Here is a 70,589-nt window from a genome sequence, read left to right on the forward strand (position 1 = left end):
GAGAGGTAGCACATGATGGCCCAAGTACTTGCGCCCCTCCTTGTGGGAGATGAGGGGGAGTTCCTGGCTCCTGGCCCAGCCCTGGATGTTGGGAGCATTTGGAGAGTGAACCAGCAGATGGAAGATCTCTGTGTCTTTATGTCTCTCTATCTTTCCATCTCTTTCTCTCTGTAGTTCTGCTGAAGTAAGCAGAGTAGCTGAAGTAAAAATAAAAAATAAAAATATTTATCTGAAATAAAATCCAAATTTATTAAATGCATTAATATTGTACTTATTTGGAGCTGTCTTTTTTTCTTTTCTTTTTTTTTTCTCTTTTGGTTTTTCCAGTGCTCATAACTGGAAAGCATTAGTCACTCATACTCACCACAGATAGAGATAACTGACTTGGATACAGCTGTACAGTCCTGTCCAAAATATGTTTTGTAAGAAATTATTTTTCTTGGGGACAGTGCTGTGGCATCTCAGATGCCTGCGTTCCATATGGATGTCCCTGATGCTCTACTTCCAATCCAGCTCCCTGCTAATGCACCTTGAAAGCAATGGAGGATGGCCATGCAACCACGAGGGAGACCTGAAGAAACTCCTGGTTCCTGGCTCCTGGCTTCAGATTGGCCCAGCTTTGGCCATTGCAGCCATATTTTTCTTAAATTGTTGGGAGAGGGGCCGGCTCTATGGCGTAGTGGGTAAAGCCACCGCCTGCAGTGCCGGCATCCCATATGGGTGCTGGTTCAAGTTCCGGCTACTCCACTTCCAATCCAGCTCTTTGTTATGGCCTGAGAAAGCAGGGGAAGATGGCCCAAGTCCTAGGGCCCCTGTACCTGTGTGGTAGACATGAAAGAAGCTCCTGGATCCTGGCTTCGGATCTGTGCAGCTCCAGCCCTTGTGGCTAGTCAGAGTGAACCAGCGGATGGAAGACCTCTCTCTCTCTCTCTCTGCCTCTCCTTCCCTCTCTATGTAACTCTGACTTTCAAATAAATAATTAAGTCTTACAAAAAGATCTATAAAAACAGCAAATGTTTATATTAAGAGATGTGGAACATGAAATAAATTTAAAAAATTTTTGGGTGAATAGGGAGATCACTGGTTGTATGTGAAGAGTGACTGTTACTCTTTAACCTGAACATTTCTTAATAGCCAGAATGTACTCACTTATTACTTCTATAATCTACACATGATATACTTAAAAAAATTCCTATTAGCTATTTATTGATTTTCATACCAACAAAATATCACATTTCTATATTTTTGCTTTTAGTTTAAATTTTCCAAGCAGGTGACTTCATGGAAGGTCTATGAGGCATCTTCATAGAAAATGCGCATCTCTTTTAATTCCATTTTTCCAGAAACTTTTTGAAGTATCCTCACATTAAAGGACTTAGGATACAGATCTGTAAAACCCTCTTATTCTCTGTGCTAGGCCATGGCTTGTTCTGACTTCAGCTGCCAGCTTCAGGTCTTATCTAACACATAGCAGAGGAAATCTCAATAAAGATAAAGCTATAGCCCAAGGAATACTTTCACATTTCTATGCAAGGACAGGGCCTTCTTTTGTTTAATTTTAAAAATTTTATATCATTTATTTTCAAGGCACAGGGACAGACACAAAGATCTCTCATCTACTGGTTCACTCCCCAGTGACCACCATGACCAGGGCTGGGCCAAGTGCAAGAAGTGGGAAACTCAATCTGGGTCTCCCACATGGTGGCAGGGAGCCAAGTATCACTTGAGCTATCACCTGCTGCCTCTTATGGAGACAATTGGCAGGAAATTGGAATGGAGAACAGAGCTGGGACTTGAACCTAGGTACTGACATCCCAAGTGGCATCTTAACCACTGGGCTGAATGGCCCGTCATTGCCTTCTTGGGTGGGAGTAAAATCAATTTATATTTCATCATGGTTCAGGGGGATGGGTAGAAACTTGAGTTAAATGGACCTGAGTCTCTGGTTAGTTTGATGTTTGGTGTTTCTTAGAGTTGAAGCCTGGGGTAGCTGAGCCTGCCCTGAGTCTGGTTCTTACTTTTTAACTCTACTCATGTCGCTAAAACTCCCTAAAATTCAGTTTCCTTCTCTGTAAAATGGAGGTATTGTTACCTCCAGTATCTACCTCATATTGTCGCTTGAGGCTCAAATGAGATGATGAGTGTGAAAACATTGTTGCACACTGATCGATGTAGGCGATAGGTAGGTTGTTATTTCATGAAAGAAGAATATTAGATTGTAGAAGGAATATTCCAAAGAGAGTCCTGACTAGAGTAAGCTTTCCTGAACTCCTTGTCGGAATTCTCTTGAATGTGTGGTTCATGATGTGTGAGAGGCTGGGACGTTACCAGCAAGAGCAATGGCCTTGGGGCCGAAGTCATGGCATCGTGGGCTAAGCCTCCACCTGCTGCGTTGGCATCCCCTGTGGGCGCTGGTTCTGGTCCTGGCTGCTTTTCTTCCGATCCAGCTCTCTGCTATGGCCTGGGAAAGCAATAGAGGATGGCTCAAGTGCTTGGGACTCTGCATCCCTGTGGAAGTCCCGAAAGAGGCTCCTGGCTCCTGGCTTAGGATCAGCACAGCTCTGGCCTTTGTGGCCATTTGGGGAGTGAACCAGCAGATGGAAAACCTTTCTCTCTGTCTCTCCCTCTCTCTTTAACTCTATCTCTTAAATAAATAAATAAAATTTTTTTTTTTTAAAAATGAGCAATGGCCTGCGAGGATGTGACAGTAAATAAGGTCCCCATATTGCATAAATCAAGAACATGAGCTTGGGTAGATTACTTGAGCTTTTTGGTTTCTTTGCCTATAAAATCATGTTTGGATAAAAACACTTACATATTATGTAATTTGAAAATCATGCCTTTCAGACTAAGATTCTTAGGATCTGGAATCTGCATACTGCAAGCTCAAGAGCCTTTTTTCTTCACTGAAGTGTCCTCTGGTTTCATACAATAGACCTAGCATAATATAGATGGTCATAAAATATGTTGGGAGTGGGTGGCTGTGATGCAGCAGGTTAAGCCGCCACTGGCAATGGCAGTATTCCGTATCAGAATGCCAGCTCAGTTAGCGTCCTGGCTGCTCTGCTTCCAGTACAGCTTCCTACTGATGCGCCTGGGAAGGCAGCAGAGGATGGCTTTCCGACACCTCTGTGGAAGACTCTGATGGACTTTCTGACTCCTGGCTTTGGCCTGGCCCAGCCTTGGATGTTGTGGGCATTTTAGGGGAGTGAACCTGGGGATGAAAGAATTCTTTTTGTTTCTACTTCTCTTTCTGTGACTTTGCCTTTTGAATAAATAAATATAGCTTTTAAATATACACATATATATGTACATACACACACTCTGGTTTCTCTTTAGATTGTGTAAATCTTTTATCACTACTAAAATAAACAAATATACACATATGATATACATATACATAGTGTTTTATATATATGTGACATAAAATACACATATATACATTGAATGTAAGATGTTCAATAATAGGCATAGTGTGGCGTGATTGTATTGTGCATGCTATTTCTTTCCTTTCAACAGAAGTGAAAGGTTAAATATTGAACTCCGTGTGATTAATGGAAAATATTTTTCTAGATTACTAAATAAATCCACAAGTCCAAAAAATGGCTCTGATAATAGTTTGGAGAAACAGAGATCACTGTGCCTCAAAAGAGATGCAATGTTTACGATCAGCATTTTCTGGAACTCAGCTTCATCGCCTTGTCTTTGTGATTTCTTCTCATACTAAAATGTTAAGACCTAAAACTTTGCTTTAACCCCTCCCCAGGCTCACCCTCCCCTCCTGGTCCTGACCTCTTTTTGGGTTTCCAGGAAGCCCTGCAGTCCTTCTGAGTGCCCAGCTAGTTCCAGGCTCAGGATCTTAGCACGAAAGTTTCCTTTGATCCAGAGTCACGTTCCTCCTTCCTCCCTTCTTCTGACCTTGGCTCACTCCTGCCTCTTCATAGGCACAGCTTGCAACTTTCTCAGAAAATGTTTACTGATCCCTAATCTAGGTTATGTGCCAACAGAAGCACCTGGGACATTTTCCTAAGGTGATGCATCTGCATCAGACATTTATTATATAGACCATCTCTAGTCTGCTAAGATGAAGGGGGTCAAGGCACAGACACTGCTGCTACATTCCTGGGGGAGTTGGTGAAATTGGTGAGGATGATAACTACAGTGCCTGCCTTCTAGGGTTGTTGAGGGTATGAAGTGGTTGAAGGACAAGCCTTGCCATACAGGTCACAGAGCACCTGCTGGTTTCGGTATTAAATATTTTCATTATTGTTATTACCTGTTTGGTCACTCCTTAAATGTGTATTGAATAAATGGATTTATCTTTCCTTTTAAGGAAATCATGCCCTCTTACTTGACTGATGATGATAAACCTGGTGATAAAGCCAAAATGCTCTAGAGAAGAGAGGATAAGTAGGTGGGAGGGACTGGTCAAGTCAGCTAGGATTCTAAAGGAATTTTGTTCAGAATGGAATAAAGCTTTGCTTATACCCTTTTTTAAAAAAGATTTATTCATTTATTTGAAAGGCAGAGTTATAGAGGCAGAGGCAGAGAGAGAGAGAGAGAGAGAGAGAGAGTAAGAGAGAGGGAGAGAAAGAGAGAGGTCTTCTATCTGTTGGTTCACTCCCCAAATGGCCACAATGGCCAGAACTGGGCTGATCCAAAGCCAGGAACCTGGAGCTTTTTCAGGTCTCCCACATGGGTGAGTGCAGGGGTCCAAGCACTTGGGCCATCTTCTACTGCTTTCCCAGGCCATAGCAGGGTGCTGGTTCAGAAGTGGAGCAGCCAGGACTTGCACTGCAGGCGGTGGCTTTACCCATTCCGCCACAGCACTGGCCCAGCTTATACCCTTTAAAAAGCTATGATCTGGTAACATACGGGAAAATTAGCATGCAAATGGAAACGAACAATGGCACGAGTGAGAGTAGACAGAGTATAAGAAAAGAAAGTGACTTAACTCTACTGCCTCATTCAACCGACAGGCACTGAGTCATTTCCTTTTTAGTCTGTATCCTGGTACAGATACTTCTGCTTTCTTTTCCAGTCTGTCTCGTTCGCCTTAGTGCTGTGTCCCCTATCCACAGTCCTGAGCATATCCTTACAAGGTCATTCTGGGCCCAAATCAACTTTTTAAAAAGATTTATTTATTTATTTGAAAGGCAGAGCAAGAGAGAGAAAGAGAGAATACGAATCTTCTATCAGCTGGTTCATTTCCCAAATTTTCACAACAGCCAGGGCAGGCCCAAACTGAATCCAGGAGCCAGGAACTCCGTCCACATGGGTGACAGACACACAAGCACTGGAGCCACCATCTGCTGCCTCCCAGGAACATTAGCAGGAAGCTGGGTCTGAAGCAGAGTATCTGGGACTCCCATGCCAGGCAGTCCAAGGAGAGATGTGGCAAGTGCTGGCTCAACTCACCGTGCCACAACAGCCACCCCAGGATCTCAGGGCTTTGGCCTGACCTGAAGTGTCTGGAGAACCTACCTCTGCCCTTCCACTTGGTGCCATCCCTGAGGAAGCCCTCTCTGACACTTCCAGGTCCCTCTCCCCTCCGGCCACGCCGCCTGCCACGCAAGCTGTCACAGCGCTGTCTGCTCTCGTGGCTGCTGTTCTTGCGACAGATTGCTATCAGCCTCTGTGTCTTTCATTTTGTTGTCCCTAGCGTGGGACACTGCACAGGGCAGGCAGCAGGCATCCACCACCCCAGTGAATGGCTACTGAGGGAATGAATGAGTGGTAGATGAAGGGATGGATGGAGGGGACTTCTGGCTCTCCCCTTTGCACACTCACTCTGAATGTTCCTACTCCTCCCTCTTGTTCCGTGGACTTAGTAATTTCACCTCTGTGGCCACTGCTGAGCAATATTGGATAAATGCAGCCTCTCAGGACCTCATTTCCCTTATCTGTAAAACAGAGATTATTTGTGAGCACCAAATGAATGATAAGGTACCAGGATTATAATAAATTCCATGTGGATGATCCTAGCATATGCATATAATAGTTCTTTTTCTTTGTTTCTACTCTTGATATCTTCTCTTGTTGAATTGGCACAGATTTCCAAGTTAAACAGTAGCAGTGATACTGGGGCTCCTTATCCCGTTTTTAATCTTAGAGCAAAAGGATCTAAAGTTTCTCCTTTAAATCACAGACAGCTTTATTTTAAAAGCTAAGGGGAACAAATATCTTTCTAAGGGTAGGAATTTGGCCTAGCAGATATGATGCTGCTTGGGATGCTACATCCCCTATTGTAGTGCCTGGGTTCGAATCCTGGCTCCACTTCTAATCCAGTTCCCACCTAACATATGCCCTGGGAGCCAAGAAGTGATGCCTCAAGTTTTTGGGTCCCTGCCACCCACATGGGAGACCTAGATTGAGTTACAGGCTCCTGGCTTCCACCAGGCACAGCCTTGGCTGTTGTGGGCATTTGGGGAGTGAACCAGCAGATAGCTTTCTCTCTGTTTCTTTGTCTCTGCCTATCAAACAAATAAATAAATAATAAATAAAATTAACCCTATGTAAATGTATATAGTGTTTGGAGTGTGGAGGTGGGCAGTCTTAACCAGTATGACCTATTGCTCCCTGTGCCTCACACCTGTTTCTCCTCCTCTTCTACTCTTGCGGGATTAGAAGCCTTGGGCTTTTGCTGGGGGAAATGCCCCACCCAGCTAACTCAGAATTGACCTCCCCTTCTCCTTTGTCCTCTTCCTTTGATCAAGATGAGAACTACTTTCAGTTTTCTTCCCCAATCCTCCTCTTGGGAATAAGATAGATGTCAAAATCTGAGTACATTAACATTACACTCACTTTTATAAGCAGTACCGTTAATAAAAAGTTAACTTTCAAAATGCATATCCAAGGGAAATGGCCCACAAATGAGCACTGATGTCCTTCACAATTGCAATTGCTTAAAAAAATGCTCACTAGAGGTATTCAGCAAATCTTCTTATGAATTCCTCCTTTCAAAGCTGAGCACTGCATTACAGTCCTGGGACAAACTATGAATAAGACACTGTCTACTTGCTAGGGTTTCCATGCTAGCTGCAGGAGAAGAACAACAAGCAGCAAACAAAGTTCAAAGCATTTCCGATAGGCGAGAACCAAAATACTAAGCTACTTTAAGGCTACTTTATTGTATGGTTTTGGAAAATGTGTATTATGGAAAAACTGCATAGATTTCAAAAATTATTTGCACTAACAAAATTATCTTCTTTAATTTTTAGATTTTAGTTGGTACAGAAAACTTACACCTAATTATGGGGTACTATGTGGTGTCTTGAAACATGTATAACAATTCAGGATAAACTTAACCATCTCCTCACACATCTATCCTCTATTTTTTGGTGAAAAGACTCAAAATCCTCTGTTCTTGCTCTTTTTTAAAAATTTTAAATCGTATTTATAAGGACCAGTGTTGTGGCATAGTAGGTTAATCTGTCACCTGCTACACTGGCATCCCACATGGATGCTGGTTCAAGTCCTGGTTGCTCCACTTCCAATCCAGCTCCCTACTAAAAGGGCTGGGAAAGCAGCAAAACATACCCCAAATACTTGGGCTCCTGCCACCCATGTGGGAGACCAGGATGGAGTTTAGGCTCCTGGCTTCTGCCTGGCCCACCTGTGGCCATTGTGAACATTTAGGGAGTAAACCAGAAGATGGAAGATTCTCTCTCTCTCTCTCCCTCTCCCTCTCTCCCTCTCTCTGTAACTCTGCCTTTCAAATACTAACTCAATCTTTAAGTATATATGTCTAGTACATTACTGGTACCTACAGTCACTCCACTGTGAACTAGAGCAACAGAACATCGTTCCCCTAAGGATAATTTAGTACCTGTTAATCGACCTTTCCCCTCCCTCCCCCAGGAAAGAAATTACTTTAGATAGAAAAGTCAGAGAAGATCTCTGAAGGAGGTGACATTGGGATGAGGAGGAACTGCCACAGAGAGGCTGGGCTTGGAGTTGGAGTGGAGATTAGCAGCATAGAGGAGATAACCCTCACAGGCATGGGAACACAAGCCTTAGGACTTAAGAAGCGCTATTAGGAAACAAAACAAAACCTAAGGCCCCAAATCTAAGCTGTGTATTACTTCAATAAAACACCAGCCAAAACAATAACATCAAGAGTTGAAAGTCTTTACAAAAAAATAAAAAGGTCCTAGAACCAGTAGAAAGATGAAAAGATGGCTCACTTCTCCCAACAGCTGAGTACTGACTGCTCACCGTGTCCCTCAGCACTTCACTCTAGAAGGGGACCAAGTGGCCAGTCGCAATGCTCAGCTTGGAGTGCAGAATCAGAGCTGGCACTGGGAACAACAGGGTTCAGCTGAGGGAGGAAGCCCTGTGTCTTGAGGGCTGTTGTTTGTGGGGATCTACCCCTGTGTCCGTCTCACTCTCTCCACTCTCTTTCCTGAACAATCTCACCACGAAAACCATCTAAAAACAGTCGAATTTTCCAAAATTATTCAGAATTATTTCTATTGAAAGAGGCAGAAATTCAAATTAGATAAATAGGCATGATCCTGGTTGAATGTTTGGTTCCTGCAACTAAAAAGTATAAGAATGGCTCAGGAATGGCTTGTTGAAGAGCTCAAATGCTTGTCAATTTCTTTCTCGTTCTTTGTCTCTCTTCTTTGCTCTTTCTCTGTATTTTTTTAAAACTATTTATTTATTTATTTGAAAGGCAGCGTGATTGAGAGTAAGGAAGAGAGGGAGAGAGAGAGAGAGGGAGGAAGGGGAGGAGGGAGAAAGACAGACAGAGAGAATGAGAAAGAGATCATCCATCTGCTGATTCTCCAGATGGCCCAAATAGCCATGTCTGGGCCAGGTTGAAATCAGGAGCCTGGAAGTCCATCCAGGTCTCCTCCAGGGGTAGGGTGGGGTGGGGGGATAGGAGGAAGCAGGGACCCAAGCACTTGGGCCATCTTCCACTGTTTTCCCAGGTGCACAAGCAAGGAGCTGAATAGAAAGTGGAGCAGCCTGGACACAAATCAGTACTTTTATGAGATGTCAGTGTCACATGTGTCAGCTTACCCGACTGCACCACAACGCCAATCCCTGTATTTTCTCTGTATTGATTCCACATTCAGGCTAAGGTTTCCAGAATGTTCAGGTGTATGCTATTTTTTTAATTAGCAATTCCATCAGGGAAAGAAGGCTTCTTTACATTTTGCTTCTGGCTTATATGCCTATTGCTGATCCAGCCACTTGGCTGTATGACATGGGAGGAGCCTGACCAGATCTGCCTACAGACCACACCTGGAACTGGGCAAGAAAGAGGCAGGTGTTGGGGAAGATAGAAGCCTCTTCCAGACAAGACTCAGGTTGAAGAAGGCTCTGCAGAAGGAAAATTAGACAGTTGTTACAGGAAAAAGTGGAAATGGGTACTGAGCCATCAAAACACAATAGCAGCACACTGCAGCCGTTCTTTTGGTTTCCATGCTTCCATTCATACTGTTTTTGAAATGCATCTGCTAAATAGCATGGAATTACTCCACAAAGGCATGAAAATGCATTCACCCATGCTCCAAAGGGAGAAGACATTCTCTCGGTCTAAATCTATTCCATGTCTTGGGTTTTCTTTGCATTTAGCTCCAAGTCCATGGACTTGAAGTGATTTGCATCATCTCCGACAACCCATGGCTAAATTACATATCTGCTCACTTCCCACGCAGTGTAAAATAGTGGGGGCGGTAAGTAGGGTAGCTCTTGCATGAAAGCAAAGGAAGTGGTACATCATGTACTCAATTCCATGACTGGAAATAGGAAAAATTATCTGCCTTAAAAGGCATCGAGTTTTTTGGTCAACTTGGCCACCTCCAGTTTTACCCTTGGGAAGGATTTTTATTTTCCTTCATGACCTCACCTGTGAAGGGAATTGGGGAGGGGTCCCCTTCTTGGGACTGAACTGCTTTAGCTGCCCACCTGCTAATCACAGGGAAGGCGTTTGTCTACTCTGTAGAGTTTGGCCTGGGGGTTACTTTTTTTTTTTTTTTAAGCCCTAGGCTGATTCATTCTCCAGTCTTCAGTTTAATGGCTCCCATGTTGGCTTATGCCTAGGGGCAATTTAGAATAATTATCCGGGGTTGATGGGACTAATGGATTAGCCTCTTGCTGTAAGGCCACGTCCTAGTGGATCACTCTTTTAATTAGGGTGACCTACTTTACAGCTGTCATCTAGGCGTGATTATTAATAGCAACCCCAATCACACTCAAAATTGTCCCATTTTGAATGATAAGTGAAATAGTCACCCTACTTACAATGGGGTTAACTTTTCTCTTCCCCAAGCAGGGATGGCCCTGCAGGGAGAGCCTGATGAAGATCCAGGGGACCATTCTCCCACCATTGGGTTTCTGTCTTCATGCCATTGTTGTCGCTGTGCAGGGAGCAGAGAGCTCCAGTATTCCAGGTTGGCATGGCTCAATAGAGCAGACCTTTGGCCGCTTGAGTTTGGTGGCTACAGGTAGAAAGGGCATCCTTTAATCAGGCTGTCATTTCCTCCTCTCAGCTTCTACATGGGCCAGTGTCAGCACCAGAAGGTCTCTTTCTTTAGCACATTTATAAAAATTGTGGGTAGATCAAACCCTCTAAAATCCTCTTATTTGTCACCAAGACATCTGGGCTCCGAGATGTTTTCATTCGGTTTCTCGGCTACCACATCACAAGGATTTTCAGTTCCCAGCCTGGCACAGAGGGATCCTTCCTATCCACGCTTTCCTCCACTCAGTCAGTTGCACGTTTCAGGATCTGCACAGCAGCATCCCACGTCCAGCTGCACAGAATGCTAACTCAGAATAGCTTAAGCCCAAAAGGGAATGTTTTGATTCATGTAACTAATAAGTCTAAGGATATCTCCGCTCCACAAGTGATCAAATAATATAGATTTGCTTATGTAAACATTCTCCGTCTCCCTGCCCTTCTCTCTCTGTCGCTCTCTCACACACACACCCCCCCACACCCACCCACATATACCCACACCCCCCACACGCACACACATACACATACTGACACACACCCACACACAATCCCCCACACCCCCACACCCAGCCACCCACACACATCCCCCCACATCCCCCCACACTCATCCCCCCACACACTTATACCCCCTTACCACCACACACACACACATCCCCATACACACATCCACAGTTACCCATATGCCCACACATATCCCCCCACACACTTACACCCCCATACCACCATATACACACACACATCCCCATGCACACACCTAGTCACCCACACACCCCCACACACCCATACACGATGCTATCCACATCCACTTGCACAGCTCCCCCACACCCACACACACAGCCCACCCACCCACACACACCCTACGCACATACACTGACACACTTTCTCAGCCCTGCCTTCTTTCATAGCTCATTCCTCCTACAGCACTAACTTGGGCTCATGACAGGTTTTGAGCATGGACTCCCTCCGTGCGGCTCTGCCCCACTTTAAACCATAAGGCTAAGGGTGGAGAGGGGATTATTTCCCAAAGGTGGTGTTACCAAGAAAAGGGAAAATGGGTGCTTGCCAGGTTATGCGAAATAACAGATGAGAGCTTCAAATATGTAGGCCCATCAGTCCACGTTCAGCTCCTCTTTTGAAAGGCTGAGGATGAGAATCGTTACCTGTTCTACCTCAAAGTGATGGGAAATAAAACAGCAACGGTAAAAATATTTGTTAAATGAGATCCAATCCACTCCGCTCCACGGGCTTCAGAGTTTACACTTCCCTGAAGCTGCTGTGTGCAGGTGGGAAAGCTTCCCCCTCTAAGGCTGCGGAGGCTGGCACCCTCCCCCCCCCCCCCACTTCACTCACTCCTCTGTCACCTTCCTGAGTCGGGGAAGGGCACCGGAGGGCGCGTGAGTAGCAGGAAAGGAATGTCATTTCTGTCCTGTCTCAGACTCTGCGTATCTTAGCTGGGAATGTGCAGTCTACTTATTTCAATTTCAACATCTTTGACAAGGAATTTGTTAATTCAACAAGTATTTGCTGACGGCTAATCCCTCATTCTCTTTCTCTCTTCTGTATTGATCCTCTGATCCTAGCCCAGATCTTTTCCACCAGCATGTAAGCATCCCCACAGGATCTCTCTCTCTCTCTCTCTGTTAAGATTTATTTATTTCAGAAGCAGAGAGGGAGAGAGAGAGAGGGAGAGAGAGAGAGAGAGAGAGAGAGATCATCCAATCTGTTAGTTCACTCCTCAAATGGCTACAATGGCTGGAGCTGACCTGCGCCGGGAGCCAGGAGCTTCTTCTGGGTCTCCACATGGGTGCAGGAGCCCAAGAACTTGGGCCATTTTCTTTATTTTTAAAGATTTTATTTATTTATTTGAGAGGTAGATTCACAGACAGTGAGAGGGAGAGATAGAGAGAAAGGTCTTCCATCTGTTGGTTCACTCTCCAAATGGCTGCAATGGCTGGAGCTGCGCCAATCTGAAGCCAGGAACCATGAGCTTCTTCCGGGTCTCCCACGAGGGTGCAGGGGCCCAAACACTTGGGCCATCTTTTACTGCTTTCCCAGGCCATAGCAGAGAACTGAATTGGAAGAGGGGCAGCTGGGACCAGAACTGGTGCTCATATGGGATGTTGGCACTGCAGGCAGCTGCTTTGACCCACTAAGCCACAGCACTGTGTTTCTCTCATTTGAAACACAAAATAAAACCCCACAAACAGAACATCTTCATTTGTTTCAGTTCCTTCCCAGCTTAACCCCTTCCCTGCCACACTACACATCATAAGGAGTCCTCTTTAATACACAGCAGCTTCTCCTGTGTCCTTCTCCTCCAGCCACTCTGGCCCCACTCCTGCTCTCCCAGGAATGACGTGTATTGCAGAAAGAGCATCCCTGCTCTAGAACATGAGCCATTTGTAAGGATGCCTTGTAGTCCTCTAGCCCTGTGTAGAATTCGTCCATGTATAGTTTTCTCTGCTATATTTTTGGTATATTTCCCTTTATAATATTTTCCTTCTCATATGAATCATTGAACTCTGTACTTAACATAGAGTTAATCATATATGTATAAAGTGAATTAGAAATAGATCTTAGTAAAGAAAAAAGTGAAAATAAGAAAGGGAAGAGAAAGGGGGTGGGAGTGTGGGTGGGAGGGTGGGCATAGTGGGAAGAATTACCAAGTCCTAAAGATATAATTTTGAAATGCATGAAGGGCGTAATTGCAAAGCAGTATAGTCATACATACTCCTCTACAGTCTCACTTCTAAGGGTTCAGCTAAACAAATTGCTATAGGATCCCCAAATCTCCTAAGCTGACTGATAAAAATAGAAGCTTAAGTGTTATAAAGACCAAACAGGTAGGATTAAGTGGCAAAGTGACCATATAGTTAGGATCAAGTTATCAAGTGACCATATAACTAGGACTAAGTGTATGGAAACAATAAAAAACAGAATTAAAAAGGAGAGAAGGCCCCAACATGTGAAGCAGTCCATACAGCAGACTCATAGAATAACAATCGCTTTAAATATCACTACTATTTCAGAATCAGCCCTTAAGGCACTCTGGCCAGGTGGAAAGCCCAGGGAGAGCACATCAGGCATGGAAAGCCAAGACACTCCAGCAAAAGACGTACTACACAAAGGACTCCTGTGAGTGAGACCCCAGTGGAAAGAAGGGGCCACCAAAGAAGGATGGACTTTTCTCTGAAGGGAGGAGAGAATTCCCACTTTGTATACAGCCTTGTGGAGCTAGGGGATCCAAAAGGCTTCCATAGCCAAGGCAGCTCTTGCCAAGAGCCTTGGGTGATCACTGATGTCATACTTAAGAGTGTTATTTATTAAATAAACAAGAGTCACTGTGCACTAACTTCCCACGCAAAGAGTTGTACCATGAAACTTAATGGTAGAACTTGTTCTCAAGAATCACTTCCTTTTAGTATATTGAAAGGAGGATACTAGTATGTCTCATAAGTTATATTTAAGCCTAAGAGCCCACAAAAGATGCATCACTCTTGGGGTTCTTCTTTAAAGAGAATTAAGTTTTTAAATGGAAAGAAGGGGGAGGAAGGAAGGGAAAAGAGGCAGGGGGGAAAAAGTGAAATCACCTCCTAGAAGCAACAACAGAGATCAGCCCTTGTGTAGGCTGTTGAGGAACATTTCTCTTAGATTTTTTTTTACTCCATTTGTTCTTTTTTTCTTTTTCTTTCTCTTTATCGGATAAAACAAGAGAGAAAGCAGGAAGTGGGGGGAGAGGGGTGGGAGGGCGGGTATAGTGGGAAGAATTACTATGTATATAATGTTGTATTTGTGAGATACAAATTAAACAAGTAATAAAAAAGAAATGAATAAAGAAGGTTTGTGGAAAAAAGAATTAAACGGTGTTTACTTTGGTGCATTTTTTTTGAAATTCATGTATAGATTTTCCTAATAGCATTTCTTCTTTCCCACAGAATGAAGACCCCTCATATTAGAAGCATTTTGTATAGATTTTGTATAGATTTTCCTAATAGCATTTTGAAGACCCTCATATTAGAAGCAAGGCACAAAATAGCTTCAATGAGGGCATTGTGGACAATGTTAAATGCTATAGGCAAATATGTTTTCAAATTGAACACTATTAAATGCTACTCGATTTACCGAAGACTCTCAATTATTCTTTGTATGGGGTGGAAGAAGTGGGTAATTCCACTGGAATTTACCAGGCTGCAAACCGTGAAGGAACAGTAATTATAAGGTCCAGAAAATGCAAGCATCTCAGCACAATTAATTTTAAATGTTTGTACTGTGATTTATGTAACCATTTTGTTTGATGGACATTAAAAACATCTTGATTTGAGGAGAGAGAGAGAGAAAGAGAAAGAGAGAGAAATTCCTATCCACTGGTTCACTTTCCAAACACCCACAACAGGGCAAAGCCAGGAACCAGGAATTCGATCTAGATCTCCCACGTGGGTTGGCAGGGACTCAACTTCTTGAGCCATCACTGCTGTCTTCTAGAGGCGGCATTAGCAGGAAGCTGGAATCCGGATCAGGAGTCAGATATGGAACCCAGTACTGCCATGTGGGACACAGACAGCTGGTGTCTCAGCTCCTGGGTCATTGGCCCCAGCACAATTAATTTAGGACAGTAAACATCCATGACATGCATGCCAGGTAGACAAGCCTACCTGCATGCTTCTCATTGATTCCATACCGTAACCCAGCTCATCTTAAATGCAAGCTAATCCCCTCACCCAAATGTTCTCATTCCTACAGGCTCAAAATATGAGATGCTGGGAAGGTGCTGTGGTGCAGTGGATTAAACCCCTACCCAGGAAGCCTGAATCCCCCATTGGAGCACTTGGGTTCAGAACCCTGCCTCGGCTTCCCATCCGGCTTCCTCCCTTCCTGGGAGGCTGCAGGTGAGGGGCTATGCACTAAGGTCCCTGTTACTTCTGTGGGAGACTCCGAGTTCCAGGATCTGCACGGCTCTTGCAGCCATCTGGGGAGTGAACCACAGAATGAAAGATGTCACTACTTCTCTCTTTCAAATAAGTAAACATTTTTTTAAAAAAATGAGATGCCAAGTGGAGGTGAGAGGTAATTAGGACCTCCTAGCTGATTATTTCTCAGACACACTGCAGTGCTTCCTAGAGCCCCTCCTTTCCTAGCACGGTTCATTACGTTCGGCTCGCTCTTCTGGGAAGTCGCATCTTTTAATCACCGAGCCTCTATGCGGCGCTTCCTCCAGGCAGTGCCAGAAATGGACAGGCACTTGTGGAGGGCACCGCAGACTCTGGCTGTGTTCGCCATAGGGGACGCAGGGTTCCTCTCTTGTGGCCAGCGTCACAACCAAGTTACAATGGCCAGCATGTCTGTTCTGCAGGACCAGTAGTAGCCGGATCCTAAAGGCGAGTCAGGGAAAAGAAGGGGAAAGTCCAGCGCGCTCCCAAGTCAACAGCACACGGGTGTTTACATGCCCACTATTTAACTCATGCACTTTATCTTCAATCTCTTAATTGCGTTTCTTGAAAAGATGCTTGGGTCGAGGCCAACACTGTAAGGAGGAATGTCACCGGCTCCGCGCGGCTTTAAGGACGGAGCGCCAAGATCTTAAGGAACCTGGATTCCTGGTGAGCAGTCAAGCTCTCTAATCCGCCCCCAGCAGGATTCCGGCGGCTCAAAAAAGAGAAGGAAAATCTGTTTTTTTAGAAAAACAAAAACACAAGCCTACCCAACGCGAACCCACCACAAACTTCCTCATTTCTAAAGAGAAGGCCGCTCCCAACGCAGGGTCGTCCCGCACACTGAGCCCGCGTCCGGTGCCGCGGAGAGCACGAGCCAGCGGGGCGGGGCCCGGGCTCCACCCGCGGCCGCTCCAGTCCCCGGGCGCGCCGCGAAGGGGCGAGCGCCTGGCTCCAGCGCAGGGTCCCGGCCTGGCCGGAGCTCGCTCCGGGGCGCTCGCTGCTGCGGTGGCAGGAAGTCCCCGGGAACTACAAATCGAGGCATGCTGGGAACATTCCCCTGCTCCTCCCAGGAAACGTCCTTTGTCCAGCCCTACAGGAAGCCCCAGTGAGGAGTCAGCCGGGCAGCCAGCCAGCCAGGCAGCCAGCGGCCGCTGCAGCCGCCGCCACCGCAGCACAAGGGCAGACGCGCCGCGGTGCGGGGCTCGGGCCGGGGCGCGCGGTGCCCTCGCTCCTCGCTGCGCCCGCCGCCGCGCAGGTAGGAGCGTGGCTGTGGCTGGGCTCACCTGCCAACGGGGGACGGGGCTCCCTGGGACCCGACTGACCGCTGCGGGATGGAGTGTATGCCCGAGGGCGGGGGCGGAACCGCTGCGCGCTGCTGTGTCTCGCAGGGTGGAACGATGTCCGCTCCCCTGGGGCGCAGGGACCCCGGGGCGCTTGGGGTGCTGCTCTTAGCGCCTCGAAGCTGGGGCTGAGCTCCCTCCGGATCTGGCGAGGGGCGGGGAGGCTGAGACACGAGGGAGGAGACAGCGCTGCAAGAGGGAGTCGGACCGTCCCGCCGACCACCGAAGGGGGCATCAGAGACCCTCGGAAAAACGAGGCCCAGGGAGGAGCTTGGAAGGCCAGGAGAAGGTGAAGGGCTTTGTGTGCAGCTGTGGACCGGGACGGACTGCGCTCTGCTTGCGGTGTCTGTCCGCGTCTCCAGCCCCACCCCCGGAGAAGGGGCAGGAGAGGGCCCGCAGGTCATCTTGGGTCCTTGAGAAATGTGTGCCTCCCCGTTCCTCTCCGCTCCCTTCTAGCCTGACTCATAGGAGCAGCCGGGGCTGCCGTCACTCCGGGCAAATGGCACAATATGGACGGGTGCGTGGAGGGGTGGGCGACGGCCCGCTTCCCAAGAGGGGTCGCCTCCAGCCCTGGTAGTCTTCCCAACGGCAAGTCTCTTCGTCGGGCGGTGGGTGTGGGTGGTGGGCGAAGCTCCAGCCTGCACCCGGAGCGCACGCTCAGGCTGGGGATTGTGAGAGGAGGAGGAGGCAAGGGCGAGGCGCGCATGCTGTGGGGGTTGGAGGGCGATTGACCATATGGTCAGTGTCTGTTATGGCCAGGCCGTGAGAATCGGGTTGCCACTTGCGCTGGGACTTTCCGTGATTTTCCTTTTTTCTGCCCTCACGCCCCCGCCCCGATAGTGAATCACCCACCCTTTGCACCCTTGGCTACGTGAGCGCTAGACTGAGTTCAGTGTTGTATTCCTAGGGCTCTCAGAGCAGGCTTACTTGTGCTTAACCTGTGGGGCTGCAGGAACACTCCGCATCGGCCACCTTCTCCCCGGAGACTGAGTGTGGTAAAGGTGGTTGGATAATGGCTAGAGAGTTAATGGTCTTTGAGGAGCTATGATAAATGAGTGGGTAACTTTGCACACAGTCCAAGTGTAGCTGCTGGAACTGCACTCTCCTCCCCGTCTCTCCTGTGTGCCCTCCTCTGGTTTTGGTGGCTGACTCCAGATGTTTACCTCTTTCTCTTGACGAGTGAACACATGGTTATTGGCTAAGGTGGCGTGCATTTTGAGAGCCAGATGAGCCTTGAAAAGTGTGACTTGGGTAGCAAGGTGGGAGTACCCGAATCTGTGGTAAGAAGGATGTGATAGGGTGCAGAGAGCCCTGCATACATGGCTTATAGGAGGAAACAAAACAGTTTTCCATTGGCTTCTACAGGAGAAATAAGAATGAAGAGAAGAAAAAACCCAGTTGTCTAAGGTGAGGGTACAAGTGAAGGGAATCTGTGAAATCAGATGATTGCTAGTTGAAACAGTGGAGTGTGTGTGTGTGTGTGTGCTGGGAGAAGGTGGTTAAGACTCCACAGTCGTGTATTGGGGTACCTGGGTTCATTATCCACTACCTGCTCTTGACTCCAGCCTCCTGCTAATGCAGACCCGGGAGACAGGGGTGATGGCCTGAGTCACTGGGTTCCTGTAACCCATTGGAGAAGCCTGGGTTGATTGCCTTGCTGTTGGCTTTGACCGAGTCTTGGCAGTTGCTGGTATTTGGGGATTGAACCAGAGGATGGAAACTCTGTCTCCTAGTTCAGCCTAGCCCAGGAGAATAAGATGGCACTAGATGAACCAAGATCAGCAACGGGAAGTCAGGCTGCACTTAGTGTTACATGAAGGAAAACATAGATGGCCTTCGAAGACTACTGAGGTTAGCGGTAAGTGGGTGCAGATCAGGAAGCCCAGCTAAGGCAGCCGGATTGGAGGGATGAAGCGTGACCTCTCTGCCTGCATGACTAAGGCTGATGCGCTTGCGTCGCTTTTCCTCTCTCCTCTCAAAAAGCTCTCTGGATTTCCTCTGAGTCTACATGTTTGCGTAAGTTTTGGTATCCAGAGAAGGGAAGAGACAGAGCAAAGGTTAGTTACAAAGATGATTAACTAAGGCAAGAAGAGTTTGTCTTGGGCCCAGCACTGTGGTATAGTAGGTTAGGCCTCCTCTGGGGTGCCGGCATCCCACATGGGTGCTGGTTCGAGTCCTGGCTACTCCACTTCCAATCCAGCTCCCTGCTAATGGCCTGAGAAAGCAGCCGAAGATGGCCCAAATGCTTGGGCCCCTGCACCTGCATGGGAGACCTGGAAGAAGCTGCTGGCTACTGGCTTCGGATCGGCCTAGCTCTGGCTGTTGCGGCCATTTGGGGAGTGAACCAGAGGATGGAAGATCTTTATCTTTATACTTCCCCCTACCCCCAACTCTAGCTCTCAAATAAAAATAGGTAAATCTTAAAAAAAAAAATTGCCTGCTCATGTAGAAAGAAAAAAATAAGCTATAGTGTCCTTAAGAGGTCTGGATCCTAAATCTCTCTCTGCCCGTATGTTGGCCTTGGCCTTGTGTCTGAGATCCTACTTCTTTTTTCTTTCTTTATCCCTCAGCAGGTCTCTTCGTGCCACCTACTTTGCAGAGTTAGTGTGATCAGGGAAGGCTGTTTCTTACTTTGGCTTTCAGAGGCCCTTGCAGTTACCGTGCCCGGCTACCTCCCAGGCTCACAGCACACAGCCCTCCCTTCCCAGGTGTGTTTCTTCTACCTCTGTGGTTGTCAAGTTGAACCCCATGCCTGTTGGGTGTCTGGCACTGCCTCGATTCTTTTTGTCCAGTTCACCCAAATGATCAGCTCTCTTATAAAAGCCATCCTAGACTTCCCAGTCAGAATTGATCTTATCCCTACAGTACCTGATTTTTTTTTTTTTTATGGCACCTTTCTCTGTCTTGTGATACTTATCTTTTTCTCCCTCACTCTGTAAACCCTTGAGGTCAAAGACTCCTCCCTACCTGGTGCTTTGTACCTGGCAGGATGCTTGATTTGAAAGGCAGGAGTTAATGAAGAAATAAATGAAAGAGTGTATACATCTTAATTTGTCCCTTTCCTTTTCTGTAAAAAAATAAGTCAGAGCCCTCCTTGTAGACCTGTGAAGATTCATTGCAATTGTGAAAATAAAGTGTCTTGTATGTGGTAGTCATGCTTTTCTATTTGCTGTTGGATGCAGAGACCCTAACTCTCTCACAGGGTATAATATAAAGACATTCACAAGGAGTTTGTGGATAAGCTTCTTTGCCAACCTAAATTTCAGACCGTAGGCAATATATGAAATGGGTTAATCCTGAGAGAATAATCCACCAGTTTTGCCCTTTCCTGGACTGAAGCAAGTGTTTCCTTTCAGTTATGAAGGTATGATATGCTCCTTAGAAAGCAGCACTATAAAGACTGTCCTGCTGTTTGCAACGTAGCCAGGCATCCACCATGTTGCTTTCTCTTTTTTAAAAAAAGATTTATTTATTTTGCTTGAAAGGCAGAATGACTGAGAGAGAGAGAGAGAAAGGACAGGGAGAGAGAGATATCCATTCTCTGGTTCACTCCCTAAATGCTTGTAGCACTGGGCTGGGCCAGGCCAAATCCAGGACCCAGAATCTCCATCTGGGTCTCCCAGGTGTGAGATAGGCGCTCAAGTACTTGAGGCATTATCTGCTGGCCTCCCAGGCACATTAACAGGAAGCTGAATCAGAAGCTGAGTAGCTGGGACTTGAAACAGGTACTCAGATATAGGATGTTGGTATCCCAAGTAGTGGCTTAACCCACTGTTCCACCGTGTTTGCCCACCCCACCTTCATTTTTATTGGCCAGGCAATCTACTAGCTCAAGACAGATCAGAATTTCCCCCAAAGACATTGTAATTTAGTAGTCATCACCTCTAACCGAGCAGCCTTTCATGTTACCTCTGTTTGAGAGGCAGGGACAGAGTGAGGGTATTTCTATTCACTGGTTCACTTCCCAAATGCTTGCAATAGCTGAGGCTAGAATCAGGAGCCTGGAACACAATCCAGGTCTCCCATGTGGGTGGAAAAGAAGCCAATTAATTACTGCTGCCCCCAAGGTCAAGGGGAAGGGAGAAGCCGGAGTCAGGAGCTTCTCACTGCTAGGCTAAACATTCACTCCCTCATGTTGCCTTTTTGTGTGATTTCCAGAGTCATCATACCATTTATTGAGCATTTATGAGTCCAGTCAGCTATTAAGTGCGATAGTTTACATGTGTTGTCTTTTGTAATATGAGGATTTACATATTATTATTTCCATTCTAAAATGAGGAAACCAGGGCTCAGAGTGTACCTAAGGACCTTGCCTGGGGTCCCAGATTCTGAACTGGAGATGGACTGAAATTTATGTTTGTTGACTGCCCGGGATTTTTCAGAATTTGCTTTCCAGTGGAGGAAACTACCCAATATCTATTTCTTCTTCCTTGAAGTCTTCCACTTTCCAGGTTGCCTACCAGGAGCATTTTTGGGCTTATTAACTCATCCTAGAGGAACTCATTCTGAGAAATGTGTGTGTGTGTGTGTGTGTGTGTGTGTAAATTTATGTCCTTAAACTCCCATGGCATCAATTGGAAAGTCTAAGTTCAGAATCCCTAATCAGACCTTTGGACATATAACTGTTTGCTTGGAATTCTTTTTTAAAAGTTATTTAGTTATGTATTTTCATCTACTTGGAGAGAGAGAGAGAGAGAGAGAGAGAGATTGATTTACTTGGAGAGAGAGAGAGAGAAAGAGAGAGAGAGATATTTCACTGGTTCACCACCCGAATGCCCACAATGGCCAGGGCTGGGCAGGCTGAAACCCGGAGCCAGAACCTCCATCCACATCTCCTACGTGGGGGACAGCCATCGCCTGCTGCCTCCCAGGATGCGTGGTCAGAAAGTTGGATCTGAAGCTGGCACTCCAGTATGGGATGCAAGTACACCAAATTGGCAGCTTAACCTGCTGTGCCACAATGTCTGCTCCTACCTGGGATTCTTTTTCTTTCAGTCTCTCTCAGTCATTTCTGTTGCTCTCTCCAGGTCAGGTCTTACCTCACCTGGGCAGCCCTTCTTGACCAAGACAAGCCACCCTCAACCCTTCCTCCAATCTCTTGCATTATTTGAAATACCTGGGGTTCACTGTCTTCTAAATAAAAGTAAACTTGAGTCAGCGCCCACTTCCCCCACCTCCCCACCCTGTGTTGCAGAGACCACGTCCAGAACTCAGCCTGGCGTGTGGTGAACTTCCAGAAACTGAGTTATGGATGAACTGGTCATGCCTTAAATGCAGAAAGGTGGGCAAGAAATGTTTGTCGGTTGACAGCTTGTTTCTGTTGTAGAAGACAGAGCAGAGAGAGGATAATTTGCTCAGTTAATTTTCACCCTTCTCATGTGACTGTCCAAACTGGTAAGTGCCCTCTGGAAGTGTCCCAGGGCAGATTGTAACTCTGAGTTTTATGAGCGTGACTAACACCGGCACTCAGGGATTACAATGTTTTAATGATTTTTGGTAGCATGGATGGGGCCATTGTGTTAGTGCCTTCTGCCTTGCTGTCATGCCCAAACCTTCTAGCAAAGCGTTTGCTCTGCATCTGAGAAAAATCAGGGTTTTCTGACAACACAGGTGTGGGGAAAAGCTGCAGGTTTGAGAAGGGGGGAGGGGGAGAGAGGGAGAGAGGTGGGGGGGGGAGAGAGAGAGAGAGAGAGATATGAGAGAAGGAAGAAAAGCAGGCGAGAGTGAGAAAGAAAGAGAATTCATTCTGTTTTTGCCTCTGAGAAGTAAGAGTTGTGTGGGGAACAGCTCTGGGTTTTGTTGATTTGGTATTAGTCGAGGGTGGTCGAAAGATGAGCAGTTCTTTGGGTGGAGGAGGCCTTCTTCTGTCGTAAGACTGAACCCACCTCCCGAGGCTGAGTATGCCTCCTTTTTCTTTGACCTCAGTGCTGCACAGAACTTTAAAAGCCTTGTCTGTGTACACAGTATGCCATGGGTTGCTATGAGCACATTAGTCATTTGATTTTTAAACTGTTTTATTTAACAGATAGAGATGTACACATGCTGGCTCATTCACAAAAGATAGGATCCTGGAACCCCATCTGTGTCTCTCACATGTGTGGCAAGGGCCCAAGTACTTGGACCATCTTCCACTTCTTTTCCAGGCGTGTGAGCAGGATTTGGAAGTGCAGGAGCCAGGCCACAAACCGGCCCTCATATGGGATGCTGGCGTCATAGGCAGCGATCTGCGCCCCAACACCCGCCCCCGTTTGTTGTTTTAAAGGAGATGGAGAGGCAGGTAGTTGGTATAGCATTTTCAATACCACTTGGAACACTTGAGTCCCATATTGGACTACCTGGGGTTGAGCCCCAGCTCTGCTTACAATTCCAGCTTCCTGAATAATGGGTGCCTTGGGAAGCTGCAGGTGAGTGGCTGAAGGACTTTGGTCCTTGCCACCCACTTGGGAGACCTGTATTGGGCTCTGTGTTCCTGGCTTTAGCCTGGCTCATCCCTGGCTGTGATGGGCATTTAGGGGAATGAACCAGCAAATGAAAGCTCTTTTTTTCTTTCTTTCCTTTTGCCTCCCTCCTTCTATTTCTGTACCTTTCAAATAAAATTTTAAAAAGAATAATAGAGATATTTAAAGGAGAATGGGAGAGTTCCCGGAATTGCTACATCTATTCAGCAAGCCATGTTTTATGTATCCCTGGGTTAGCAGCCGTGTTTTATTGAGATGTGTGGGAGAGCCACATGGAATCCTTTAGGCTTCCCCTTGCTGTACAGAAGACAGTCTGAGTCCTGTGCCTATAACCCTGACTTGTTAAGTGTAGTTAAGCAAAAGGGCCTGCTTATATTTAGAGAGGTATTTTAATATATATGTTGTTGATTTATTTTACTTAGGTGTGTATAAAATCATCTAAGAATTTTAGCAGAATCTTATCATAAATCACAAAACAGGGACCATTCTTTCTGGTTTTATCTACTAAGAAATGTGTCACTTTGGTCTCAGTGTCCCGCATATCCACTTAGAACCCCATGGAAAATCCTTTCCAGGTGATTTCCACCAAACCCCTGCCTCCCAAAACTTTGTAAATTTCAATCAAAAAAATTTTTTTTTTAAGTAGAGAGATTGACATTGAGATGTTTCATCTACTGGTTTACTCCCCAAATGCATGCAACAGCCAAGGGCTAGGCCAGGCTGAAGGCAGGATGCCCTGAACTCTATCCAAGTTTCCCAAATGGGTGGCAGGAGCCCAAGTACTTAGGTCCTCTTTTGCTGCCTTCCCAGGTGCATTAGCAGGGAGAACCTGCTAATGGCAAAGGATGAGAGTTTGGATTGCTCCACATATTCACCAACATTTGGTGCTGTTGGTGTTTTGGATCAGAAGAGGAGCTGGGACTTGAATCAGCACTTGGATGGGGTTTCCGGTATGGTGAGCGGCGCCTTAACCTGCTGTGTCCCAACGACAGCTTTTTTTTTTTTTTTTTTTTTTTTTTTTAGATGTATTTATCTATCTGAAAAGCAGAGTTACAGAGAGGTAGAGGCAGAGAGAGAGAAAGAGAGGTCTTCCATTCTCTGGTTCACTCCCCAGTTGGCCTCAACAGCTAGAGCTGTGCCAATCCAAAGCTAAGAGCCAGGAGCCTCTTTTAGGTCTCCCATGAGGGTGCAGGGGCCCAAGGACTTGGGATATCTTCCACTGCTTTCCTAGGCCATGGCAGAGAGCTGGATTGGAAGTGGAGCAGCCGGGACTCAAACCCCCGCCCATATGGGATGCCGGCACTGCAGGTGGCGGCTTTAACTGCTACACCACAACACCGGCCTCGATTGCTTTTTGTTTCTTACAGTCTTTCAGTAAAGTATTACTAATGATTTCTGGTAATAGGAGATGGTTTTGAAAGGTGACTTCTATAAAAATTCAGTGTCTGGAATACAGAACATAAAAAATGGGGAAGACATGGTAAGTGTTCAGTAAATATTTGTTGAATGAATGAATGGGCTATATTTTAAAATATTTCATTGCTTTTCCTTCCTAATGTGGTGCTACCAATATTTTACAGTGAGGTGTGTGACAGGATGTATGTTTCTAAATTACATATGCTGGGGAAATGATTATACATGTATATACACATATATATTTAAAAACAGAATTAAACAATTTAAATGTATTTATTTATATTTATTTTATTTATTTGAAAAGGGGATAGACAGAGAAAGAGAGAGAGAGAGATCTTCCTTTAGCTTACTCCCCAAATACCCTTAACAGCTGGTGCTTTGCCAGTTTGAAGCCTGGAACTAGGAGTTCAGAGCCCAGATCCCCAAACCTGGAGCCAGGAGCCAGGAGCCAGGAAACTCACTCCACAACTCCTACATGGATGGCGGAGACCCAGTCACTTGCTACCTCCAGGGTCTACAGTAGCAGGAAGCTGGAATGCGAAGTGGAGTTGGTGCTAGAACCCAGGTACTCCCGTGTAGGATGTGGGCATCCCGAGCAGAGCAGCGTCTTTACTGTTGGACCAAACACCTGCTCTCACACTGTGTTTTCAAGAGCTGGTTTAGGTTCAGGCTAAAGCAAGCAGAATGCACAGAGTTTCCATATGCTTCCTGCCCCACCCCCACACATAGCATCTTGCACCAAAGTATTACAAAACTGATGAAGCTACAGCAGCACATGATCATCACCCAGTATCCATCCATCCATGCATCCATACACTTTAGGGTTCTCGCTCGGTGTTGCACATACCATGGTTTCTTGACAAATATTTAATGACATAGAGCATTGTACAGAAACTTATGTGCTCCACCTGGTCATCCCTCTCTTTCTCTAAACCCAGTGACCAGTGATATTTTTACTGTTTCCATCATGTTGCCTTTTCCAGAAAGTCATATAGTTGGAATCATATAGTGTGTGGTCTTTGACTTAGTAATATACATTAAGGCTCCCCCTTGTCTTTTTATGGTTTGACTGCTTATTTGCTCATTTAGCATAAATTGATACTCCATTTTCTGGTTGGTTGTACTGCAATTTAACCATTCATCTACTGAAAGCCATTTTGGCAGCTTCCGGTTTTGGCAATTATGAATAAAGCAACTGTAAAGATTTGTGTATATGTTTTAGTGTGGAAATAAGTATTTGGGTAAACACAAAGGAGTGTTCAATTCTGTGGGTAAGAGTATGCTTAGTTTTCTAAGAAACTGTCTTCCAAAGTGACTGTATCATGATGCGTTTCCACCAGCAAAGGATAAGAGTTCGGGTTGCTCCACATATTCACCAACATTTGGTGCTGTTGGTGTTTTGGATTTTTGACAATCAGTGGTAGTGGTGTCTTGATGTTTTAATTTGCAATTTCCTGGTGTCAGCTGATGTTGAACATGCTTTCATATATATATATGTATATGTATTTGCCATTTGTGTATCATTTTTTGTGCGATGGCTGTTCAGACATGCATTTTTAAAAAGAGTTCTTTGTTTTCTTATTGTTGAGTTTTATGAGTTCTTTGCATATTTGGTTAACAGTCCTTTATAGATATTTCTTTTGCAAATATTTTTTCCTAGTCTGTGGCTTGTCTTTTCAATCTCTTTATTATAAAAAATACAAATTCTAGGGGCCAGTGTTGTGGCACAGCATATTAAGCCACCACCTATGACATTGGTATCCCATATGGGTGCTGGTTGGAGTCCTGGTTGCTCCAGTTCTGATCCAGCTCGCTACCTAATTAGTGCTTGGGAAAGCAGCAGCAGATGGCCCAAATGCTGCCACCCATATGGGAGACCCAGATGAGATTCTAGGTACCTGGCTTTGGCCTGGCTCAGTTCTGGCCATTGCAGCCATTGGGGAGTTAACCAGCAGATGGAAGATCTCTCTTTCTGTCTGTGTGTTTCTTCCTCTCTGTGTGTTTCTTCCTCTGTGTAACTCTGCCTTTCAAATAAAAACATAAATATTTTAAAGATAATTTCTAGTTATTTGAAAGGCAGAAAGACAGACAGAGATCTCCCATCCTCTGGCTCACTCATCAAATGTCCACAACTGCCAGGACTGGATCAGGCTGAAGCCAGGAGCCAGGAGCTAGGAACTCAGTCCAGGTATCCAGGTCTCCCTTGTCAGTGGCAGGGATCCATTTTTTTTTAAAGATTTATTTACTTTATTTGAAATGCAGAGTTAACAGAGAGACTGAGGCAGAGAGAGAGAGAGAGTGAGGGAGGTCTTCCATCCACTGGTTCACTCTCCAGTTGGCCGCAACGGCCAGAGCTGCACCTATCTGAAGCCAGGAGCTTCTTCCAGGTCTCCCATGCAGGTGCAGGGGCCCAAGGACTTGGGCCATCTTCTATTGCTCTCCCTGGCTATAGCAGAGAGCTGGATGGGAAGTGGAGCAGCCAGGAATTGAATCAATGCTCATATGGGATACCGGCACTACAGGTGGCGGCTTTACCCACTATGCCACATCTTTGGGCTTTGTATCCAAAATAGGTAAGTTGTGACTGGCCACCACCTTGGGATGCTCTTGTGTTTCTACCCAAGAGCACTTCCGAGCTCTTTTTGTCAGTCTGGAATCTCAAGTCAGCATCCCTTTCTCTCAAAACATATCTAATACCTTCATCTAAAAAATGTTTTCTGTTTTATTTGAAAGGCAGGGTTGGGGGGAGAGATTGAGAGATTACTCCCTAAATGCCCACAGCAGCTGGGGATGGGCCAAGCAAAAGCTGAGAGCTGGAAACTCAATCCCAGGTCTCCCATGCGTATGGCAGAGACCCAAATCCATGAGCCATCACCTGCTGCCTCCCAGGGTGTACATTAGCAGGAAGCCGGAGGCAGGAACTCAGGCCCTGTGATGTGGGAGGTGGTCGTGAAATGCTGCCTCCAAACCACTAGGCCCAGTGTCAGGCCAGGTGCCCACTCTGCGTGTTGAAGATAGTGTGCTCCTGCTCTGCCCTCACCCCAGCAACCTTTCTGGTCTCATGATTCCCGTTTCATTCATGTTTAGTTTCTGTGCTGCTCACTGTGTGTTGGGGGGTAGGAGAGAACTGTGTCTTGTCAGTGTGGAAGAATCTCGAATATCCCAGGAGGAACACAGAGCTCCCTGACCCCTACTGAGTGCGTGGCAGAAGGCAGGGTCAAAGCTACGTGCAAATGGAGGAGCCACACCGGGTCACTGATCCGCACTGTGGGTGCTGACATTCAGCCGAGGGCTGCAGGATTCCTTTTCTAGAACGTTCTGTCTAACTTTTGAAGGTAATTGCCACTGTCTGTTATGAGTGCCTGGTTAGCAGGATAATTAGGTGTGTGTCGGTCCTGCTGCTCCCAGGAGTTAGAAGTTAGTTTGCTCCCGTGGCCCAGCCTTACCTGAAGTGATCTTGGCCAAATCATTGGATCTTTTTAGTTCTTTTTTATGTGTTTTTTTTTTTTTTTTTTTGAGGCTGAGGGAGAGAAAGAATTATACCTAATTTTATCCATTTCAAGAAATATTTGAGGGTCTGTTGTGTGGGGAAATCACTAAAGTGAACAAAAATGCAACTTTTTCCCACAGTAAACTTAGAGTTGAAAGGAGGCAGAAGAGAGCGAGAGCCAAAAATAAGATGACTTCGCAGAAGTCTGGTTCTATTTAAACTCTAATATTAAGCAGAGTAACATAGCTTGAAGAATCATAAAAACTGAAATGATTAATACTTCTCTATTTGAGCACTTTTTTAAACTTTTTTTTTTTTTAATTTATTTGTTAGAAAGAGAATCTTCCATTTGCTGGTTCACTTACCAAATACCAGCAACAGCTGGGGCTGGGCCAGACCAAAGCCAGGAGCCAGGGACTCTGTCATGGTCTCCCACATGGGTGGCAGGGGCCCAAGCACCCGGGCCATCCTCTGCTGCCTCCCTGGCGCATTAACAGGAAGCCGGGTTGGAAACAGTAGCTGGGACTCGCGCCTGCACTTGGACCTGGGGTGTGCCCTGCCCAAGTGGCAGCTTCAGCTGCTGCATCACAAGGCCTGCCCTGTGTCATTTCTTGAGGAAGAACAGCCTAGCTAGAGAGGAGAAACAGAGTGCCTTCGGGGGCATTTACAGCAACTCTGTTTGGCCAGAGTTTGATGAGGGAGGTTAAGGTGCGGTAAGAGAGTTCTGGGCGATGGCGTTGAGGACTTGGAGTTTGGACCTGTGGGCCTGAGAATGCGTGCCGTGACAACCAGGTGATAGGTGGGTACCGGGAATTAGCAAGTGTGTCCTCTGCACTGAGACTGGCAACAGAAACAAGAGGATAAATGTAAAAACATGGCAGCTGACTTGGTTGAAAGGGGTGAGGTGCAGGTCAAAGTTGGAGCCAAGGTTTTGTGCCCGACACATAAGAACAAAGAAGGCATGAACAGAAGTGGACACTGTTGGAAAGAGCTGACTTGCAGCAAAGACTGGGAGGAGAACAAGTCCTTGTTTTTTTAGTATGACTTGGGTAGAGCCATATATTGCAAAGGGAAATTGGTATCGTCTTTACAACAACCTCCCAAAGTCACATGCTTTTTCCCGTTGTGTAGATTAAGAAACTGAGACCCAAAGAGGTGAAAGAGCTATCAGGGGCACACAGGATAAACATGGCAAGCTTCCATCTTTAACAGTGTTTATTTATTTGAAAGGCAGAGAGAAAGAGAGAGCGATCTTCCATCTGCTGGTTCATTCCCCAAATGGCCACATCAGCCAGAGCTGGACAAGGCTGAAGCATGGCATAACCTGTACTATTTTTGCAGCTTGAGGCTGCCCTCTCCCACCCCCCAAAACCAACTTTTCTTTCAAATACTATACAAAGAACTAGGAAGTATTCTATGTTTACCATAACACTCCCTTAAGTCAATGCTAATTAAAACAACAGCTTTTTTTCTACCCTACAGGATGTTTTGTATTTTTCTAGTAAGAACAGTAGAGAATCCAAACCTGTTGAACTAGAGACCATTTCCGAGGCTTACAGGAGTTTAGTTTGAAGCATGTTTTATAGAGGAAAAATAATTAAAATCACAATAGGGAAAAGGGATCTGCTAGAATCAGGAAGAGAAAGAGAAAAATAGGAAGAATGAAGGTAGGATCAATTAAAGGCTGCCGCAAAGCGGGAACACTGAACCCAGAATAAGGCAGAGGGGGACTGGCGACACCCGACTTGGGACATTGAGACAGGTAGCCTGAGTGGTCATCCCGGTTTTCCACCAGCTCACTGGTGAATTCAAACAGAGCATTTACTTTCTTGGATCTGTACTCTTTGTTTTGTTTTTGTAAAATGAGAGCCATTTCAAATAAGTTTTTTTAGGTGTGTTATTTGAAAGGCAGAGCAACAGAGAGAGTGAGAGTGAGAGCGAGAGAGAGAGCGAGAGCGAGAGAGAGAGAGAGAGAGAGAGTATTTTGCTGGTTCACTACTCAAGTGGCCATACCAGCCAGGGCTGGGCCAAGCTAAGGCCAGGAGCCAGGAACTCCATCTGGGTCTACCTTCCACTGCCTCCAAGGAGCATTAACAGGGTTGGATTGGAGGTAGAGCAGCGGGGACTTGAACTGGTATTCTGTTATAGGATGCTGGTGTTCAAGCAGTAGTGTTACACCACAACACCGGCCCCTAAAGAAATTTTCAACAGAAAGTTGTGATATCTTTCTCGTTCTCTGTGGATATATTTTCTTTAGAAAATGTAGCTTGTAGTGGGCTGCCCCTGCCACCTGACCCTCTTCTGCACAGCTGGCCACATGGGCAGTGTAGAGCTACTAAAGCAGCAGCCAGAAGTGTCATAAAATAGAGGGGGAGGGGCGAGCATTTGACACAGAGGGTCAAGCCGCTGCCTGGTGGCCAGTATCCCGTATGGGAGTACCTGCTTGGAGTCCTGGGTCTGGTACACTTCCAGTCAGCTTCCTGCTAATGCACACCCCGGGGGGCTGGGGTTCCCAGCTCCAGCCTAATCCAGTCCTGGCTGTTGTGGGCATCCGGGGAGAGAACCAATGGATGGAAGCTTTGTCTCTCTGCCTTTCAAATAAAATTAATGAATACAAAAATTTTAAGTTTATGGAAAAATAGAATTAAGACAAGTTTATTTTTAAAAAAGACAGACGGCGACTCAGACTGTATTTGTAGTAATGGGACATGTGGGGTTGAGCTGGGTTCTGGATCTGTGGTGCAGTTTTAAATTCTTTAAACTGGTGTTGCTTGAACGGGGGCCTCCCTGTGCTGTAGTCTTGAGTCACTCCCAGAATTCCCTTTACTAACTCTGGGTCTTTCCATGTTATATTTTCAGGCAAGATGACTTTGCTAACGCTTTGAAGATTTGTTAGGAATGAGTTGGTGAGTGTGGCCAGATTTTAATTCTTTTTCTTTTGAGGAGAGAAAGATTAGCTAACCAAGCATTTTGTGTTCTGGGTAGGCTGTAGTTTGATTAATGTGCTTTGACTCACTGCCCGAGTAAGCAGCTGATAGGAGCCATAAACCTGGGCTCAAACTTTTAAATTGGATACGTCCCAGAGAGGCAGTGTGTTGGAGGTCTGAAGAGCAGCTTGGCTCCCTGTTAGTGCACCTGCTCCATAACACAAGTGATTAGGTAGTGAGAAGCAGATGAGCTGATGATGCTTGGAGACCCAGATCGACAGGGAATTAGCCCAGCACCAGAGTCCAGGTTGGGTTGGGATTGGGCAAAATTTGAGATGCCTATGGTGTAGGCTGGTGTGTCCTTTCCTGGTGTGTTCGTGGGTAAGTCCTTCAGCCTATCTGAATCCTCCGTGCCTGACACATCTGTGTGTGCCAGGTGAGATCACCAAACTGGATCCGGCAGGCTGCATGTTAGGTTGCCCATTATCCGTCCCTTTGGAGATTTATTGGTACTTTTGCCTGCTTTTGCTTTTACCATATGGCGGTGACATTGCTCCTACGCCCCTTCCCAAGACCACTCTGGATGACTCCTGCAGTGTCATCGTGCGTCCTCTGTAGGAGTGGTTTACAGGGTTTCTGTCGGTTTGGTTTTTGTTCTGTGGATCCTTTTAGAATCCAAGGAAAAGCTATGGGTCTCCTCAGAAGAAAGTGTCTACAGGCACATTTATGTAACGTTTCAGGGAGTTCTTGGACTTTCAGTGTCCTCAGACTTAGAACCCATGCTCGAGAAAAAAACCCCGCATTTTATTTACAAGCTCCTTGGGAAATGCTAGGAGCTGGAGATAAGAGGGACAGATCCAGTCTGATGAATGACTCAGGAATTGTGGTGTTCAAGTTATGAATGCACCCTGGACACTTCGACGGACGCATCACTTCCTGGAGGGGAGCTGGGGCCTGGGCCTGGGCTGGCTGTGTGCACCGTGGACTTCCTGCCCACCGCTGAGCTGTTGGTGTCTGACATGGAGTGGGAACGTGGTGTCTCTGGGCTGCTCTCTTTCTACTCTGGCACGGTGGTTTGGATGACACCTTGAGAGTTTTCTCTGAGCAGACATGTAAAAGTTCCTAGATTTGGCTGGTAGGGTAATTCTGTTCTGGCAGGGTTCATCTCATGAAGATCACGTTTTCATACTTCACTGTTATGCTGGCTTCCTGTGTTATCTGTACATCCCCCTTAGAAGAGCATTCTGGGGACCGGTGCTGTGGCGTAGCAGTTAAGGCTGCTGCCTGCTGTGCTGGCTTCCCATATGGGTGCTGGTTTGAGTCCCAGCTGCTCCACTTCCGATCCAGCTCTCTGCTATGGGCTGGGAAAGCAGTAGAAGATGGCCCAAGTGCTTGGTCCCCTGCACCGGCATGGGAGACCTGGAGGAAGCTCCTTACTCCTGGCTTTGGATTGGCACAGCTCTGGCAGTTGCGGCCAATTGGGGAGTGAACCAGTGGATGGAAGACCTCTTTCTCTCTCTCTCTCTCTCTCTCTCTGACTCTCCTTCTCTCTCTGTGTGTAACTCTTTCAAATAGATAAATAAATATTAAAAAAAAAGAAGAGCATTCTGAGGATGGTCAGTTGTCGATGTACTTAATCTGTTGGACACTGGCGCCGTTTCGTCAGTTTGATGGTCCTGGGGATAAAACATTCCCCTTGCAAGGCTGTCACCACTAGGTCCCCTGGGTTTTGAGTGTGGAGTTGGTGAATTAATGGTGGAAATAAAAAAGTTCTAGCTGGTAGTGTCCTCCCTTGAGTTCTTTGGAAATATAAAAGTAGATCAACATGGAAACAGGATTCTGATTCTATTTTGGACATAATAGCTGTTCCTCCATCTTATAAAAAGAAAAAAAGACCAGCAAGCATCAAGCTGAAGTTTCCTCTACTCCCCTGTTCCTCCCTGCGGTTCCCACGAGCACAGTCAACAGTAAGCATGCTAATCACTCCTGATTTGGCATGGCTTGTAAACCAGGCTGGTCCTTTTACGGAAATCATTGGCATCAAATCTGTTCAGAATATTTTAAAATTTTTAAAGTTTTTTTTTTTAAATATTTATTTGAAAGGCAGAGTGCAGAGGAAGAGGGAAAGACAAGGAGAGGGGAAGAGGAGGAGGGGAGAAGGAAAGGGGTAGGGGAGGGGGAGGGGGAGGAGATCTTCCATCTGCTCTTTCACTCTTCAGCTACCCACCATGATGGAGACTGGGCCAAGAGTGGACCCAGGTGGAGCCAGGAACTAGAAACTCAATCTGGGTCTCCCATGTGGCAGTCAGGAACCCAACTGCCTGAGCCATCAGCTGCTGCCTCCCAGGGTGTGAGTTAGCAGGAAGCTGGAATTAGGGGCAGAGCTGGGACTGGAACCCAGGCACTCTGACATGGGGTGCAGGCATCCCATCTTGTGTCTTACTTGCTAGGCCAAATATTTGTCCCTCTGCTCAGCATTTGAATGAACATAGTTGGCCCTAAATTTCTGGAAAATCTTGTTTTCCATTTTAATGTTTTCTGGCAAATGTTAAAATAGATGGAACAGTATAATCAACTTAGGTATAACACCACTCAACTTTAACAGCGTGGCCAATCTTAATTCCACCTCTACCCCTGCCCATTTCCTTTGCCTTGGAATTGTGTTGAAGGAAACTCTAGACATATCATTTCACTGTTCAATATTTCATTATGTATCTCTTAAAGATTTAAGAACTCTTTGTAAACTTAATCAAACCTTAAAACATTCACAATTCATGTCAGATATCCAGTCAGCATTCACAATTCTCCAATTGTCTTAGAGTTTGGTTTTGCAGCTCATTATGTTGAGTGGTTTAGGTGGTTGATAAATCATTAGGCACTTTTGCCTATCAGCTTTCCTGCTATTTCTTCCTTGCCATTTTCTCATCATGTTGTTGAAGAAAGTGGATCACGAGTCTTAAGTTTCCTAAGATCTGAGTTTTTTGTTGATAATGTTATTTTAAAGGAAACAAGAGTAGCACAAGTATGTAATTTTCAAAAAGGTGCCTTTGCGTGTGTGCAGGTGTTTTACCTTGGGTCTGGCCGTGGGGTGTAAATTGTAAGGAGTCAGGGATTCAGGCAGCAGGTGACTCCTTTTTCTCCTGCTTGCTCTTTGTTGGCAGAGGATCCGCTGAGGTGCAGTGGGCCGGAACGCGCCAGCCGTTCTGCCTCAGCAGCACCGGTAATTTTAGACAGAGCTGGAAGAGCAGTTTTTCCTACTGCATCTGCCGTGGGGGAGCCAGGGTGACTGGATGGCTGCCTCAGTTCCTCCGGCCCCAGTAGTCCTCCCTCCTTGTTGGCTGCGAGGCACATTCTCTGGAGGACTGTTCATTCCAGTGGAAATATGATCACAGAATCATTTGGACTGGAAAAGACTTCCTGAGGTCACCTGGCCCCATCTGGCAACCTTCACTCAGGATTCCAGCATCAACTCTCCCAGAACAGGCTGTTTATTAACAACTCCCATATCTCCCACAAGCCCCTTGTGCATTCTGAGCCTGTTTTCTCTTGACCTTCAGAGAAGTTTGATTAAATTGCATCTCTCTGCTGTGGGGGTGTGTGCCTGGATACACACATGTGTCTGTGTAGATCTTTAATTAAGATTCATCCCTTCTTCCCTGTTGTCTTCTACAGCGTATGAACTCTGAGACACCATTCAACTGCCTGCGTATTGTAATGGTTTTCATGAAAAAATAAGATGTTTTATGCGTAAATTTTGAAATATGATGGGATTGTGACATATTGTGCTTTTTAGCTACAATATGTGTTGTGGTAAGTTTTTAAAAAAGTATATATTTGAGAGAGAGAGAGAGAGAGAATTCTCCGGTCTGCTGGTTCACTCCCCAGATGGTTGCAAAGGTCAGGGCTGGGCTGGAGCTGAAGCAGGAACTGGGGATATTATCCAGGTCTCCCCTGTGAGTGTCAGCAACCTAGATACCGGAGCCATCCCCGCTGTGTCCAGAGGCCTGCAGCAGCAGAAAACGGGAGCCAGAAGCTGGAGCTGGGAGTTGAACTGAGCACGGCTGTGTGGAAGGCCGCATTTCACTGTCCGTGTCTCCGTGGCGGGCCACACGCTGCCGAGATACCGCAGTCGAACGTCATTCTGAGCATTTCTGGGAGGGTGTTTTTGGATAAAGTTAACGTTTTCCTTGGTGGACGTGGGGTCAGTGCAGCGCCCTGTGTAATGTGTGTGGGCCTTGTGCTATTGGCTGCGGGTCCGAGGAGGACACAGAGACCCAGCAAGAAGGAATTTCCCAGCGGATGGCTGTTAGCCAGGAGCTGCTTCTGTGTGCCTGGGTCTCCAGCCTGCCGGCAGTGGTACTGAAGCTGCAGCATGGGCTTCGGTAGGTCTCCAGCCTGCCGGCAGTGGTACCAGAGCTGTGGTGTTGGCTCCCAGGGCTCCAGCCTGCCGGCAATGGCACCAGAGCTGCGGTGTTGGCTCCCAGGGCTCCAGGCTGTACACCCACCCTGCAGATCTCGGGTTCTTCAGGCCCTGTGATAGCACGAGCCAGTTCTTTGTAAGAAACCTCTTTCCACAGTCGGATGCATTGACTATTGGTTCTCTTTCTTGGGAGAACCCTAATACAGTCTGCCAAAAGCAGAAGGCAAAAGGGCAAGTGTGTGCCATGGCTTAGCTGTCTGTTTCTGAAGGAATGGTTGTTTTTGTTTTGGGAATGCCATCAGAAAATTGAGATTCTGGCTGCCACTCTTCCAGCAACCTGGTCACACTGCTTCCCTGTGGCTTAGTTTAAACAATGAGATGTCCAAGACCTGTGAAATCCATGAAATACTAATGTTGAACATTTGTGCCGGCTGCTGAGAATGTTTCTGAAGGTAATTCTTCTCAAAGCCATCCAAGGTTTCCCTGGCTAAATAAGAAAAAACACAAAACAAAGCAAACTGCTTCCCCTTCCCCCACCCAAAGCAGAGGGTATAGCCACCGTGGTACAATGCCAAGCACTAGGGACAAACATGGTGAATAGAAGGAAGCCCCAAGTAGCAGTGGAATATTCTAATCAGCTCAGTAGAAAACTGAAAGAAAATGCCTGCATGAAGACTTAGCTTCTTTTTTTAAAAAAAATAAATTATTTATTTATTTGAAAGGCAAAGTCACAGAGGGCCAGAGGCAGAGAGAGAGAGAGAGAGAGGTCTTCCATACACAGGTTCACTCTTCAGATGGCTGCAATGGCTGGAGCTGTGCTGATCCGAAGCCAAGAGCCAGGATCCAGGAGCTTCTTCTGGGTCTCCCACGCAGGTGCAGGGGCCCAAGGACTTGGGCCATCTTCTATTGCTTTCCCAGGCCACAGCAGAGAGCTGGATCAGAAGTGGAGCAGCAGAGACTAGAACCGGGGCACATATAGGATGCTGACACTGTAGGTGGAGGATTAACCTACTATGCCACAGCATGGGCCCCAAGATTCATTGTATTTATTTGAAAAGCAGAGTTCCATAGATAGGGAGGGAAAGAGAGAGAAGGAGAGAGGGGGAGAAGGAGAAGGAGAGGGAGAGGGCGAGGTGGGGGGAGCGGGGAGAGATAGAGATAGAGATAGAGATAGAGATAGAGATAGAGAGGCCTACCATCTGCTGGTTTACTCCCTAAATGGCCACAATGGCCAGAGCTGTGCTGATCTGAAGCCAGGAGCCTGGAACTTCTTCGGGGTCTCCCACTTGGGTGCAGGGGCCCAAGCACTTGGGTCATTCTCTACTGCTTTCCCAGGTGCATTACCAGGGAGCTGGATCAGAAGTAGAGCAGCCAGGACTTGAACCGGTGCCCTTATGGGATGCTGTCTCTGCAGTCGGGCGGCTCTACTCACTATGCCACAATGCTGGCCCCAAGACCTAGCCTCTGTGACTTCTTACCTAGGGGCAGAAGTCTAACTTTGAGAGCACTTACTAATTCTTACTTTATGCAGGGGGTGTAGGGTGGTGGTGGCAGAGGGTTGATAGCTGTGATGGTGGATGCGGCCCTTGGGCCAAAACCAAGGGGCGCTGACCCAACCAGTGGTCAGGGAACGCCTGACTGTGTGGACGTTTGGGGCTGGGCCATGGGGTGCAGTTTGCTTTGGTTTTGAGGCTTCCTCTTTTTTCAGCTTGGATGCCCTTCTCCAGGTGGGAAAGCAGTAACCACAAGGCAAAAACCATGTAATTTTAACTTCTGTCTGGAGCGTGGTCAGCACTCAGCTGTAGAGGTCAGCTGGCTTTCCCTGTCTGGAGTCCATGTGATCTTCAGGCAGTCGCGTGCTCCTTGGGAGGCTGGTATTTTGGGTTGGACGGTCTGGGTTTGTGACCGGGAAAGGCAGCTCAGAGGAAAGTCAGCTGTCCCCTTGGGACTTTGGACACATTCTGTGTAAGGTGGTTGCTCCCTGCTCACTGCAGACATTTGCGGCAAAGGCCCTAGGGTGGCTTTCTTTGCTTTTGAGCTCCTTGGGACCCTGCTCTTTCCAAGAGGGGGCAGGGCCTTGATGCCTGGTCCCTTGAGAGACAGGTTGACCCTTGATCCCATTGGGACTGAAGACCCACAAATGATTAACCCCTTGGAATCCCTGGTTAGACCCTAGTTGTGGTCATGAGTTCAGCCTGTTGAACCACAAGCAGAAATTGTTTTCCCAGCCTTCTACCCAATCGGGTGTCCCCTCCAGGATTCTGCTATGGAAACGCTCCCTTGGGATGGAGTGGTAGGCAAGGGGGCGTGGGAAGCCTCCAATTGCTGCTGGCTGACCGGGTCCCCTTGAGGCGCTAAGGAGTGGGCCTGCAAGATGAGTGGGAGACAGGAAGGGAGCTGTAGTCTGGAGGAGTCTGAGTGGGAGCTGCTCCTGGCCCACTGCCTGCCTGGCTGCTTCCTTCCCCTGAGATGACAGCCCTGCCTGCCTGGCCCCCTGCCACCTGGCAGTGGCTCCGGCACATGATCGCCCCCGCCGCCACTCCAGGGCTGCAGGGGGAGCCATAGGGAGTGATCTGAGAGCAGTCTCAGACTGGTCAACTCCCTCCCTGCCCAGCCACCTCTGCTGTGGAGCGCTGCCAGGTGGCACCGCTTGTCCCTTTCTCTTGCTATGCACGAGACCCTCACCAGCTGCCCCCTACATGAGGAGCCAGGCTCAGAAGAAAGTACCAAGGTATGAAGCCAGGAGACTAGCCACTGTTGAGTCTTGTTTCTCCACCTAGCAGGCAATGCCACCTGGGGACCCCCAAACCTGAGCCCCAGCAATCTCATGTAGAAAGAGGGTCGCCCCGGTTTTGCTCACAGAGTTACTAGAGTCCAAGGAGCAGGAGTTGCCTAGGTCCCTTCCAACGGGACCCTGGCTTTCAGCCCTGGCCTACATCAGCTTCCCGCCCCCACACGTATGTCCAGGTCAGAGGTGGTAGGCGCTGTGGGGCCCCGGCCCAGTGCCTCCCTAGCAAGGCGGTGAGCTCCACCATTGTTTATCACTGTGGAAGCTTGTACTATTTCTGGCCTTGGTTTCTCCTTGTAAAATCCAGGAAGGTGGGGGAGCAGTGTGTCCTGCTCTGCTCTGATCCCCTTCACAGGAAGTTAGGTTAAATCTATTCTTTGGTAGGGTTCTTGTTGTTCAAAAAAAATACATTTTACAGCTTGCCCAAGAAAGGGCGGCCGGGAGGATGTGCCAGTAACTCACTTCAAAGTGGTCTGGTTGGTTCTTCACCTGGGGTTGAGTTTGTTTGGAAGGAATTTGAGCATTTTTGTAGTTTTTCTACTCTACAGATTAGTAAGTGTTACTCTTTCAGTTGGGGGTATGGATAGTAGAAAGGGACATGAAAATACTGCAGGTTCTACGCGGTGGATGTTTGGCCTGGCGGTTAAGATGCTGGTTGGGATACTCACTCCCATGTTGGGATACCTGGATTTGATCCTGGCTGTGGCCCCAGATTCCAGCTTCTTGGTAATGCACGCATTGGGAGGCAGCGGCGAGGGCTCAAACAGTTAGCTTCCTGCACCCATGTGGGAGACCTGGATCGAGTTCCCAATTGTGGCTTTAGCTTGCCTGGGCCCTTGTGGGCATTTGGCGGGGTGAACCTGTTGATTGGGGTTCTGTGTATGTGTGTGTGTGTGTGTCTTTCAAATAAATAATTTTTTTAAATGGCAAGTTCTAGAATCTGGGTTTAAGCAGTCTTTATGAGGTTTATGAGGTTGCCTAATCCTATCTGGGTGTTTTGGGGGGCTGCATGAGCTGTTGAGCCAACAAGCTGGCGCTGAAAATATCTAACAGGACTGAGCGTAGAGCCGTCCTGGGTTAATTCACCTGTACTGTGTTGTACTGAGCTGGAAGAGGATCTGGGCATGTTCAGACCAAACCTCATGGAACAGAAGCAGAGAGGAGGCATAAACTCAAAAGTCATGCAGTGACGGTGGTTGCGCTGGCCCCAAACTGGGGCGCTCTCCATTACTATTTAAGCCTTTGTATCTTCTTCAATGATTCTGTTAGAATTAGTTTTGTCTGCTTCACTGCCCCCTCCCCTCATTGTTTTTCCACCTCTAAACTTCTAGCCCTTTTCACTGGGGGCAGGGTAGTGTAACTTAGGGTTTATGGAGCCAGGCACCCACCTCCCCTTCAGCTTCAGGCTTATATTCTGTGTGTGGGCTGGGTTATTGGCAGCTACAGACTAATATGACAGTGCACTTTTCTCCCTCTACGTGGCTGGGCTGAGTGACCAGTCCCTCCCTGGTGGCTCCTATGTGGTGTGCTGTTGGAGAACAGAGCCTTACACAGCAAAACGAGGATCCAATACGGCGGTGAATAGGTGACTCCCAACTTAGGATGGACGGGTGTGTGTGTATGTGTGATCTTTTTTGTTCTTTTTTTTTTTTAAAAGGTTTATTTATTTATTTGAAAGTTAGAGTTACACAGAAAGAGAAGGAGAGGCAGAGAGAGAGAGAGGTCTTTCATTCGCTGGTTTACTCCCCAATTGGCTGCAATGGCCAGAGCTGTGCCGATCCAAAGCCAGGAGCCAGGAGATTTTTTCCCCGTCTCCCATGCAGGTGCAGGGGCCCAAGGACTTGGGCCATCTTCTACTGCTTTCCCAGGCCGCAGCAGAGAGCTGGATAGGAAGTGGAGCAGCCGGGACTTGAACCGGCGCCCATATGGGATGCTGGCCACAGTGCCACCCCCATATGATCTTTCAAATCAGGAAGTTGGCTGCAGTTTTATCACAGGGACAACCACCATTCATTGTCTCTCCAGTATGCCAGAGGTGGTTCTCAGAACAACTCTGAAAGTTGACTGGCAGCATCCTTGATTTTATGGACGCAGAATCTGGGTTCAGCAAGGTCAAGGGTCTCACACATGGCACAGCAGCTGGCACAGAGCAGAGGATTCAAACTCAAAGCCTTCCCAGCACCCTGCTGCCCAGCGCTTTCCATCCCTGGCCTTGTCTAAGAAAATGTGCTGCTCGTTTTGAGAATGAATGGAAAAGGAGTGGGAACAAAATGTACTTGAATACCACCTACTCTGATGCTAGAGCCTGGTGTCTAGATGATATTTCTGAAAATGACGCCTTTTAGATGAGGTGTCACAGCTCCTGCTCATCTTCCTTTCCTTTGCTTCTATGTGACAGGTCTTCCTTTAATATATTTTATTGTGTTAAAAACAAAGTTGGGTTTTTTTCCTGGTAAAAGGTACATGTCTAGTGCATAAAATACAGCTAGACACAGTAAGGGCAGGTTTCCCAAACCTCCTTCCAGGTTTTGAATGTGCAGCAGGTGAGCAGTGAAGGTGGCCTGCAGGCAGATGGGCCCCTGCTCCATAGTTTGCCTCCTGTGTGACCTTGGGCTCTCCACTTCTGCACCTGTTTCTTGTCTGTCAGGTTGGAAATCATCTCTTTCTTCCTTGGATTTTTGTTACAATAAATGAGTTAGTAACTGCAAAATCCTGACTTGACCAAGAGATGTCTCATTTTCTTTTTTTTTTTTTTTTAACATACACATCCCAGTAGAGAGATACACTTTTTGCTTTTCTTCAAGATTTTATTTATTTATCTGAGAGAGAAGAAAGAGAAAGTTACAGGCAGAGAGAGGCAGAGAGAGAGAGATCTTCCATCCTCTGGTTCACTCCCCAAATGGCCACAAAGGCCAGAGCTGTACCAATCTGAAACCAGGAACACAGAGCTTCTTCCACAGGGGCCCAAGCACTTGAGCCATGTTCTACTGCTTTCACAGGCCATAGGAGAGAGCTGGAGGGGAAGAGGAGCAGCTGGGACATGATCCCGCGCCCACATGGGAAGCCGGTGCTGCAGGTGGAGGCTTAGCCCACTACGCCACAGCACCGGCTCCATGTCTGTCATTTTCATCAATTAGCTGCTGGCCTTCCTCTCTGAACCCATGTATACATGTGAAACTATATATGCTACTGTGCACAGATGAGTAAATAAAGCTGAGCTACCATTTTAAAAATGTTTTTGAAACAGATCTTTATGTGGATCTGTAACTTTTATTTATCTGAATGGCAGAGTGACAGAGAGGGAGAGATAGAGAGACACAGGGATCTTCCATCTACTGGTTCATTCTCCTAATGCCAGGGCTGGGCCAGGCCAAAGCCAGAAACTGGGAACTCCTTCTGGGTGGCAGGAACCCAAGGACCTGGCCATCTTTTGCTGCGTTCCCAGGCACATTAATGGGGAGCTGGATCAGAAGCATGGGGTAGCTGGGACCCAAACCAGGCACTCTGATGTGGGATGGCAACATCCCAATTAATGGTTTAACTTGTTGTGCCACAGTACCTGCCCTGTGTTTTAAACCGGCCACTTTTCATCTAATAATGCACTGTGACCACCTTCCTTTCCCTTTAAATAGCCTTCTCCATTGCTTGACAGCTGTCTGCACCCCACAGTGTGACAACGGGAGCAGAATGGAGTCTGTACGGTTGGGCCTGCAGATCGCCAGTGCTGCACTAGAGAAATGCAATTTTATGCAAATCCGAGTGCAGTTATGGCACGAGTGGTGGCTTGGGGGGGGGGGGGGGCGGCAGGAGCATCAGCTCTTTTCCTCTCTCCCTGTGCAGCAGTGAGGGCCAGGGCGTCCTCCCTTTGGTTCTGAGTGTGGTGCACTTTCACGCGTCAGCTGCAGTGGGGAGCTCAGGCTCTGGCCGTCCCACTCACCTCCTCTGAAGTCTAGAAAAACCCTGGTTTTGTGTTAAATGTCTGCCATGAGTGATGTGTAGGTTCTCATGATCTCACAGATTGGAAAGCCTTCTTGTTCCTTCTTGCTCCATCTGAGGTTTCTCTACGAAGCCTTGTCTGGAGAAGGGCTGGGAGGTAAAGCCCTGTCTCCTGCCTCCCAGGTGGCGCCCAGACCCGGAGCTTCAGGCATTTCTGTACCCGGCCCTGTACCATAGCCTGCCATCTGGGGTCTGTGAGTTGCTGGTGACCTGCTTACTGAGAACTTTATTGACATAGGACTCCTGCTAGTCTTGGATGGGCAGAATGCATCGATTAGCAACCCTTTCTTTTCACCCTCCACTGCCTTTGGCCACTAGCAAACCAGTGCTGTCACCTGATGCCTCCCAGGGTGCACATTAGCAGGAAGATGGAATTGGGAGTGGGACTGGAACCCAGGCAGGCACTCTGATATGGGGTGTGCGTCCCGAGTGGGGTCTTAACTGTGATGCTAACTGCCCGCCCCTCAGCTGCAATTCAGGACACTGCTGACTGCCCCACCTCGGAGGGAGCCATTTTCTAAGATATTGAAGGGCAGGGCTTGATTTTCCACTCTGAAAAGCATATCTTCATTTCATGGCAGAGAAACAAACCCCTGTGCTATTTAGGGTGACCTGTCTGCCAGAGTTACAGAGGGCTGGTGTATTTGAGCTGTGCCGTAACGACATCAGGAGAAACAGGTGTTTATTGCACATTTGTAAAAGCCAAAGCGTGTTACTCTCCAGCATCTCCAGCTTCCTTCTGACACCCTCCCTGTGAGAAAGATGAAGCAGCATTGCCCCCCCTTCACCGCAGGGGGCTCACCCAGCCGGAATGTCTGCTGCCTGCCCCTCTTGCTGTTTTCCACTGCGAAGCCTCTGCAGAGCCATGGCTGCCCCAGGGAAGCCCTGGACAGAGGCAGGAGACGCTGCCAGCCGAGACGGGGCATTTTGCACATCCATATTCTTGCAGTCCTGTCTGGGGACTGTGGAGGCAGAGAGTGAGCTGGTCTCTAAAACGTCATGGTCAAGATCCTTGACCTTCAGACTGTTCTGCTGCTTTGAGCTCAGCTGTAGGAGTGGCAGATGGCAGAATTATTTTGGCCTCAATTGGTCAGTCCTGGCAGGGGCCCTTTAAATGTGAAATGTAAATCTGACACCTACAAAAGTTTTAGGAGTCTGACATTACTTTTTCCCCTGTAGTTCACTGGTTGGCCTTTTTGATATCGTGTTATCAGTCATTGATCCCTGGTGCATGCTCCTCTTAAGGGATTTCTACAGTTGAGATACAGTAAAATATGTAATTAGGACTGCAGAGGGGCCCTGCATCTCTTCCTCCTGCTCCCAAGACACACACTAAACACTGAACCTTCCTGGCTCCCTGCTCCCAGCAAAGCACCAGATCCACACCACAAAGCCAGGTCTGGTGATGCCATTGTCTTAGATGAGAAGTTCCTGTACTTGATGCATCTGTTCTTCTTGTCTTGAACACACTTCTCCTCTGGCACCTTAAAGATGCACTCATAATTAAACACGCAAGGCTGCTGTGGGCTGGAGGACAGCACACAAGGAAAGCATGTACCAGTGAGGTCGCACCATGGGTTTGATCCCCCATCTACTGCCTACAAGTTATGGAGCCTCAAGCCAGTGGGGTCTTCTCTTCCAGCTTCAAGTGTTCTAAGCTATAAAAATGGAAACACCTGCCTCACGGTTAAATTGTAGAACCACACTAATGACGGCCACTTAGCAGACAGAAGCAGACCTGGTTTTGGCCCAGTGAGTGCTGGCGTGTGGCCTCAGAATGAGGTCACTGGTTCCCCTGCCACCCAGACACCTTCCTTTGCCCTCAGTTGCTTGCTTTCAATTTACATGGAGTGAAGTGGGGGCTTGCCATCTGCAGCGTGGAGCTCCAAACCTGTTACTGGACCAGGAAACCGAGGGCATCACTGACGAGGGGACAATGCCAGATCCATGTGAGCTTTCTTTGCTTTCTGTGTTTTGTCAGGAGCAGGGGTCCCAGATCACCTCCCTCGCCCTTTTCCTCCCGGATGGAACAAGAAGGTAACCAGGGTGTGTGTGAACGCCAGGACGCAGAAGACAGAGGGATGGGCTCCGACTTTGAGAACTCTGAGGACCGGGAAGGGGACCCACAGGATACCAAGAAGGGAGAAGGCCGCCTGGCGCTGGAGGTGGGCTGCAGATCACAGGGGGAAGCCCTAAGAGGGGCCTCAAGGGACGGGAAAGTGTTGCCTGACACCTGCACAGGTGAGGAGTAAATGGGACTTTTTTTTTTTTTTTTTTTTTTTTTTTTTTTTTTTAAGATTTGTTTATTTGAAAGGGGGAGGAGGAGGAGGGGAAAGAGAGGAGGAAGGGGGTGGGAGAGAGAGCTTCCATCCACTGGTTCGCTCTCCAAATGGCTGCAGTGGCTGTGGCTGGGCCAGGCAGAAGCCAGGAGCCAAGAACTCCATCCGGGGCTTGTATTGTGGGTGGCAGGAGCCCTAGTACTTGGGCCATCTCCCTCTGCTTTCCCCAGCACATTCACAGAGAACTGGATTGGAAGTGGAGTAGCCAGGACTCAAAGTGGTCCTCTGATATGGCACCCGGCGTTGCAGGAGGTGCCTTAACCTGCTGCGCCACACGCCAGTGCTGAAAACTGGACTTGTTCTGGACGTTGCCCCACTCACATTGACTTCTAGCTCCTCTAGGATCATAGCTGGGGGCAGTTTTCTTTGTAGGGGAGCTCTCTGGAGACCATTGCGCAGGGATTCTGTGCTGACCTAGCCTTTCTAGTAGAGTCCAGTCTGGGGCAGACTGTGCAGGTCAGCGAGGGTGAAGAGGCTCGCTTCCTGGCCCAGGGAATGCTGCAGTTGGTAAACACATGCAGCAGTGCCACATAGCATCTCGCAGACCGTGTTAGAACCGACCTACCCCTGGTGTGTTGTTGGGAGAGGCAGATGACTTGACACACGCACGTCAGGAGTGACTGAGCACCACGCTGGGCAAACACTCAGCATGTGGATGTGTACAGGCTGATCTCACTTTGCAGATCCGCAGGAGCCATGAGTGACCTGCGTAAGTCCAGTGGCTCATTCCCAGGGTGCCCAAGGCCACTGCTGGATTCCTTGCTGCTGCTGAACTGGAAAGAGAAAATGCCGGGCTCTCCATCTACCTTGTTTCTGTCTTTGGGCAATCGTTGTTTTATATCCTGCTCCACATTTGCCCTGGGGACAGAATGAGCTGAAATACTTTATGGCCAGCACTGTGAGATTCCATTCCTTCCCCTGTGATACAGTCCCAGATTCCCTGCTGCCTGCCCTCACAGGGCACACAAGCATGTGACTTTGCACAACTCCCTGTCTCCCCTGGAGTGCCATCTGCTGGGGGCGAGGGTGTGTGTCCTGGATCGGCCTCTCTCCTGGGCTCTGTGCTCTCGTCCCGTTGTCTCCTAGCGCACTCCCTTCCCGCCCTCCATCAGTTTGGTGTTCACCTTAAGCTGTTCCAGACTGACCAAATGTATTTCTAAAGCAGGCCAAAGCACGGTTAGCCCAGGTTGTCCTTTTTTGGGGGTTGCCAGATTGGTCTTGTCTTTTGGCACTACAGGCTTAAAGGGCACTTGGCTCACGTGAGCAAACCTTTCCTCCTGAGACCCCATGGAATGTCTCCAGTGTAGGCTGTCAAGGTCTCCCCTGGTCCTGCTGGTACAGCGGGCAGGGCAGAGGTGAGCTGAGACTCTGGAGAGTGCTCTGTACTTTAGGCCTTTCCCTGAAGGCCCAGGGGTGGGGAAGCAGATCACAGGGTGGGCTTCAGGTCTCGAGGGAGGAGGCTCACTGTGGCCCATGGTTCCAACACAGGGTTGCTCTGGTGCCGCCTTTGGGGCGCGGATGTAGTAACCACCACTGCTGCTGCTTCTGTTGCAGAGGGGCTGCTGAGGGAGGAGGAAGGGGCTGCTGGCCCTGAGGAAGAGGATGCCCAATCTGGAGGAGCCGACATGGGCATGTTCCCTGGGCTGTCTGAGTCTGACAGTGTATCCCGCAGCCCTCAGGAAGAGGAGGAGGAGGAGGAGGAGGAAGAAAGTGCTGGGGAGAACCGGCTGGAGGAAGAAGAGGAGGGGGAGGAGCAGCCGCCCCCTCCCATGCTCCCCTGGCGGCGCCACCTCTCCCTGGGGACTCGGCACCGGGGCGACAAGCCTGCCCACCGCCGCTTCCACCGGCCCCACCACCCCATGGCCGTGGACCTTGAGGACCTCGATAGCCTGGTGGCCAGCATCATGGACGCGCCCACCATCTGCCCCGACTGCGGCGAGAGCTTCAGCCCGGGCGCCGCCTTTCTACAGCACCAACGCATTCACCGCCTGGCCGAGGCTGCCGCCGTGGCCAGCCTGGAGCCTTTCGGCTTGGCGGGCGACTGCGGCGCCGTGGTGGGGATGATGGGCGTGGGCATGGCGGGCGGCTTCGGTGCAGGGCCCACGCTGGCCCGGCCGCCTCGGGAAAAGCCCTTTCGCTGCGGGGAGTGCGGCAAGGGCTTCAGCCGCAACACCTACCTGACCAACCACCTGCGCCTGCACACGGGCGAGCGGCCCAACCTGTGCACCGACTGCGGCAAGAGCTTCAGCTGGCGCGCCGACCTGCTCAAGCACCGGCGCCTGCACACGGGTGAGAAGCCCTACCCGTGCCCCGAGTGCGGCGAGGCCTTCAGCCTCAGCTCGCACCTGCTCAGTCACCGGCGCGCGCACGCCGCGGCCAGCGGTGCGGGGCCGGCGGCGCTGCGGCCCTTCGCCTGCGGGGAGTGCGGCAAGGGCTTCGTGCGCCGCTCGCACCTGGCCAACCACCAGCGCATCCACACGGGCGAGAAGCCTCACGGCTGTGGCGAGTGTGGCAAGCGCTTCAGCTGGCGCTCGGACCTGGTGAAACACCAGCGCGTGCACACAGGCGAGAAGCCCTACATGTGCTCCGAGTGTGGGGAGACCTTCAGCGTCAGCTCGCACCTCTTCACGCACAAGCGCACGCACTCAGGCGAGCGGCCCTATGTGTGCCGCGAGTGCGGCAAGGGCTTCGGCCGCAACTCGCACCTGGTGAATCACCTGCGCGTGCACACGGGCGAGAAGCCCTTCCACTGCGGCCAGTGCGAGAAGCGCTTCAGTGACTTCTCCACGCTCACGCAGCACCAGCGCACGCACACCGGCGAGAAGCCCTACACATGCATCGAGTGCGGCAAGAGCTTCATCCAGAGCTCGCACCTGATCCGCCACCGCCGCATCCATACCGGCAACAAGCCGCACAAGTGCACCGGCTGCGGCAAAGGCTTCCGCTACAAGACGCACCTCGCCCAGCACCAGAAGTTGCACCTGTGCTAGGGCTGCGTTGGCGGGAGGCTGCGCTCTGGGGAGCAGGTGGCTGTCCTGGGGTCAGACCCTGTAGAAAGAAGCGGAGAAGGGGCGGGAGGGACAATCTCCCAGTGATTCGGGATCCTTTGGGTGTTGGGGTCCTAAAGGGGAGGGTTATGTACGAATTGTTTTGGGGTGCTATATTTTCTCAGCCTTCTCTCTGCCTGAGAAAGGATGACTTATTTGGGAGATGCGCTTGAGTTGATGACTTCATTGCAAACAGGCTGGATGGGGCAGAGGAGCAGGCATTTGGAAGACTGCCTGGAGGAAGGGAAGTTGGGGCACCGGAGTGGGAACCGGACAGGCAGGCAGTGGAATAGGCGGGGCGGGGCTTGTGATGGCCTTCAGGAACCAGGGGAGAGGGTGTGGTTGGAGGAGGGGGTTCTGGGGGACACGAAAACGCGGGTAAGTGTAATTGTCTGCTGGTCCCGGCAGGTAGTAAGCCAGTGTTTGCCCGGAATCCGCACGTCAGCTGTCGCCCCACGCAAAGGTAGGGGGGACTTGGCCAGTCCTGCAGGAGAGGGTGTTTAGTGTGCGCTTCCCCTCTTTCCTCTGAGCCACAGCTAGCTGCTATTTTGAGGCCCCTTCGGGGAAACTGGGCAGAAAACTACAACACTGTCATTTGCAAGGGCAACTTTGGGGTTAAAGGTTCTTTCATAACTGGTTCTCAAATCTGGGAAATCCTGGTTCTGCTCCTGGTTCTTTGCTACTCCCTTGAACATACTCTAGCTTCATGCTAGGTCACGGGCCTCTACAAGAGGGGCTCGCCCCCCGCACCCTCCACCCCCACCCGTGTGTCAGGTGTGTGCCAGCCCTAGTGTTTCTTTTCGGTCTCACCTGTTATCTTTGATGTGCAGGGAAATGGAAGACTCCCAGTGCACTATGGGTGACCCTCCTCCTTACAGGTCAGCTTGGTGTGTGGGTTTGCACTTCAGACCACCAGCAATTGGCCCAGTGACCTGCCACGAGTTGCCCAGCTCCAGCTTTGCTGGCCTTGTCTGGGGAGCACAGGAGCCCACAGCCCTTCAGATGGGGGGGGGTGTGCAGGCCTGCTTTGCCCATTAGCCTTCACTTTGCATCTGTGCACCTTGCTCTCCACTAACCTCCCCCCAATCCGTGTTGATGAAGGATCTAGGCCCAAGAGGAATTTTTGTATTTCCCCTACGTGTGGAGGCTCTGTAGAAATCTCAAGGCTTTATGCAAGGAGGGCACAGTCAGGGAGAGGTACAAACGCAACATTGCCAAATAGCACAAGCAACGAATGTTTTCTGGTTGTTGATCTAGATGCCAAAATAGCACTTTGGTATTTGCAAGGTGCTTTATGATTTTTAATGACTATGACTTGTTTCTCACAGCTCTGTGAGGTAGATCAGTATTATGAGAAAGCCTAGGGACAGGAGTGTGGCAGGCTGTTGGAAGACAGGCTGATGTCAGTGGGCGTGGGTGTTGCCTGACCTTGTTTATTCTCCAGCTCAGCTGCTAAGAAGGTTTAACTTGTCATGTTTATATAATTAAATAAGGACACTGAAAATTCTTGTGCTTGATGGGAAGACTTGAGGCTAGCCTAGGAGGGCCAAAGATGTCCTTGTTGGACAAAGCTGGTCTTTGTCCTCTAATTAGGGCACCCTAGCTAGGTTTGGTTTCTGGTAGGGGGCTGTAGTTAGATGACTGTTGTGTAGATTACAGTCACCCGTGCTAAGCATTGCTCCCCTAGGTTAACCTTTAGAAGTTAGAGTGGTGGAAGGCAATATTGTTTCCTTCATTAGCGACTGTTACCCTGAATCTTTCATGGAAGCATCTTCAGTGCTGTTGGACACAGTTGATGGGGGTGGGGAACTATAAAGTTGTTTTTACTGTTTTAGCAAAGTTTCTGTGGATGCTAGTAATTTATACTTGATCAGTTGTATTCTAGCAAAGAACCTCTCTGGGGACTGTAGGAAAGCATGTTTTTGTCATTATAAGAACATATTTTTTAACAAATCCTGAGAATCCTGGGCTTGCATAATGTCTATTAATCCTGCCCTCTTAATCAATTTATTGTTAGTCACAAAGGCAAATAGATTTTCAAACTCTAGTTTTAAAAGACACTAATTCAAGTGTAAGACAAGAAAGTGTCTATTTATTCTGACTCTTGTAGTCTGAATAACAAGTAGATAAGTCCCACCTGAAAATAATATGGTCAGTTTGTAGGTAATTTTCTTTCTTCTTGGTGTTTTCTCATGCATATCTACCTCCTCTGGCTGTTTTCAGTTCTCTCAAGTCTGTGCCTGTGAAATCTCTTCCAACTTCTGATTGTTCGTGCGTTGATCATCCTCTTATAGGTTATTTGGCCTTTTGTTGCCATCTGTATGTGCAGTTTTGCTTGCATCAGATATGTCACATATCAGCAATTTTTGAGAAAGGGTTCAACAGGGAGTAGACATTGAATCCAATGTGAAACGATTTAGTGGTAGTGGGAATTTTTGCACTTCATTTACCTCTCGTTCTCTTAGCATGGATTAGAGAGTTAGCTACCACGTCCGTGTCTGTACTCGGAGCTATTCCCTTACTGAAGTAAATGGTGTAGGCAGCAACTTCCCATTGATGGTCCGTTTAAAAGTGATTCCCTTATTCTTAGGATTCTTCAGGACACATGAGCACTAGGGGAGGGTCGGTGTATTCAGGAGGTTGTTTCTTGTCTCTAGTTCTAGAAGGGATAGCTTTTCATCAGCAAACCCTGTTAAATGCGGTTCACTCTTGAAAATGTTAATCTGAGGACTCCTCCTGCTAACCCATTCCTGATGGTGGAGCAGGTGTAGTAGTTGTTTTCTGGGGAGTGTGGTTAAGAGGCTTCCTCTGCTGCCCTTCACTAAGCAAAGCCTGGAGCAGTTGATTAGGTAGTTTTGATTGCGTCTTGAGTTCTAGGTTGGAAGATGAGCAGTTAACCCTTTGAGCCATGTGGTCTCTTTACAATCAAGAGGCTGAACATATGTGAAAAAGTGAAACTAAAGAACCTGTGTTCAAAGACAATCTGAACTGTGTTTCTGAAGTGTGTGCACATTTTCCTTCATGGTAATGTTATTTTACAGCTGTTAAAATTGTGAATAACTTAATGAACTTAAAGTAACAGATTCTGTGTGAATGTGTGCTTATGTATGTGAGAATTGCCTTATTTTCAGGTTGTTTTATTTAATGATGGTTTCCTGGACAGCATTCTGGTGTTCAGCAACCAATGTGGAATATTTGTTATTAAATCCATATCAGTCTTTCACTGTGTCATGCTTTCTTCCTTATTTATAACCCACAACATGTCACTCAGCTCAATCTGTGGAAGCCATATTCTACCAAATGTTGCCTTGCCTCTTTGTAAGTAAGATTTTTAAAGAAAGGTTTCTTTATTTATTTGAAAGAGTGACAGAGAGGGAGAGACAGAGACAGAGAGGGACCATCTGTCCCCTACTTCACTCTCCTAAATGGCCCTAACAGCCACATCTTGGTCAGGCTGAAGCCAGGAGCCATGGACTCCATTCAGGTCTTCCATGTGAGTAGAAGGGCCCAAAGCATTTGAGTCTTTTTTTTTTTTTTTTTTTTTTTTTTTTTTTTTTTGACAGGCAGAGTGGACAGTGAGAGAGAGAGACAGAGAGAAAGGTCTTCCTTTTTGCCGTTGGTTCACCTCGCTGATCCGATGGCAGGAGCCAGGTACTTATCCTGGTCTCCCATGGGGTGCAGGGCCCAAGCACTTGGGCCATCCTCCACTGCACTCCCTGGCCACAGCAGAGAGCTGGCCTGGAAGAGGGGCAACCGGGACAGAATCCGGCACCCCAACCGGAACTAAAACCCGGTGTACCGGCGCCACAAGGTGGAGGATTAGCCTAATGAGCCGCGGCGCCGGCCAGCATTTGAGTCTTCATCCACTGCCTTCCCAGGCACAATAACAGGAGGGCAGGTCAGAAGCAGAGCAGCACTCATGGGTGCTCTGATATCAGAGGCCAGTGTTGCAAGCTGCCTCACCACAATGCTGGCCACTATAAATACAATTTTGTTAGAAGTCATACACATGCAGCTACATTAAGCTGCTGTCTGGTTACTTGCACACTTCAATGGCATGTTGAATAGTTATGAGAGAGACTCTATGATCCACAGTCTTTTTTTTTAATGTCTTTTTTTATTTGAGATGCAGAGAAAGAGCAAGATCAATCTTCTATCCCATGGTTCATTCCCTGAATGTCTGCAACAGCTGGGGTCAGGGCAGCCTGAAGCCAAGAGCCATGAGTTGTAGCTGGTTCTTCCACGTAGGTGGCAGAGACACAAATACTTGAGCCATCACTTGCTGCTTTCCAGAGTGTGCATTAGCTGGAAGCTACCTCAAAAATGGAGCAGGCACTCTGATATGGGATGTAGGTATCCCAAGTGGTAGCCTGGTTTGTTGTCTCATAATACCCACCCTGATCCACTCTTTTTTTTTTTTTTCTTTAAATTTCTTTCTTGGGACTGGCATTGTACTGTAGTGTGTTAAGCCACTGCCTGTGATGGGGCCATCCCATGTGGGTGCCTGTTTGAGTCCATGATGCTCCACTTCCAATATAGCTCCCTGCTAACATGCCTAGGAAAGCAATGGAAGATGGACCGAGTGCTTGAGCCCCTGCGACCCACGTTGGAGACCAGAATGAAGCTCCTGGCTTTGGCCTGGCTTAGCCCATGCTATAGCAATTTGGAAAGTGAACCAAGGGGTAGAAGATCTCTGCCACTCTGTCAGTCACTCTGCCTTTCAAATAAACATAAATGAATCTTTAAAAAAAAATCTTTGTTTGAAAGGCACAGAGAAAGGTCTTCCATCTGTTGGTTTACTCCTCAAATGGCTGCAGGAGCCAGGAACTCCATCTGGAACTCCTATGTGGGTGGCAGGAGCCCAAATACCCAGGCCATCATATACTGTTTTTCCAGGTGCATTAGCAGGGAGCAGGATTGGAAGCGGAGCAGCAGGATCTGGAACCAACACTCCAACATGGGATGTGAATGTTGCCAGTGGTGCCTTAACCTCCTGAACCACAATGCCAGCTCCCCCCTCCCCTGCCACTCCCTGTGCTCCCCTTCTCACCCTTCCCCTCAGTTCACAATCTTAAGAGATTTACTGTCTAGACCTTTATGGGAAGGCTCTTGGCTCTTGGCTGCAGACTGTCCTGACCCCAGCTATTGCAGGCATTCAGGGAATGAACCATGGGATAGAAGATTGATCTTACTGACTCCTATACTAGAATGTTCAGGTCAATCCTAGAGCCTTCTGGAATTGGCTGACAGCTGGCGTCTAAGGAGTCTGGTTATTATAAGCAGTAACGTCATACAACACGTTTATACTAATGAGGCCTTGGGTAACTGGGAATGTGTTAATGTTGTATGATTGGCATTGATTTCCAAAGATCTGTGTGTTCATTCTTTATCAGTCTGCAGGACGTGGTCAGGAACAGGTGGTTGTGCAGAAAGGAGAAAGTCTGCAAACTAACTTATAAAAAATGCTTTCCTGGATCACAGAACATGGGATAGTCTATTCCAGTGCATATAAATATAACTTAGTGGTTGCTGATAATACTGAACAGGACTTATCAGTTGGACTGGGCTCTGCTGAAAATGTTTCTTATCTTGTCTCTGCCCAACCTCGTGAGACACTGAGTCTACAGATCCTGAGAAAGGCATTATCCAGACATAGGAAGAGGAGTGTGAGATGCACCTTGTTTTCTTGGAAAGATCCGAGCTACCTCCCACTCTGGACGTCCACAAGTGCTTTTCCTGCCTGGCAGGGCCATGCCAATGCTGGGTCTAGTCTTAGAAGGAGGCAGTACCAGGGCTCTGGTCACCATATTTGTCACACACCTGATTGTTCTGGCTCAAATGTCTGCCAGGCTGGCTCCTGGTCCCACAGCATCTCCTGAGAACCTCATCCTCAGCCAGGGACTTTAGTACAGATAAACCTGCATCGAGCCAGGACAACAGGAAATCAGGTGCCTTGGGCAGTGCCTTGAAGGTTTGTGCAGCCTGAATTTGCTGTTAGAGCAGGGCCTCTGCCCTCATTCCAGGTAGAGATGCCATATCTGACCAACTTGGGAATTCCTGGGATTTGATTAACTTAGGGTGCAGATTTTCTTAGCCTTGAAGAGGGATTTTTAGTTTTGGTTTTTAATCTGAAGTTTGATGAGATGAGGCCCAGTGCTTGTAATTTTATAGAAGTTCTGTAGGTGATTTCAGGGGGAAACAGGATTGAGAATGCTAAAATGTGTTAGGCAGCTCCTTTTTTTAATTAATAACTTTTTTCTTGTAAAGATTTATTATTTATGTGAAAGAGAGTGAAAGAGAATATTCATGCACTGGTTCACTCCCTGAATGGCTACAATGGCCAGGCTGGTCCAGGCTGAAGCCAGGAGCCAGGACCTCTGTCCAGATATCCCACGGGTGTGGCAGGGTCCCAAGTACTTGGGCCATCTTCCATTGTTTTTCTTCCCATACACATTAACAGGGAGCTGGATCAGAAGCAGAGCAACTGGAACTTGAACTGGCACTCTGATATGGGTTGTCAGTGTTGCAAGTAGTGGCTTAACCCCCTGTGCCACAACACTGGCCTGGCACCTCCCATCCTCCTGGGGATAACAGAGTGAGCCATAAGCCACAAGTCCTGGCCTCTGCCAAGCAGCGTAGAGGCCAAGGGTGCTGTGAAGTGCAATGGCTGTGCTGCCTGTCTGCTCCTGGAAGGCAGACTTTTCAGCACATTCCCCACATGGATTGGGCCAGGCCAAGTGTCTGTCTTGGCTGCACACCATAGAATCCTGCACAGGCACGGCAGGCCACCAGCAAACCTTCCTGCCCTTCACTCTGCTTTCTTCCCCTTACGACGTTCATCCCCACACTCAGCTCACTGAAGGAAGCAAAATTCCATGTATTACCCTTTGCAGCTGCCCTTGGCAATCACCTTGCCTGCCTTGGTTGTGCCCTGGTGGGAGATGGGAGGAGCTCACTTGGCCAGCGTCCAGCGTGAACTGCCAAGTGCTTGGCTCTTCTGGGTCCCCTGTCAGGGCCCCAGGCGCACTGCAGATTCCAGCACCCTTCTGTAGCCTCTGCCTTCAAGGTCATCTCTGCTAACCCAGAGCACATTCCAATAGTTTTCCCTTTCCAGTTGCCCCAGTGGGATCCCAGCCACTCTTCTAATACTCTGCATTCATTAGGACAGCAGTAGCAAAAGCTCAGCTTTGGAAACTCGTCAGGTGGGTGGCAAGGTGTGTCATGTTGCCCTATGCTCAATGAGTTTTTGTAAGGTTTATTTTTATTTATTTGGAAGGCAGAGTTACAGAGAGAGAGAGAGGGAGAGAGGAAAAAAGAGAGACCTTCCATCTGCTGGTTCACTCTCAAATGGCTGCAATGTCCAGGACTTGGCCAGGCTGAAGTCAGGAGCCAGGAACTCCATCCAGGTCTCTCAAGTGGGTGGCAGGGGCCCAAGCACTTGGGCCATCTTTCACTGCTTTCCCAGGTGCTTTAGCAGGGAGCTGGATTGGAAGTGGAGCAGCTGGGCCTAGAACTGGAGCTCATATAGGATGCCAGTATTGTAAGCACTGGCTTAACACACTGTACCGCAACACAGGCCCCTAACAAGTTTCACAAAGGCATCCGGGTATGTGCAGTGCTGAGGATGGCGTTCCCAAGCAGACATGTGGAGATCTTCCACCTGAGTGAGAACATGGACAGCCTGCTGTACTGGGGATGGGAAAGTCACTGGACACAGTTGCAATCAGAAGACACTCCACTGAGACGCCTGCCCAGAACCACTGCAGCAGGCTGAGTTCTGCACAGGTGTCCTTACCATATGCTTAAATCATTCCCTTGGTGTGGTTGATCTTCCTTCTCACAGGCCCCAAGGCTGTGTCCCATTTAGAACAGAGCTTATATATATGCTGAGTGACCACATGCTTGGTGACGTGGTCAATATTGAGCAGATGGGTGTGAGAGATGCAGAAGCCAGCATATGCCCTCACTGAAGGGTGAAGGTGGATTTTATTCCCCACCCACCATCAACCCCAGCTTCCTAGTGGTGAATTTGGCACTGTGGTGGGGCATAGGGGTTGGGGAAACAGGGACCTCTTACTGCCCAAGCTTCACATGCTATGCACGGACAAAATAGAGGGCGCAGCAAAGGCTCAGTGGTGAGCAGACTCTCAGCTGAGGGTTTATGCAACCAGGAGTCAGCGTCCCCATTGCTGTAGCCAAAAGGGAATGCACAATTTATGTGCCTTGGTGGTGTGGTATCAGACCTTGCAGAAAGTATAAAAAGGGGCTGGAAAAGGGTCAGGCGAGACATTCCTATTGTCAGATGTCCTGTGAGCAAATCAGAGTAAAGCCAAAGCAAGGACCGGACCAACTCAAGGTTTCAGCTAAAAGAACTGAGCTGCTCTCTGGGCTGAAGTCAACAGATGGAGTAGACCTGTGCAACTGTAAGTTGTGGTCACCACCACTTCAGCAGAGCAGATGATACCCAAGCAATCTGGCTTTGTATGGGGGCAGTATGACCTTGGAGAGGATGTGAGCAAGGGGCTGGAAAAGGACCAGGCTAGACATCTCTATTGGCAGACGTCCTGGGAGAAAATCAGCAAACCCGAAACAAGGACCATCTCAAGGTTTCAGCTGAAGGAACTGTACAGCTCTCTGGACTGAAGTTAACAGATGGAGTAGAGTCATGGGCCTGGCTTCCCAGCCAGAGGGTGGCTGGCTTGAGATCCATTGCTCAATTTAGTGGCAAAGACCAAGAACTCAGATAGGCCTCTTCTGTACACAGGGAAGGTGCAGGTGTGAGGTGTGGGGTGCAGGTCCAACAAAGCAGCAAGCATGAAGGTCTTGGGAGATTCAGGGGCTGTAGCAGTCTTGGGAGTCCAGGGGATGGCAGGGCTGCAGTGGAGGGGCTGCTGAGGGCAGCCAGGAGGTGTATGGAGCCCAGGAGCCTGGAAGGAGGAGGCAGGCAGTTGCTGTGTGTGTGTGTGTGTGTGTGGACTGTGTCTCCTGGGACTCACTGCTCGTGGGGCAGGGAGAAGGGAAAAGGGGTGAGGGCCTGCACCTCCCCAGGGACAGAGGAAGAAGGAGAAAGGGGATGCAGTTCTGCCATCCCTGTGAGGGTGTTCTGTGCTAGGGGGAGCCTGGGCAGAACTGTGCACAGCCTGGCAGTGGTCTTGACAAGGCTGTGATCTTTCATGTTCTTTAGTAATGTTTTTTAACATTCAGTTGTCTGCTTCATTTGTTTTCATTTGAGAGGCAGAGAGAGGACAAAAAAGAGACAGAAGGGCTGGTATTGTGGCATAGCAGGTAGAGCCACTGCCTATGACACCAACATCCCATATGGGTGCCAGCTCCCTACTAATGGCCTAGGTAAAGCCATGGAATATGACCCAAGCGCTTGGACCTCTGCCACCCATATAGGAGACCGAGATGAAGCTCCTGGCTATTGACTTCAGCCTGGCCAAGCCCTGGCTGTTGTGGGCATTTGTAAACATGAACCAGCAATTGGAATATCCTCTTCCCCCACTTCTTCTCTTTCTGTAACTCTGACTTTCAAATAAATAAATAAATCTTTAAAGAGAGAGAGACACAGGGATAGAGAGGTCTTCCATCCATGAATTCACTCTAAAATGCCAAAACAACCAGGGCTCGGCTATGCCAAATATAGCATCCCAGAATTTAAGCCTTTTCTTCCACATGGGTGGCAAGGACCCAAGTCCTTGAACCATCGTCTACTACTAGCATAGAGTGCATTAGTGTGGCAGTGGAATCTGAAGTGGGGCCATGCCTGGAACCCAGGCAGTCTGGAATGGGATGCAGGAGTTTCACGTAGCATCTTAGCTGCTGCACCAGACACCCATCTAGAGTCTGACCTTCCTAAGTCTCTGTTTCCTCCCCAGGAGGTGGGTCTTCATCTGCTCTGTCCAGTCTAATGGCTAGTGATCATCCAGGAGCTTAAAACCTCCTAGCCACAGCCAAAGCTCAATGCAAGAATGACAAGAGGCCGTATTTCAGGCAGCAGTAAGTTCTGCAGTTGAGCTGTCTTCAGGCACCACAGGAGGGAGGGACTTGATTCTTGGTGAGCTCCTCCTTGTCCCCAGGACTTGATCCTCCACAGGTGGACTGCCTAGTGCCACTGGAGCTGGGGAAGGGCTTGGAAACCACCTTCGCAGACAGCTTCAGCTTCACTCAAGCCAACAAATAATCCAACAGTGGGCTGTGTTACCATGCAGCTGGGCTGCAGACGTATGGAGGTGCCAGAAGATACGAAACCATCTTAATGCTGTCTGATATGATTGGCAGCAGATCGCAGAGGTGGGCCACAGCCTTCCTTTTTCAGGTAAGGAAACAGGCCCAAGAAAGTGGAGAGATTTTCTTACCTTTGCTGACAAAATAGAAATGAGAACCTAGAGTTTGAGCCATGCAGCAGTTTTGGGGCTCAGTGGGCTGGACAGATGCTGATGCAGTGCTGTTCCCCCCATCTCATCCTAGGGTTACTTTGTCTTTTTTTTGACAGGCAGAGTGGACAGTGAGAGAGAGAGACAGAGAGAAAGGTCTTCCTTTGCCGTCGGTTCACCCTCCAATGGCCGCCGTGGCTGGCGCGCTGCGGCCGGTGCACCACGCTGATCCGATGGCAGGAGCCAGGTGCTTCTCCTGGTCTCCCATGGGGTGCAGGGCCCAAGCACTTGGGCCATCCTCCACTGCACTCCCTGGCCACAGCAGAGAGCTGGCCTGGAAGAGGGGCAACTGGGACAGAATCTGGTGCCCCGACCAGGACTAGAACCCCGTGTGCTGGTGCCGCAAGGCGGAGGATTAGCCTAGTGAGCCGCAGCGCCGGCCTGGTTACTTTGTCTTTACAAATAAGCTGGCAGGGCCAGTTCCTGGCTCTGTGCCTTCGTGGCCTCCACAAGGCCAGGCCTCCCCTCCTCCCTTTTAGCTGAGGCTTAGTAAATATTAGGTCTCCGTTGCAGGCGGGTGCAGAGGCTAACTCTGTCTTCCTGAGGAGACACTTGCGTTGAACAACCTGCAATCCATGTCCTAAAATCCGTTCCTATGGGCCAGCACTGTGTTCCTGGGCCAGCATTGTGATGCAGCAGGTTAAGCCACTGCCTCTGTTGCCAGAGTCCCATATCAAAGTGGTGGTTCAAGTTCTTTCTGCTCCACTTCAGTCCTGCTCCTGCTAATGTGCCTGGGAAGGCAGTAGAAGCTGGCTCAATTGCTTGGGCCCTGGCCACCCACCTGGGAGACCTGGGTGGAGTTCCAGGATCTTGGTGCCAGCCTGGCCCAGCCTCAGCTATTGCAGCCATTTGGGAAGTGAACCAGCAGATAGAGGATATCTTTCTCTCTGTTTCTCCCTCTATCTCTATTGCTCTGCCTCTCAAGTAAATGAAATAAATATTTTTTTCTAAATATTTGTTTATTTGAAAGTCAGTTACACAGAGAGAGGAGAGGCAGAGAGAGAGGTCTTCCATCTGCTGGTTCACTCCCCAATTGGCTTCAATAGCCAGAGCTGCACCGATCTGAAGCCATGAGTCAGGAGCTTCTTCCCGGTCTCCCACATGGGTGCAGGGGCCCCAGGACTTGGGCCATCTTCCACTGCCTTCTCAGGCTATAGCAGAGAGCTGGATCAGAAGTGGAGCAGCCGGGACACAAACCGGCACCCATATGGGATGCTGGTGCTTCAAGCCAAGGCGTTAACCTGCTGTGCCACAGCCCCGGCCCCAAAATAAATCTTAAAAGCAAAAGAACACCGTGTCCTACTTCCCTCTGTTCCATAAGTGATCACTGAGTGCGACCACGAGGCCAGATGTGGGGATGTGGCTGTGCCCAGGTTGCCTGTCCAGGGTCTCCCACGTTGCCTTTGCAGAGTCCACAGCTGAGTGGGAGAGACAGACATGTTCATAAGCAACCATACTGGGCTGCGACAGGTGCCTGGTGGAGGGAGGCTGGCTCCTCCCAGAGGGGCTCCATGCTTGCTGGGCACATAGAGCCTGCAGCACGAGGAGGCAGCAGCTGAGTGAAGGGTGCTCACATCAGCAGGATGTGTGGAAGGCAGACGCCACCCTGGTGCAGGCGTGGTGTGGCTGGTACGCACTCAGGAGTGGTGAGAGGTGCTGTCGCCCCACCCCTTGTGTGCCGAGCTGCCCAGAAACCTGTGTGCTTCCTGACTCTGGAGGCCCTGCTACAAACTCCTCAGCTCCTTGCTATGGGGATCCCTGAGTGGCAAAGGGCAGAGACCTGGGTTCTAGCCCAACTCTACCGCTAATGGTTTGGGAGACCTTAGGAAAGTCCCTTCATTCCCCATGCCTGTCTTCTCATTGGTACAATGGGAGACCAGAAGGAGCCTACAGCTAAAAGCTGGAGGAAGGGTTTCTAGAACCTACGGAGCTCTAACATTTGAATTTCAGAAATGCCTTGAGCTGCCCCAGGGGGACAGGGCATGTCCCAATTTACCTATGACTGTTAAGTGAGAGTTGTTTAGCTGGCTGCTGAGAGAAAGTCCTGTAAGAAAGACCAGCTGCATCCTTTGCAGGGTTAGTACAAAATCAAATGGAAGGTCCCTGAGAAGACTTTGGGCCAAGTGCAGAGGCCCAGGTGACGTCATTGATCACAAGCCAGGAGGCTGCTCTGCTCCGAGTTGCCATGGAATGTGCATTGACGCTAGCCATTGCAGGAGGAATTGAGGGCTAGGCTCCAAAGAAGAATATTCCTGCCTTTGTGGCCAGGGTGCACACCAGGAGGACCATGGGCTGGAGGCCCTTAGAAGCGATGACTTTTTCAGTCTGGTTCTTCTATTTGGGAGAGAGGCTGGCCCATTTATTTCAGGGAGCTCCAGTTGTCCAGAACAGATGCCAACTGCTGCAGTGTCTGCCACGGACCCAGGGCCCTGCCCTTAGGGACAGAGTGGGAAATCCAGCCTCAGTTTTCCCTCAGTCCTCTCTCCATTCCCTTGTAAGGAGCCTCATTCCTGCCTCACAATGTCCTCTCCATTCCCTGCTTGGTGCACTTGCGTGGGAGCTAGGGCCATGACAAAGCAATGCACTTGCCCCCAAGATCCCTGGGTCCGCAGACATTTCAAGAAGCTGGTTCATCAGTAGGCTGTGGCACACTCGCCAGCTCCCCTGTGGTGCTCTGAGGCCTGTCCCCAGTGTCCTTGCTGGGTGTGGCACCCACACTCCCCCGGTGTGCCCTGCCTAGCTGGAGGGACAGCTGCCTCATCCCCTTTGACCCACCTCACCACTATCTGCCCTGCTCCCCTGCCCTACAGCCCTCTGCTGCCCAGACCCTACCTGCTCTGTGCAACTGTCCCCAGTGCCTTCAGCTCAGCTCCATGCTCTGTGCTTACAGACATAGAACTGACCCTGGCTGAGCACGTACCTGTGCGCCTTTCCTCTTTGGCCACAGGTCCTTCCTCCCTGGCCACACTGAGCAGACAGAGGATCCTAGGTAGGAAAAGGCAAGGAGAGTTCCAGCAGGGCAAGTTCTTTTTCTATGTGGTCGTTGCTGCCCCCAGGTGGTGATTCATGAGTGGCACACCCTGGGCTTGTGTGCCTCCACCTGACTCCCCTGGCAGTCAGTTCTGGGCCCTGTGTCAGCAGGGACCGTGGACTGTGTTGGCCAGGTCAGAGGTGGCCTCCATGTGACTTCAACAGAGATCGCCATCCAACCCTGTCTCCTTCTTTGCTCAGCCTTCCTCGCCCTATGGAAACAGTGCCATTCCCTTTCCTGTGAGAACGGCTCTGGTGGATTCACAGGTTTGGGAATTCTCTAGGTTACAAATGAAGCTGAGGACCTTGTCCCAGACTCCACCCTTCTCCTGTCTTCCCTGTGTTATGCTCATAAATACATGGAAGGTGAACTCCTTAAAGGAGCTGGATAGACCCAACTGTGTTAAGGGCAGCAGGGGGCAGCAGGGAGGCAGTGACCCAGTCCTCACTCTACACCAGTGCTGGGGCCTCGCCACCCTTCGCCAGCTGCTGATCACCTGCCCTTGGCCTTTTAGGGTCTGGAAATCTGTGCATGAGGCCTGCAGAGTGTGCCTCAACTGTCTCCTTTCCTATGTGGTTGTTGCTGCCCCCAAGTGGTGATTCATGGGTGGCACACTTATATTTGGGAGACAAACCCAGCTCAATTAACCATCTGGAAATTCCTTAGTGACACAGGACAACATTACGAGGTTTAGTTTAAAGATCTTGATTGGCTTTTATTTGTGATTCTAGAATTGGACAACTTACCGTGCTGTAGATGGACTGCGTGTTGTGATGCCCTGAGCCCCTGCAGTAGGTTTTGTAGACAAAGGCTGAGGAGAGCAGACTCAGAGACCACCATTGTTTCAAGGTACTGACCAGAGACTTACAAAGGAGAGAACTTCCTTATCATCCTGGGGCAGTCTGGCCTTTTTTAGAGTTTAGCTTTTATCCAGCTGTCTCGTGATTTCTCAGAAGGTCAAACACCCTGGATGATCAGAGGAGGTGGCTCCACTTTGCTTTGGTCTGTGACCTAATGCAGGGACTCATCCTAAACTGTGACCCCTACATACTTTACTGGACACTGGGCATTAAAGAAGTGACCCTGACAGGGTGGAGGACTCGTGTCGTGGTGGTGATACCAAAGGCAGGACAGGCAACACCGGGTCTGGAGGGAACCCGTTTGCCCTCCCCACACCCAGACCCCCACCGCCGCCTTCTCCCCTGCCTCTGGTGGCCACTGTCTTGCATGCCTCACAGGGATTCAGCTTGCATCAGTTCTCTGGTCCATGAACAAGGATGTCTTCATTCAAGTCCTCACTGTGCCTTGAGTGGCTTCGTCTTTTCAGGGGAAGGGAGAAGTGTGGAAGGCAGTGGTGGGGAGGATGGTGGGGAGGAAAGATGAGGGGAGGGAAGGATGGAGGCAGAGGATGCATGGGGACAGGACGGGAGGAGGGGCAAGGAGAATGGGGAACGGGGGTGTGGAGTGACACGGCTCCATGTTGTGTGAGTAGCTGGTCAGTTATTAAGGGAATTTACTGCCTGTCCTGTTTTCTCCTGGGAATTTGTGTTGTGGCTTCATTGTGTGAGTGGAAAGGTCACAATTCCAGGTAATGAAACAGCGGTTGGGCAAACGCGTCTGTGCTGCTGTGTTAAGCAGAATGTCAAGATGCCGTCACTGGAGCTGGAGGCTGGGAGCTTCCTTGCTGTCCCTCTCCTGCCTGGGGCTATTACGTAAGGACAGCAAGTTCCCAGATGCTCCCACCCACATGCCCAGGCATACTCCAGGTCCAAAGAGTGTAGGGCATAGGATTCGGCAAGAGGAGGCGTCCCATGAAGTGGGGGTCCCTGAAGATCAGCTCTCTGTGCTCCCGAGCTGTGCTGCTCCATGGCAAACCCCAGTCTAGCTGCGTGATTCAGGGCAAAATGGGGCTTTCAGGCAGTCTCCTTGGTGAACTGGCCCAGCAACCAGCTGATGAACCTCACCAAGAACAGGGGAAATAGAAGGGATTTGCAGCGAGGACAAGATGGGGACATGCATGTCAGTCACGGAGACCATGAGGAAGCCTAGTAGGTCTTAGCTCCCCACTCCTGACTGTCCCCACTCTGCCCACTGCAGTTCCCAGCTCCTCTTCTTTCCTGGGGCATGCCACTACTGATGATGGCCGGGAAAATGGGCAAGTGCGTGTCACAGAAACCACATCTGTTCCACCTTAGGCGTAAATCGTTTATTGTTCTTTTCATTAAGCCATGTATAGGATTAGTAGTTTTATTATAAAAGCAATGCTTTGGCAGTAAGATGGAAATCAAATTTATAGGCTAAGCTATATTGTCGAGAAGGACCCCATTCATCGAGAACCAGCATCTGAGACTTTGGAAAAGCAGCTGAAGCAAATCAGCTTGTGTGTCCTGTGCTGCGTGGTGAAGTCATTGAGCTTCAGATTGGGGTTGACTGGGAAGGTTTGTGATGGCCAGAGGAGGACAGCAAGTCGGCTACTGAGTGAAAGGGAGGCAGGAGGACCCGGGTTGTGTGCATGCTACTATCTGATGGAGTCAGAGGGGCGCGCTGTGCAGACCTGGCCACACAACAGCACGTGCACATTCCTGATGTCCTCAGATCACTGGGTCTTGGTCTTCAGGGTCTCCCTGTGCTGTTCCACCAGGGAACCAATCCACTCCATGGTCCTCTGTTTGGCTTCCTCCCAACTGAAGAGGGGCTCATACCCCAGATCTTGCTGAGCTTTCTTGTAGGAGAAAGTGAACACACTGTTGGATAATGTCACCAAGTGGCGGTCGAAGGGGGGTCGATATTTGTAAATTGGGGTCAACAGGAAGCTCACTACTTCCAGTAGGAAGCTGAGCCAGTACTGCAGAGGTAGTGGGAGGCTCGGTCTGGGATCCAGGCAGAGGCCCCACTTTTGGCTCAGGGTGTAGTTGAGGTTGTCATAGCTCTGGTGAGGGGTGTCATCTGAGATGTAGTAGAACTGTCCTCGGATGCTCGGGGCCTTCTTGGGGTCCCGTAGTGCCCTCGTGGCCAGAATGTGAGCCCATGCCACGTTGCCCACATAGACTGGGTTGGCTATGGAGAACTTGCCGGTACTTATCAGGATCCCTTTGTTCTTCAGGGAGTTATTTATCATTCGAGCAAGAAATTTGCTTCCTTCCCCATAGATGTACATGGGCCTTAAGGCACAAGTGTACAAGGTGCCGCCATTTTTAAGAGTGTACCCATTGGCTGCCAGCACTGACTTCTCAGCCAACTTTTTGCTGTATGGGTATGGAGCAGACCATGCACTTTCGTGGTGTTCTGCCTCGTGGCCATTTCTGATGATCTCCTTGTACGAGTTTGGTCCAGCTACTTCCAATGAGCTGGTGTAGATGAAGATCGGCACACTGGCTTGGACACAGGCCTGCAACAGGAGCTGGGTACCTGCCATGGGGAACAAGCTGTCGTTATCAGGAAATAAACCCAAGTGTTCTGACTCTCATGGTCACATTCACTCCCTGTCCACACCCAGTGAGGGAGGTGGTTGTTGTAATTCCAGAGGATGTCATTCCTGGTTTCTGGATGGGATGTGTCCATTCTGCAGCCACGGGAACTCCCCAAAGCTGAGAACTACATGGGCACTGTGCAGAGCAGGGATTTCTAGAATTGTTTTTCATTTCCCTATGTGTGTGTGTGTGTGTGTGTGTGTGTTTGTTAATTTTTTGGTATATTTTAATTTTGGATAAATGTAGCATTGCCAGTTTATGTTTCCAAGTGAGAGCATTCAGAAAAAAATCCTCATTTATCATCCCTACCATCTCATGAAGGCCATGTTGCTCCAAATCCAACAAATCAGAAGGCTTCACTTTCTGATTAGGGAGCAATCTGACCCTCAGCCACCCAAGGACACAGCCTGATTCCCGTCACACTCACTCCCACTCCACTGTGCACTGGCGACACATACTCTGCCATGTACTCCAACTGATTGTGGTTTTCTCATAGACTAGTGAACACTTGGTCACCAGGACTGCTCTTTAGGTCCCTGCAGAAAGTGTTCATGAATTGTGGGATGATGCTGGAGGCTCAGACTGTGTCTGTGTGTTCCCTGTAAAGTTGGTGCCTAATTTTGGCTATGGCCCTGTTGACCTCTTTGTGGACACTGGGGGTGATAAACTTTCCTATTACATAATACCCAGAGCACTGCACTGGCCTTTCCTTTTGAGTCAGGTGGTTGGAAGCTTTCGCCCCCTGCTGGTGATCCATGTAATGGGAGCATCATGTGGCATCCTTATGGCTGTGCAGAATGAAGCTCACAGCTGAACCTACCCTTGAAGAAGAAGGACATCTGGGCCAAAGGGTCATTCTTCGTGTGTGTGTGTGTGTGTGTGTGTGTGGTCACATGTATGAATGTGGTGTGGTGCCTCTGCTCCCTCAAGATCGTGCAATATGATTTTCTAGAGAGAGACTCCCTTTTCAATTTTTCTTTTTTCTTTCTTTCTTTCTTTTTTTTTTTTTTTAACAAAGTAAGTCCATTGCAAGAGAGAACTTGGGACTGGTTTACCAAGGGTGGAAATGGCCATCATTGTAACATATTTTCTCAGCTGGCAGTTGGTATAATTGGTATAGCAAAGTGACCCTCTCATTGTTTTGTCTTCCTTTTCACATCCCCTACATTTGGAGCTGTGGACAGTAGTGACAAAACCCTGAAAAGTGATCTCCTTGTGCAGTCATCATGGTGTGGGAGCAGGTAGTGGTGTTGTTAAGCAGATACCAGCATGGGACCTATTCTAGCTGGTGCTGGAGCCCCCAAGCACTTAGTTGCTCTAGAGCCAGAGTTAGTGAGTAGAGGAAATTTGGAGGTCAAGGCATGGAGGACAGAGGGCCAGCGTTTGACTGATTGTGGTGCTTGCAAAGCTGTCTCCATTACTTCTCAGCTTTTTGGCTAAGATCAAATGAAGAGGGGCCAGTGCTGTGGCACAGAGGGTTAACACCCTGTTCTGAAGTGCCAGCATCCCATATGGGCTCTGATTCGAGACCTGGCTGCTCCACTTCTGATCCAGCTCTCTGCTATGGCCTGGGAAGGCAGTAAAGGATGGCTCAAAACCTTGGGCCCCTGCACCCGCATGGGAGACCAGGAAGAAGCTCCTGGCTCCCGGCTTCAGATTGGCACAGCTCTGGTTGGTGGGGCCAATTGGGGAGTAAACCAGCAGATGGAAGACCTCTCTCTCTCTCTCTCTCTGCCTCTCCTTCTCTCTCTGTGTAACTCTGACTTTTAAGTAAATAAATAATTCTTTTAAAAAAAAAGATCAAATGAAGAGTTGGTTTCCAGGGGATAAAGGGATGATGTCAACAGTTAGGAGCTTGGGTTTTGTGTCTAGATTTCAAGTCAGTTGGGAAGCCACACTTCAGAGAGAAACTCCAAGGCTTTTTGGCTGATGGCCTAATTAGTGTGTCTTTGAGGATGTGGTCAGAGCTGCTTAGCTCCTCAGTGGGGCAGTAGGAAGCTGTGGTTAAGGAAATGTTATAGGAAGATGCATGTTGTATCGTTCTGTCCTGGTGGACCTCTGTGGCCTGGCTTGCCAGTTCTCTTGAAGGCAGTTCATTTTCTTTGTTTTTGTTGTTTTAGACTTACTTATTTGAAAGGCAGGGTCACACACACACACACACACACACACACACAAACACACACAGCTTCCATCCTCTGGTTCATTCTCCAAATGTCAAAGTCAGGAGCCTCAAACTCCATCCAGGTCTCCCACAGGGTCACAGGGGCCAAGACATTTGGACCACCATCAGTTGCCTTCCTAGGTGCATTAGCAAGGAGCTGGATCAGAAGTAGAGCAGCAGGGACTCGAAGTGGCATTCGGACATAGGATGTTGGTGTTGTAATTGGCAGCTTAACCTGCTGTGCCACAAGAGATCCCAGAGCACATCTTTGATGTGGGCAGGAAATCCTTGCAGCGTCCCCTGATTCCCCACAGAAGGGCTAAAAGGATGGCCAAGGAAGCACCTTCAAAGTTTGGTTCTGGCCTAGAGGACGTGGGAGGGCATGGGATGGTTGGATTTCAAGTGCTAGGGTTGGCTTTTTATTAACTTAGATTGTAACAGTAAAAGAAGAGCATTTCTAGCCCTTGGGCCAGATAGATGTGAGTTGGTAGTCTCGCTCTCTTATTTACCATCTGGAGGCACTGCCACATCGCTTGCTCTCTCTCAGCCCTAGTATCCTCATCTAAAACACTGAGGATAACAGTCTTGAGCTCTTTCAGTTGGGAGTGAGAGGCAAAGGCGCCTGTTACAGAGCACCGTAGGTGCCTGGCATGGAAGATTCTCTCCTTTCCTGTCCCATTTCTCTCTCTCACCTTCTCACCTGCTCCATCTCCTCCCCAGGCTACTCTTACCTCTCAGATTGACATCTATAATGGTGTCTCGGTGAATGACACCTGTGACGTCAATGACACAGGCAGTGTGGATGACAACAGAGACTCCCTGGCAGGCTGTGTTGAGGCACTGTTCATCCAGAATGTCTCCTTCCAGCATGGTCAGCTTGGTCTTGTTCTGGAGCTCTGTGTGAACACAAGGCAGGTCATTGGGAAACTCTCTGGACTGTCCCAGAAGCTTCCTGGTAAAGGTGGCATTTCCCTAGGTGTTCAAGGACACTAACAGTGGAGGCATGGTGCTCAGGGGTCTCATTCTCCATCCCCACACTCAAACACACTTGGTACAAGTCAGCAAAGACACAGAAATTTGGATGTGCAGCATGGGAATGAGCAAACATCTGTTTCTACTCCATGTCATTCCAGAAAAGAAATATGAACAGGGAGCTAAGTGTGGCTGGAACATAAATATCATTAAATAGAGTCAGGGGAAATTCATTAAGTTAATTAAGGAGAGGGGGTGGTGTACAGAGTTGGATGTAAGAGGAAAGAATCTGAATTTAACTCTGTGGGGAGTAGGAAATTGAATGTTTATTTGGAATAGGAGGAAAAATAGAGGTACAGTTGTCAGGTAGGAAGTTAGCTTTGGCCTCAGGATGTCAAATGGACTGGTCTAGGGAGTGTAAGAGAAGCAAGGTGATCCTGAGAACGTCCGTGGAAAGTTCAGACAAGCAGGACCAAAGCAGGGTTACCGTGGTGGGAGCAGAGGAGATAGGCCAACATGTTCAGTTCAGACCTCCTCTGGACAGGTCCTGGTACTCAGTGGATATGGGATGAGAGGAAAGGAGCAAGCATGATGAGGCTTATTGTGCCTGCTTAAGATTATAGTTATTTTGATTAGCCCTTAATAGTGAGGGGACTGAGGATCAGACCACTTATGAGACAGACTGAAGATGGTACTTGTAGTGCAGATTTGAAGCTGCCTCCCTGCCTCCAACCATCACTCACTTTACCTACATCTCACATGTAGGACTGGCTGTTTAGAATCAGCTTTTCTGAGGCAGAGTGAGGGTGAATCTATTTAACTGACATTGACAATTAAGGCAGAGGAATAGGAAGAGAATGAATGAGTATATACCATCAAACTGAAAAACCTAGAAGAAATGGCCAAATGTCTGGTGTACAGAACTTTCCAAAATAGAACCATGAAGACATAGAAACCTAAAAGGACCAACAATTAGTAAGGGGATGAATGAATGGTAAGAAGTTTCTCAAGAACAAAAAGAAAGGACTCGATGGTTTCACACCCAGCTATTATATTAATAGTTGGTTTCCACCCAACTATGAAGGAAGAACTAATGCAAATTCTTGTTAAACTAGTTAAAAAAAATTCAAAGGGCAGGAATCCTAGCAAACTCATTTTACAAGCCACCATTACCTTGATCCTCACAACGGTAACAAAATGTATAGACCAATATCCGTGATGAATACAGATGCTAAAGTTCTCAACAAAATACTAGTAGATTGAATCCAACAACACATCAAAAAAGACAATTCACTTTGATCAACTTGAATTTGTACCAGGGGTGCAGGTATGGTTCGGATCTCTCTCTCTCTCTCTTTCTCTCTCTGCCTCTCCTCCTCTCTCTGTGTAACTCAGACTTTCAAGTCAATAAATAAATAAATCTTTAAAAAAGAGAAAAGCCATCAAAAGACTGCTAGCAATGATAAGCAACTTCAATAAAACTGTAGAATACAAAATCAATACACATAAGACAATAGCATTTTTATATCAATAGCAAAAATACTGAGGAAGAAATATAACAGAAATCTGCTTCACTACAGTTACAAAAATAAATAAAATCCCTTGGAATAAAACTAAACAAGAATGTGAAAGATCTCTACAATGAAAATTATAAAGCACTAGTGAAAGAAATTTTAAAAAACAAAAATTGGAAGACATTTCATGTTTATGGATTGGAAGAAAGTATTATTTTTAAAAAATATTTAATTCTTTGAAAGGCAGAGAGAGGGCCTGGAGCTGTGGCACAGTAGGTTGATCCTCTGCTTGTGGCGCTGGCATCCCATATGGGTCTGCTGCAGAGCGAAATAATTCAAACCTTCTGCGCAGGGATTTCCCCCCACCATAGCCGGTTCTAGTCCCAGCAGCTCCTCTTCCCATGCAGCTCTCTGCTGTGGCCTGGGAGAGCAGTAGAAGATGGCCCAAGTCCTTGAGCCCCTGCACCCACGTGGGAGACCCAGAAGAAGCTCCTGGCTCCTAGTTTTGGATTGGCACAGCTCCGGCCGTTGTGACCATTTAGGGAGTGAACCAGTGGACGGAAGACCTTTCTCTCTGTCTCTCCCTCTCACTATCTGTAACTCTACCTCTCAAATAAATAAATAAGATCTTAAAAAAAAAGAAAGGCAGAGAGAAAGAGAGCGAGAACGTCCATCTGTTGGTTCACTTCTCAAATGGCTACAACACTCAGGTCTGGGCCAAACTGAAGCCAGAAGTCAGGAACTCCATCCTGGTCTCCCACATAGGTGGCAGGGGCCAAATACTGAGCCCTCTTCTGCTGCTTCATCAGGAGCAAAACAGGAAGCTGAATAGAAAGCACGTAGCTGGGACCTGAGTCAGGAGTCTGATATGGGGTGCTGGTTTTCAAGTGGCAGCCTAAACTGCTGCAGTACAGTGTCGGCCCTGAGAATTAATGTGTTTAAGTTGTCCATACTGTGTGTAGCAGTTTACAGATTCAGTGCAATCCTCATCAAAATACCGATGACATTTTGCATAGAGCTCAAAAAAGGAAAAACATTCTAAAATTCATATGAAAGCCCAAAAATCTCAGAAGAGCCAGAACAATCCTGAAGGAAAGAAACAAAGCTGTGAGCATCACACTAACTGACTTCAAAACATACTACAAAATCACTGTGGCCAAAATAACATGTATTGGCATGAAGAAAACATACATAGATTAATGGGACAGAATAGAGAACCCAGAGATACATTTATATATAGGCAACTGATTTTCTTTTTTTTTTTTAAGATGTTTATTTATTTATTTATTTGAAAGGTAGAGTTATAGACATAGAGAGAGAGAGAGAGAGAGAGAGAGAGAGAGGTCTTCCCTCCGCCGGTTCATCCCCCAAATGGCAGCGAC

General features: G+C 48.4%; 2 protein-coding genes across 4 annotated transcripts in view; one reads left to right on the forward strand and one right to left on the reverse strand.

The window, feature by feature from the left end:
* Positions 1-16,501: 16,501 nt before the first annotated feature.
* Positions 16,502-50,846, forward strand: ZNF697 (zinc finger protein 697). Of its 3 annotated transcripts, XM_051857347.3 has the most exons (4): positions 16,522-16,657; positions 30,966-31,012; positions 44,219-44,478; positions 46,131-50,846. In XM_051857347.3, the coding sequence occupies exons 2-4, from the start codon at positions 31,005-31,007 to the stop codon at positions 47,564-47,566; spliced, it is 1,704 nt and encodes a 567-aa protein (XP_051713307.2). In that variant the 5' UTR covers positions 16,522-16,657; positions 30,966-31,004; the 3' UTR covers positions 47,567-50,846. The 3 variants fall into 3 exon arrangements, with proteins under 3 accessions (XP_008262805.2, XP_051713307.2, XP_002715725.2); XM_008264583.5 differs by lacking the exon at positions 30,966-31,012 and having other exon boundaries at positions 16,502-16,657; XM_002715679.6 differs by lacking the exon at positions 30,966-31,012 and having other exon boundaries at positions 44,225-44,478.
* A 12,435-nt stretch (positions 50,847-63,281) lies between these two features.
* Positions 63,282-70,589, reverse strand: part of LOC100346986 (3 beta-hydroxysteroid dehydrogenase/Delta 5-->4-isomerase) — a 16,456-nt gene continuing 9,148 nt past the window's right edge. Inside the window, exons 3-4 of the mRNA XM_002715682.6 lie at positions 67,453-67,617; positions 63,282-64,498 (exon numbers count right to left, since the gene is read on the reverse strand). Of these exons, the coding sequence (XP_002715728.5) occupies positions 63,687-64,498; positions 67,453-67,617 (977 nt within the window). The 3' untranslated portion in view covers positions 63,282-63,686. The remainder of the gene's footprint in view (positions 64,499-67,452; positions 67,618-70,589) is intronic.

This window comes from Oryctolagus cuniculus, chromosome 7, assembly GCF_051225735.1.
Source record: "Oryctolagus cuniculus isolate XC-2025 breed Fujian yellow rabbit chromosome 7, ASM5122573v1, whole genome shotgun sequence".
Lineage (NCBI taxonomy): Eukaryota > Metazoa > Chordata > Mammalia > Lagomorpha > Leporidae > Oryctolagus > Oryctolagus cuniculus.

Bases quoted from the DNA above. Each gene is read 5' to 3' on its own strand.
- ZNF697 (XM_051857347.3), top strand. The intron at 44,479-46,130 runs GTGAGGAGTAAA...CTTCTGTTGCAG, and splicing joins GTTGCCTGACACCTGCACAG to AGGGGCTGCTGAGGGAGGAG.